The sequence below is a fragment of the Juglans regia genome, chromosome 11 (genome assembly GCF_001411555.2).
Source record: "Juglans regia cultivar Chandler chromosome 11, Walnut 2.0, whole genome shotgun sequence".
Taxonomy (NCBI): Eukaryota; Viridiplantae; Streptophyta; class Magnoliopsida; order Fagales; family Juglandaceae; genus Juglans; species Juglans regia.
In genome coordinates, this window is record NC_049911.1 from 12,723,821 (window position 1) to 12,795,909 (window position 72,089).

The following is a 72,089-nucleotide window of genomic DNA, read 5'->3' on the forward strand; positions in this document are numbered from 1 at the left end:
ACTTTCAAGTTACCACTTTATATATCTATGAAATATAATATATGTATGTACGTAAATCACTTATGAGAAGGAAAACAAAAACTGCTGCACACACAACACTCGGAAAACACCCAGTGAGTGGCGGCAGCAGCACTTACCGAGAGAGGGAGCCACGATGGCGGCGAGCTGGGCGGATGCAGTGGACAAGGGCTGTCCCGACGGACGCGCACTGAGTGGGAGAAAGCGACGAGCGAGACTGAGAACGGTATGAGGGGCACTGAGAGGGAGACGGAGAGTGAGGGAAGGAAAGAACACGGGAAGGGAATACAGGCTTACGGCAGCAAACTGGAGGTGCCTCGGCTGAGCTATGGTGCACAACGATAGAAGGATAGAAGTTTCGGTTGTTGGCTGTGGAGGTGCGACACTAGACTCTGTTTTGGTTGCTGGAAAACAGGGGAGTTCGTGAGTAGTGCGTCCGTGCGTGTGGATGACTCTCGGTTTCGTGAGGCTGAGCAGCGGCCAAGCAGAGGTGTTACGGTGCAATGGCTGAGGTTCCGCGTGGACTGGGTCCGGTGGGTAGCGACTTGATGGCTTGGCTGGTCCTCTGTTTTTCGGTGGTGCAACAGAGGCGGTGTTTACACGGAGAGGGTGGTGGCGCACGGCTTGAGTGGTAGGCTTTGTGTGGCTTGGGTTCCGTGTGCGTGGACTGAGTTTGGCGGAGAATGACGCATTGGCCTGGCTGTGCGGGTGGCTGGGCTGCTGAACAAGGCTTGCGGTTTGGTGCTTTACGGAGGGTAGGGACTGGCTGCAATGGCCACGGTTTCTTGTGTTCTGAGGGCATGAAATGAGGGCAACGGCAATGAGTCTAGGGTTGAGGAAAACTTAGACTTATATATAAGCTATAAGTAGAAAGTAGATTAAACCTAATTAAAAAGAAAGGGTTGGACGTGCATGAAATAGAACTGGCTTGACGCCGTGTGATGAAGTCTGGCCCCGCGCGATCCCACGGCTGGGCTCTGAACGAGATTAATGCAGTGCTTTTATCTAAAGCTTCGGGTCTCTAATCAACTAAAAAAAATAAAATAAAAAAATATATATATATAGATATAATTATCCCATAAATTTTGATGAATATCCACTTGATTCATTAAGCTTTAAAACTTAAATATCAAACCTATAAAATATATATATATATATATATATATATATACTGCCAAAATATATTAGGCTCACGCTCTCTCTTCTAAAAAAAAATTTTACTCGCAATCTCAAATGCGCTCGGGTGTTACACTTTGCACTCAAAAACTATTAAAAGTTTAAAGTTTTGCACATCAAATTATCCAAAGTGACACATTAAGGCCACATTTATTTTCAGAAATCATCTCATCCTATCTAATCATTATAATTTTCTCAAACTTTTAAACAATTCAACTTTTTCAAATCCCAAAATAAAAATTATATTAAAAAATTATATTCTAACAATATTTTAACTTTATAATATCTTATTTAACTTTCATCTCAACTCACTATCCAAATCAGTACTAGTACACTCTTATATAATTACAAATTGATATTTTGTACCATCAATTAAGATTTGGCTATGAAGATTATGCTACTTCATCTACATTTCATTCATTTCAATAATTCTAATTGATTAAAGCGACCTTTTTTTTTACTGTATTTTAGGAGTGCAATGTATCGATTTTAATAGCTTGAAGGTTTTATTTATCTAAATGGTCATTTTTTTTTAATGGAAACTGTCATCATTCATTCATCAGAGAAACTTATAACCATGACTGGATATATTCTGGGATGTACTCATATAAAAAATGATATCATAAACCAAAATAATACATTTGAAACTCCACCAGCACACTATTTCCTTTTGTGACTGATATTGTCTTCACCATTGTTGATATTCTTTACAAACAAACGTCTAAGATACAACACTTTTTGCTTAAATAGATATTCAACCTCACCCTTCATAGAATGAGAGAACTTAACCCTCTACAAACAAATGTCCGAAAAATGAACTCTTTTTTTTTTATTATTATTTTAATCAACAATAAGGAAACCAAAGAGAAAATGAGTAAGATAGATGCTAAAAAGGATAGATTATAGTTTGGACCAACTCCGATAGACTTCAGAATCTGTGATGGCCCATGAAGGCAACACACTTGTCTTTTTTTAGCCACAAACGTCAAATCTAAAAGGTCTGCTGGTGGCGAGTCAAGTGATTTGGCGTGTGTCGAGAACAGCTGCTGAAAGGGGTGGCGCGTGGGAACCACGCGCAAATGTGGGCGGCGAGTGAGAACCACACATGGTGATTTTCGCAAAACCACAACTTTCCTTCTAATGATTTTCAACCTGTGAATATGCTTATGCCACATGTGTCTCTCGATAGTTGCTAGAAAGCTGTAAATCTATCATTCCCGACCTTGAAAAAAGCAAAATAAATCTTGATAGATAAGGTGAGTGAATGGAGGAATGAGAGGGAGGAGGAGGAGGAAGTCGATGCCTTCTCCCATTCCAGCGAAAATCAGATCTAGAGCCCTTGATGTTTTACGAGAGAAAGGGCGGGCGGGTGGGCGGGGTTGGAAGGAGGCTCCTATTTTGGATCTCCAATATCCTAAATGGCCATTGTTTTGTTTTTTTAAAGGAAAATTGTCATCATTCATTCATTAGAAAAACTTACATTCATGACTGGATACATTCTAGAATGTCCTCATATCAAACATGACATCATAAACCAAAATAATACATTTGGAGCTCTACTAGTACACTATTTCCTTTTGTAGCTACTCTAGTTTTCCCTATTGCTGTTACTCTCTACGGACAAATGTCCAAGAGACAACTCTCTTTGCCTAAACAGAGACTCAACCTCATCCTTCATAGAAAGAGATGACTCAACCTCTACGAACTTTTTTTAAAAATTTTAATTAACAATTAAGAAACCAAAAAAGAAAGCAGTAAAATAGATGCGAAAAATGAGGAATTACAGTTTGTACTAACTCCAGTAGACTTTAGAATTTGTGTCGGCCCGTGAAAGCAAAACACTTGTCTCTTTTCATCTACAAAAATCAGATTTGAAAGGTTTGGTGGTGGCGAATCCGGTAATCTGGTGCATGTGTAGAGAAGAGTTGTAGGAAGGGGTGGCATGTGAGAACCACGCACAAATGTGGGCGGTGCGTGAGAACCACACATAGTGATTTTTGCAAAACTATCACTTTCTCCAGAATGATTTTCGACTTGTGAATCTGCTTGTGCAGTGCGTGTCTCTTAGTAGTTACCAGAAAGTTATAGATTTATCTTTTTTGACCTCGAAGAAGATAAAATTAAATTAAATGAATGAAATTTTAATAGACAAAATTTGTGAATGGAGGAATGAATGAAGGAGGAGGCTCCCCCTCCAGCAAATAAATTTTATAAGGTAAAGAAGCAGACTGTTAGTTTTAATTCTTCTGGATGCCAAGCAATAAAATGTTGTAATAAAATGTGATTTGTAGTTTACTTAAATATATAGCAGTTAGCACCGACACCTCCTTTGGAGGTGGCCCTGCAGGTAGTGCACGAAATCAGCAAATTTCATGTGATTCAAAGGCCGAGACAATCCAAAGCTTCATCTTTTAGGTAAAAGCCACTGACACGAAAGGGTCCCACTAAAGGGTCCCACTGCTTTCGGGGATTTATTGATACTCCATTATTAAGAGCTTTATTAATCTACCTACAGATTACCCTCTAGCCCGAGGGACCTCTTCTCCAATCATATCCCACCAATTCATGGGGACCTCTCTCTCGACCAGGATGGGTCCCTTGAAAACCAATAATGCTCAAACAGCTTTCCCTTATCTGATACTATTTTATATATACATATAATTGATAAATTAGTGGTATTACATGTATTTAAATTTTTATTTATAATTTTATTTATAAAATTTATTTTATTAGTTTTTTTTTAAAATTTAAATTTTATAATTTTCAACGTATCAATAATTGATACGTAGAAAAATAAAATTTTTATAAATTTTTCTTTAAGTATATCTAATGCATGTTTGAGATTGTGGTGTGAAATATAACTTGTAGCTTTAAGACTTATAGCTTATAACTTAAATAATAAGCTCTATATTTTAAAAGTTGTTTACTGTTTAATAAATATATATCTAAAGCACTTTTAAAATTAGTTACATTAATTTTTTAAAAATATATAGTTATCTGTAAGAACTTTTCGATAAAAGCTTCAATTTGGTGTGTTTTTAAAAAGTAGACTTTTAATTTTTTTAGGTGATTAAAGTATTTTTTATAAATTTACCAAACATATTATTTTTTTCTTTAAAAGAGCTTTGATAAGGATTTGTTATAAGCTCTCGATTCTAATGTCTTCTAAGTTGATAAGGATTGTGATCTCTCTCTATACTCATCTAATCTCTTTAATCTTGTGATCATTCTAATCTTTTTGAGAGAATTGGGGAGGGATTGATGAAATATTTCCATTTTAAATTTTGAAAGAATACTTTTCTACAAGTTGGAGAGAAAAAACGAAATGGCCAAGATAGAGGTCCTATTGTAAGTGCAGACCGATGCTAATGGGATGAAAAATGAAGTTATAAACCTAACTTCAAAGAGGTTTTACAAAAGTAAACTCACAAACTAACATAATTTTTATGTGATACGTTATATTTACTTTATAATAAAAGTAATTTTATAGTTTGACGTTCCACATCACTGCACGTCCATATATAAATTTGATGTTATGAAATTACTTTATGACTAAAATATTCATCAAATAATAATAGTAAATCATGATCGCTTTCACATTATGTGCTTGGCTAGGTAGGAGGGAGACAAACCACTCGTGACCTTAAAGCCACCACGGTTTAGGTTGTGATTGGTAACGGGTGTGAGGTTTGGTAATAAGTCTACCATAATCATCAACAGCTTGGAAAAGTGACGTGGATGATTTTTTTTGCCTTCTCATTATACAAGTGACAATATTCAAGTAAGTAATGAATGTTAGGACGATTTTCTTACAGAAATCGACAGTATTAATTAGGAGGGTGAGCATATATCATGCCATAGAAGGTTATAACGAAGTTACACAACATGCAACTGTTGATTCAAATTACTTCCAACATTCAGATATTGAATATCATTCTCATCCATTGTCCGTACTAAGGGCAATTATCATTATAAGCAGAAGATGATCTTACCATTTTGTCCATACAACGTGCAACCTTATATTTTTGGACTCAACAACATTTGAAATTGAAAAATTCTATTCATCGTCTTTACACACTTTTGTTTTTCTTACCAAATATATGGTATATATATGGATGATAATGAGTAGAAGAATTCAATAAATTTGAGAATAATAAAAAAAGAAACAAATTAAAAAAAATAAAAATAAGTGTGCATGGGTGTGTGAGGATGATAAGTATCAAAGCACTTTAAAATTAAGTTCACCATATTCTTCTAGACCTGTTAGGTTATGTTGCATACCTATCAATTGCAGCATAATGGGCTTGCTACGTCTGCTTGTAACACAGGATCTTCTTTCAGTTCGAGTTTGGATAATAAGCATCTTGGTTTGGATGACTGGACTTAGTTTCTGTTAAATAAGGTTAATTTGAATTATCTCAAAAAGCAAAATTTTCACAAACCTGAATCTTTACTAGTCTTACGGCTCACGTCAAATTATGGTGATTGCACCTCTACGTTGCTTAGAAGGCTACTAGAATCTCCTAAATAATTTCGCGCTTCAAGATCAAGAGCTAATCAAAATAGTTGCTCTTGGAAATTTTAAAGAGAGAATAGAGCCTTTTTTTGTATGTTCACTACCTTGAAGCTAAGCAGTAGTGGTGAGGAGTTAATTACTACTAGTGGTAGAGAGTTAATTAATAACTTCCCCAACCCATGTAGACACAACATGGATCATGGGATACCAACTACTAACATCTTCTACTTATCCACAATGAGTGTTATGCCTATTAACAATCTTCTCCTGATATCTCAATCAATTATCTCTCATATAAAAAGTGAAGCGTGCGACCTAACGAGAAGATAAATAGTAGGAATATTATATTAAGTCACTATCTTAATAATATAGTACATCACTCATAACATCTCGTCTGTACCCCCATACTATTTGATCTCACTAGGTCAAGGGCTTTTAATCCCTCATGAGTTTATAACTTAAAGCAATTCTTGACCTCACATTATATAATATGCTCATGATTATATAGAGTCAAAACAACATAATCACCCGGGTTATGAGGCATAAAATAATAAGTAAGAATTCAAATAATCTTCTCTAGACACTCATGTCTATTCAATTAGACTTGACTGCTTTCCTAGATATGCTCTACGAGACCGTATCACTCATGGCTCTAAGAAAACATGCTAAAGTAGCAACATCAAATTTTCATCTTATGACATAGTTCTAGGTTCAAAGGCATAGGAATAGATCATCTACTGATCCATTAGGACTCACATGATTGTCTATAGCACATACAATATGAAATGTATGTTATGGTGGAACTTCCACTCAATTGAGCTTGTCACATTCAAACGTCGTAGGAGTCTTATTATAGTCGCCACAAAATGCGCTCTAACATGAGTTTCTTAGCACAATCACTTATCTAGCATTGACCTAAAATTTCACATTTTGCTTTAATCTGGCTTTATGAAGTTGTGCAAATACTTCATATTGACTCTTGTAAGTCTCATCTTAGCCAAGTTAAGGTGACATTTTTTAAATTTATCTTGATTGATCTAAAAGTATTAAGATGTTTACTTGCTCGCTTTTCAAGCATCAAAGTAATCAATTTGTCTTATCTTACTCGCTATTTAAGCGCCAAGGTAATCATCTATGTGAGTAGACTGATATTTGCCTGTGATTATTAAATTTAATATGTATAGAAACATATAAATGTGTGTGTATAAGAATAATAATATAAGGAAATAAATTATATAGATTCAATGATTTATGGCTTAGTTCTACGAGTCGAGTCAGGCATGAGCGAGCGAGCCTTAACCGAGTCGAGTCAAGTTTAATAGAGTATGTGTCATTTACTAATTGAGCGGATTTCTGCTTTCACTATCGAGTTTTATTTTCACGAGTTAAGCTCAATGCAAGTTTAACTGAGCGAGTATCAGGCGAGCAATCATATGGACTGGTTCATTTACAGCCCTACCCCTTAGTATCAATTAATTAATAATATGAGATAAATATAATAATCTCACTGATGTAATAGATACTAATAGTGTCAAATTTAAAATAAAGTTTATGGTATCCTTACTGCAACATATATAAAATCCGACGAAGTTTTCAAACTCCTAACATGAGTTTGGAAAATATTTTCACTAGTAGCCTTAGTAAGAGGATCAATTATCATCTTACTTGTAGAGATATGTTGAGGATCACCTTGCCTCACCCAACAACATCTCTAATGTAGTGAAAACAAAAATCTGTGTTTAGTTATGCCATGGTATTTGGGATCCTTGGCATATGCTAAACTTGTCATACTATCAATGTATATCTTAATGACTTCATCTACAAGATTAGTAATCTCTAGGTGAACTTAGTACTTCCTTATAAGAAACAGACTCATAAAAATCTCACGGAGCACACATTAAAGATTCTCCTTCAATTTCAAAATGACGACAATGAATGATTCCACGTTCGATTCTACGTAATTGAAACTCTTGTGAATCACTTCCTAGTAGTACATTCCCACTAGTACATTCCTACTAGGAGGCAAGTCACTCCCACTATCTTTTGTGATTTTAGAATATGATAATTCTCCATTCTCGTCAAAAGATGATGTAACTCCCTCAAGTTCTTGTAACTCAAAAAGTTCAAAATATTTCTTTACTTCACCAATATTGGAAAAATCATTATTAATAAATGTGACATTACGCGACTCTATTTCAATCATTCATCCATTAGAATGTTCACCATACATTACATAGCCCTTTGAGCTCTCTAAATATTTTATAAATATAAGTTTATTTGCTGTAAGGTCAAGTTTATCATATTTATGGGAAGTGCTATGAACATAACCTATGGAAGCCCACGACCACAAATGTTCTAAATTTATTTTGCGTCATTCCATAATTCATATGGAGTCGAAGGAACAGACTTAGAAGGCACATAGTTTAAAATGTAGGCAGCAGCTAAATGAGCATTCTCCCAAATAATATTGATAAGTTAGCTTGTGCCATCATTGATCGAACCATTTCCAGTACTGCAAGATTCCTCCTATTCATAACACCATTTTGTTTTGGTGTGCTAGGAATCGTTAACTGTCTACTTATTCCCTTTTGTTCACATAGTCTCTAAAACTCTTTAGATAATTACTCTCGATCCCAATTAGTTTATAGAATTTTTAAATTCCTTTCTTTTTTATTCTCAACCTCAGCCACAAAATGCTTGAAGTAGTCCAATACTTCAGAGCGATGGGAGATCAGATAGACATAACTAAAATATGAGTAGTCGTCTATAAATGTGATAAAATAAAAGGCGTCATGGCTTGCCTTCACATTCATAGGTCCACAAATATCATAATGAACTAGCTCTAAAGAATAAGATGCTTATGAGTCTTTCCAAAAGACTTCTTGTATGCTTTCCCAACTAAACATGGCTCACACACAGGTAGACTTAAATTAGCAGGATACCTCAACAGGCCTTCTTTATCTAGTTTAGTCATTCTATCTTTTCCTATGTGGCCTAATCTAGTATGTCATTTCAATAAATTAGAAAAAACATCATCATCATTTGTAGAAATAAAAGAAAATGAGAAATTATCTAACTTCAACATAAAGAAACCATTCGAAAGAAAACCATATCCATGCAAAGTCATATCCAAATAAAAGTCCAACTAATGGATATCAAAATGAAAAGTAAAACTAAATTCCAACATAGAAATAACTGAAAAATAGATTATATTGAATACCAAGTGCATAAAGCACATTATAAAGAAGTAACAAGAACCTCAAATGCATCTTGAATTGGTAGGTGCCAACTCCAAGTGTTTTCTCCCAAGTTTCGTTACCCAATATAGAGTACTGTCGCCCAGCTGGTATTCTTCTATAATATATGAACCCAACTTGATCTCGAGTTACATGTTTTGTTACCCCACAATCCATTTAGGGATTGAGTGGGCATATGTAAACAAATATAAGTAATGAGAGAGTTGTGTTTAGTGGATACATTCTTTGTCTTAGTGCACTTACTAGCAAAGTGTCCTAATTTTTTATGGTTATAGTATTTCAATTTGGATTTGTCATTGTGGCAGCACACTTGCCTTTGCAGCGCTTTGCAATTTTTTCATCTCTTGGCCCAAGACTATTTATCACTCTAGCAGATCTCTCATATCGCTTGCGTTTAGACGTAAATACCTTGCGCTTCCCAGCTTATTCAACAAGAAGAGTACTATGGTATGAATCTATATGCTCCGTCTCTACCTCCAAATGGTAAGATATATCAGCAAAAGACTTAATATTCTCAATGTGCGTCAAAACAAGCTTCATTTGCGCTAACTAGACCATTAGCACACATTTAATTTATTCCAAAATTTAACTAGATCATGGAATTTCATCCTAGATGGTGAGATCGAAGATTTCACAAAAAACTAGTAATTATCTCCCACTAGATAAGTCAAAATATCACATCTAATTAATTTTGAATAAAATTTATAGAGGACTCTTTAAAACACATCAAAACTCATGTACATATAATTCATTCATCAAATATGAAAAATTCATAATTATTGCACTAAACACATTGCGCATAGACTCCACTTAAAGCCTCACTGGTAATTTGGTGGATTATGTTAAGTTGATCATAAAGTATATCGATAGACGTAAAACATATCCCTTTACATGGCTTTAAAAATAATAAATAAATAGGAATTTCACGTCACCAATATACTTATAAGCTACACATTATCCATTCACATAAAAATAAATAAATACATTATACATGAGCATAACATATTAACAATGCCAACTCTATCCATTTTAATTTTGAAAAAAATACCAATGAACTCAAACATGCAATCATAGTAGTATGCATGATGGTTCAATGAATAGAGAATCCACATTCTCAACTAATGAGAAAGGTTTAATAGGTTATCAAATCTAGGGACACATATTCAATATGGACATGCATTTCACAATAATAATTTAACACATGCATCCACAAATAATTTGTATAATTATCATGTAACACAGAAAATTTGGATTTTATAAAGTAGAAGAAGTGTCCCAAAAATTTTTATAATAATCATTTTTTGTTTTGAAGTATTTTACTAAAAATGATCTTTAAAAACATATTTCAACTCTCAGTCTTAATAAAAAAAAAAAATATATGTAAGAACTTTTTAGACCCAACCAAGTGTACACATGCCACACGTGAAGAAAATGGCCAGTGGAAGCTGCAGAATGCAATGCACCACCTGCATATGTGGGCTTCGTTTTGGCTCAAGAGGCTTCTTGCCTCTATTTCACTTGCTGCAATGGAGATTGTATATCACCGTCGCCCTTTTTGATATTTTCTCATGCCAAAACACAAAGTTATGTCATCATAATCTGTATGTGTGTTGATAACGTTAGCACAAGTGGACCCAAAGTATAAGGGTGGATTACACTCACCAAGGTCGAGAGTGGGACTGGTAAACAAATTACTATTCATCGTCTTCATCCTCAATATATTTTTATGGTTTTTCTCGATTTTGACCATCCATTTTTGAATGGTCATAACTTACTCATGTTAGATCTAAATCAAGCGCGTGATATGTCAATTTAAAGCTTATGTAATCAGCTTTCTAACCATATAAAATTCGTTTCCAGAAGATAAAATTTGTTTGGTTAAAAATAGGCTCAAAGTAATGACCTGAACTTAAACTTTAAAATAAAGGTTTCAAATTTCTCCTTCTACATGTAGCAAAATTTTACCAAATTTAACTAACATGTTTCTGACATCATAAAGAATGTTTTCATGCAGATGATCAATTAAACTTGTCATAGCATAGCCTCTAATGAAAAATCTGAAACTTAAACGATTATGGCATATCACAAATTACATGCTTTTAAAATCATTCTAAAGCATCGAACAACATGTAATCATATTCAAATGGGAGAGAATAAGTAGCATAGGCTCTGAACCAATTGTAAATAAAGTTAATTTGAATTATCTCAAGAAGTGGAATTCTCACAAGTTCGGATCTTTACTCATCTAACAGCCCAAGTCAAATTATGGTGATTGCACCTCTACGTTGCTTAGGAGGCTACTAGAGTTTCCTAAATAATTCTGCACTTCAAGATCAAGAGTTGATAAAGATGGTTGCTCTAGAAAATTGTAGAATGATAGGAGAGCCTTTATTTTGTACGTTCACTTTTCACTTTTTTTTTTTAATTAACATATGTAAAACTTTTATTGGGGTTGTTAATTAACTTTTCTAAGTTAAATAGTAGTGGTGGGAAGTTAATTCATTCTAAGTGGTGGAGAGTTAATTAATATAGGTCCTCTTAAATAATATTCTTATTTTCACGATATTGTTATACCCTCCCTTATCTTTTTTTGTTACGTTTTTGTTTATGTTGCTTCTTATTTTCTCAATTCTTCGTTACATTGTCCACTTTTGGAGACGACACGTCACAATGACAGCTCCACCACATCCACTTGTTTATCACTACCATTTCGAGGGCACGCATGAAGCGCGTGAGAGACGTGTTTGTTGCATAGATATGTTCTATGTCGTATTTGAAGGCTTTTATACCAAGTATTATTTTTACAGTATAATATAATTTATAAAAATTAATTTTTTTAATTTATCTTTTAAATTAAATACTTTTAAATAAAAATATTATAAATTATTTTATAGGAATAATGTGCTCACAATCAAAGGAAGCACCATACCATAGTCGAGTAAGGCCCAGAAGCAAGCTTCAGATTGGACTATACAAAATATTATCAGAGATATCAGATATCTTTTTGACAATTTCAAAACATAAAAAGTTGTAAAAATACATCGAGATAAAAATTGTTACGCTCATAATTTAGTACAATAGACAGCTTCAATATAGGCTTATAAAAATATTTCACTTTTATAAATTTCTCTTTGCATGTTAGATTTTTATAACCATAAAAACTCACCTTAAAATAGATATATTTGTAAATAAATAACATGGATTGAATGTTCTTTTTTCCTTTATATATAAAACTAAAGCTTGTTTAAAAAATAAAAAAATAAAGGCCCAGAAAGGCCTGGGACGAAGTGCTCTTACAAGTACATCATCATTATATTCTATTCAAAATGACAAGGGATTGGCGTATGAGGGGTCGTCGCGACAACAAAATGATAGAAAGTAAAATGACGAAATGGCTGAAGGCGAGTGGGAAAGAGACCGCGTTCCACCTGACACGTGTCATAAAATACAAAATAATGCATGAAATCTACCGCGTATAGTTATTTTGATATTCCAATTTTTTTTGATTGAGTGATGGAATAAGATGCGTTGATCGAGATAGTTTGAGATAATAATAAAATTTAAGAGTTAAAATTTATAAATAGTAATAATAAGATTATTTCAATCTAAATTGGCTCATATTCTCAAATTGCCATTTATAAATTTTTTATTACTATTTTATTATTATTTATAAATTATTTCACTATTATTTGAGAATATTTAAATATTCTCAATCTAAACTGTTCTTTCACATTTTGTTTTTTTTTTTATATATTTTTAGTTTATTTTTTTTAAATATATCAATATATTTAAAATTATTTTTTTAATTTTTAAATAAAAAAAATTTAACAAGCGAATCAAATGAAACGATAAGCTTGAAAGAGCAAAGTAATTTTTTCCTTTTAAAATAGTTTTAATATCCAAATCAGCGCAGACTTTAATTAAAAGAATGTCACAGTTGGTGCATTTTTTTATCTTTGGCTGTTAATTGGTTGAACCAATAAAAAAAATACAGTTAAGTCTAAGTACTACTTTAGCGTCGGAGCTTTTCCGTGCCAACCATTGTTGGCCAATGGCAAGCTCTGCTCGCCCTTTTTCTTGATTAGTCACCAATCCATGCGGCATGAAGTACAATGTTCTTCTAAGTTCTTAACCGTGGAGGGATTCGTAATTGTGCCAAGCAGTCATTCATCATGTTGACTTCAACTTCACGAGAATTACTTATTTGGAAACTTTGGAGTTTGGGCCATTTGTTTTATTTTGATGGTCTTATTTAATTATAAATTACACAAAATAAAAATCCAATAGAGGACAGTACGGAGGAAAACAGTGTACTGTGGAAAAAGATGCATGAGAGGATGACCGAGCAACAGCAGTACTGTAATCTAACTGCTGAGAAAGTGTACTATCAGCATCGACCTCTTAAATGTCACACGTGTGGTGTCTCCCTGGCTTATGTATACAGTGAATATAGATAGAGACAGTGAGGCTGAAAGGGAGAGGGCATGGGGGCAGAGGATGGACGTTGACGGTCTGCGGTAAGGGTCCAGCCCCGCACGAGGGCTGTGAGTGTGTATAGGTTGGCACTGGGGCCTGTCTTTTTGTTTGGAGTCCATGGCAATGTCCCTTTCAGCTTCTTGCTTTCTGTACATGTTTTGTCAGAATTTAATTTGCAGAATTTGTGAAAGAAAATTGCAATAATTTTGACTCTATTTAAAATCTTAAAAACTCATGTCTAGCCGTGAAACCCCAGGCAAACTTGCCTTTTCATTAATTAACCTGTTCATGTCATGCATGCACCTTCCATTTATAATGGAATAGGTATAAAGACTCAAAGAGCCATGAAGCAGTACTCTTTATCTGTAAGACACAGCACATGCATGGGGAAGATGGATGGGGGAAGCTGGTTGACATGAAAACTCGATCTGGTTGGTTAGCCTTACAGCATCCTAAGTGGGTCAGTGCCCAATAAAATCCAGCACATGCTTGTATGGTTCTGCTATTATCGTTTTCAATGCGTTTCCATAGCTTAAAGTTAGGAGTTCAAGCCTGGACATAATTAAATTGAAACTACTTGTAATAGTAAAACATGACATTTGAGCCATGTGGATAGATTTTGGACTAGCTGGATACTTTAAAGGTGCTGTGATGACGGGTTCACCTTTAAGGCAATAGTTGTAACTCAAATCGAACATTTCACAATGAGCAAGAACTTCTATAATCACGCTCAAGAAAGGTTGATATGATAATTGCCCCCGCCTCTCTTTCCAAAAAAATGTCACTGAGGCTATGATGTTTACAAGAATAACAATTATACAAATAAATTTGGGTTGAATGGTATTAAAGTAGTTAGTCCCATTAAATGTGGGACTATTTTAATATTACCCTAATAGATTTAAGAAATAGTTAGAGATTAACTTTGTTTGTTTTACAAATAACACAAAAGTACTATATAGTAATGGATTTTATTATACATCAATTAATACTATTCATCTCCACATCCCACATTTGGCAGTTTTGTTTCATAGAATGTGAGATGTTTTTTATAGAATGTTGGGTGTGAGGTAGTAAATAGTAACTGATGAGAAAAATTATTCTATAGTAATATGAGGGATGCAACGGGTACCAATGCATCGTATTGATAGTTTTTATTTTTTATTTTTTTAATATTAAAAATTAAAACAAATATTATCCCTCCAATGCATCGATATCCTATGCATTTTCCTAGTAATATTATTATTGCTAGCCATTAATATTGTTAACTTTTACATTTACATGATTAAACTCCTTCTCACTTCAAGCTTTGAAAACTTGTTTGATTAATTGGAGAGAAGATAAGTGATTAAACAACTACCCCTTTACCATTTTTCTACGACCTTCTAATAAAATAATATGTTTTGAAATATTTATGTTAGTTTTGATTTTGATTTGATGTGTTTGAGAGAGTGACGTGAAATACAAATTGAGATGATCTGTTGTAATTATCTATCCAAATAAAATGGCCCAATTTGGGCAGTGACAGACACGATGTTAATTATACATTTTTATAGGGTCTTCATGAATCACATAATTAATATTGTTGTACGTGATCTTATGCATAATGGAATAATTCTATTTAAAAATCTTTACACTACACACTATTCATGAATTTTGATTCTATGTCTACATGATCACGTGACATAATTTGATTTAAAAAATAAATTTAAAAAGTTGAATCTTACAAATCAAATTATATCATATAAATGTTGTATGATGTAAAAACTTTCAAATAACACTAATATATTTATCTATCTTCAAATTGACATTTTTATAATTTGGACAAAGAATTAAATAGAATCTCTAATCGTCACATTAATATATATCACCAGACACCAGCAAAATAATCTTTTATTAATTTTCTTTGACTCAGATTAATAAGCATTAATATTCTGTCTTAATTAAGAACAACTTTATATCCAATATATATCGTAGTCGTACGTTGTAATATCCAAATGAATAGAAATAGAATAATTCAATAATATATAATTTGGGTCGTCGTAATATAGTATGAAGATTTCCATTTAATCCATCATGTGATAGGGGTATAATATTTTTCTGATAATGGAGGCTATATATGATCTTCATCATCATGTAAATATTAAAGGACTATTATATATTGAATAATATGAAAAATCAAGCGCGCATACATATATATGGAAGCCTTACACCGCACATTTTTATCTAATCACTATGTGATTTATCATTTTTGTCATTCTATCTTAATTCTTAAATATGTATATATTTAAATAAAATACAAATTAAAAATGATAATTCATCACATATTTGTTAGGTAGATGTGAGTGACTGGATATCGAACTGTATGCGGCACTTGAAAAAAAAAACTATGTCCTTCTCTCTAAAACTTACTTCACAGATTCCGGCTAGAGGGGAGGGAGTTTTGGCTCCTTTCCTCTCCCTCCCTCCTCCACCTTCCTCCCTCTCTTCTCTTCTATGTAGTGTTTTATTTTTGTGTATTTTCAGGCAGAATAAGAGAGAATCGCAGATTTGGGTCTTCATGTTGCCCACAGCCAGCACACGCCCTGCCATGATGTTGCCCAGCCGCCGATCTTTAAGACCATCGAATGCGGCACCAAACGGAGCGGCGAGTAGCCCACATGTGCGGGTCGAAGCTTCCTGCTTCGTTTGGCACGTTGCTTTCACGCACCACCGGGGAGCCCTCTGTCAACACCATGCGCGGCTTTTCTGGAGTCTGTGAGTCCGGGATCTCCAAGGTCGACTGTCGGTTCTCTTCCCAGAGTGGCGCGTGTACTGCACGCGCCACAGCAGCCTCTGTGCATTGCTTTATCCTTTTTTTTGTGCAGTGTTTTATTTGTAGTTTTCTTTTGTGTAATGTAACTTCTAGATAAATAAAAATCTAAAAAAAATAGTGCATTCGAACTTTGGTCCGAATGGAGTAGTAGTCCCTCCTCCGCGTTGACGGGGTTTGGTATACCCTATCTTGCTTAATCGGAGTATGGGGCTTTGTAACCTCTATTGTGGACATAGATGATATTTTCTTTAAGATCTAGGTCTTTAGAGATTTACTGCCTAGACTAGACTAAGTCAATCACGAAAGTGTACTAGGAAGATACTATCGATTGTAATTGGCTTGTTTATCAAGTCAACTTTATAAGTCCTCTTTTAATGAAAGGTAACATCCGTTTTATAAAAAAAAAAAAGATAAATGTGAGTGGTGCAAGACTTGCTCCTAGCATTTATATATATATATATATATATATATATAGTCGTATAATGTAAATTATGATCTAAAACCATGCAATTAACGAAGTTAGTGTACGGATCTCACTACCGGCCGGTACCTGGTCATGATTGTATAATATAAAAAAACTAGTTAGGTTGCAGTGCTATAAAGTATTAATATTATGATATTTGAATCAGTGAAAGTCGCTCTCTCGACGCTTTCTCCTATCCTTTCCATGGAAAAATCAAAGAACCCTGTCACTTTTTAATATCGAAGTGATAATGATCTGGTTGTATATAAGTCAATTGGGCGAACAAGCTTTTTGAAAAAAAAAGTACGTCTTTTATATCGATTATTTGTGATGAAAATTATTTACGATGAAAATGATCATTTAGTTAAAAAAAAAAAATCATTTGAGATGATAATAGACTTATTCTCATTAATCATGTAGAGCTAGGACACACTCTCCACTTTACTTTCATGTTATATTAAAAATTCTAACAATTCAAAACTTTAAGCTCCTTTGCTAAATCAACTCTTACAATATCAGCAACTTGGAGGATATATACAAGATTTGTAAGTAAAAGGACTTTGTCAAAAACTACAAGGACCCACGAGGAATTAAGGCCTAACTTGAGTGCTAAGGTATTTTGATAATATCTCACTATTATTTATTATTTTATTATTATTATTTTTATATTTTTCACTACTATTTAATATTTTATTATTAATTTTTCATTTTCATTACTATTTAAAGAATACTTGAAAATATCTCACTACTCAAATGCAACCTGATATGCATGTTTGTTTTAACTTTCAATCACTTCGCAATCTTTCTTCAGATCAATCTTACTTCTTGAAAAACCTTATCCAAAAATTTACTATATATGCTTTGACAGTTGTGGGATGTTAATTTGGAAATAGATCAATCTTATTGGTAAAAGAAGAAAGGGGGAAAAAAAAAAACCCAAAAGAACTTGAGATTGCAAAACCTTATCTATCTAGAGCTTTAACTATGCTTGATAGTGATTTTCCCATAATGTATTGATGGGCTGTATGCAAGTCATGATAAAGGTTTTAATGTTTTGCCATTTTGTGAAGGAACATTTGGACCCATTCATGAAAGGGTGAAGGTGCTTCCATTTCTAGCCACTCATAGTGAGGATTGAAGGGATAAGAATACAGAGAATAAAGGTAATCTTGAAAGATCCTTATCTCTCTAAGTAATTATTTTGATTAGATTGGAACTATTTATCAATAATATTCCGAGAAGACATCATTGAAGTAATCACATTCTTCTATAAATGTTATGTTTTTGGTGATCGATATTTATGGATAGAGATCAAGTCCCCTAATTTTATAAAAGATTTCATTTATGTCCATGCTGCCGACATGCCAAGCAAAAACTATAGAGCAATGATGCACGTATAATTCTTTTATTATTATTTTCTAATTAATAAATACAAATATGCTACTTTCATTAAAAATAAATTTCAATTTCATAAAATTATCATTCCTTCAATATAGAATTGTAAAAAGGTAGTGAATTGTAGTAAATTAACTTTCAAAATCATATATGATCATGAGAATAAAAAGGATATTTATCAAAAGAAAATGTTAGATGTATTTAAGAAAAATTTACAAAAAACTTACTTCTCCACATTTCAGTTATTGATATGTTGAAAATCATGAAATTTAAAATTTAAACTTTGAATTTAAAAAAAAAAACTAATAAAATGAGTCTTGTAAATAAAAGTATAAGTAAAATTATGAGTACGCGTGTAGCACTAATTTTCACTAAATATTATCTTTTAGAGTGACGATATACATGGGGAACTTTTTATTTATTTATTATTATTATCGTTCTTAAATATGGAGTATTTATGTAAAATTTAATTCACATAAAAACATTATTATTTTTTTATGGAGTGACATCATCATCTTGGATGCAGGTTGCAAAGTAATTGTATGAATATCATTATTTTATTACTTAATGAGTGAACGCGGTTAAATATAGATCATTGATATTTAATATGGTTGGTTTTAAAATAAAATTATTTCTTATGCTTTTAATCGAACATTTTAATCATATCTGATTTTAAAGATAAACAAATTAGTCAATTGTTCGAAATTCCATTAGCAAATTATTAGAAACACCAGTTCAATATACCAATGATAGTTTGCCACATGTTATGTGATTGGCCATGTATGCTCCATGTGTAAAAAATTTCACAAAATTTAAATAATTTAAACAATAACAATTGAAGAAAATAAAATTAAAATTAAAAATATGTAAGGCTAAAAAGTATCCAAAAAAAAAAAAAAAAAAAACAAAAAATGGATAAATTTGAAGTTATTTAAAAGAGATAAATTTAATTACTTGTTTGGATACAGATCTCATCTCATTTTATTTTATTTTAATTAATAATTTTATTATTATTTACAAATCATTTCATTTTATCTCATTTCACTATCTAAATAGATTCTTATTCGAAATTCTAACAATGTTATAGGCTCATAATATACTAACTAAGAGCATTCTCATTGGTTTGGACAAATGCATATTCAAAATTTAGTTAATAACACACTTTTTTACATTTGTCTATTCCATTTAAATTCAATCTCCACATTGGATTAGCCATTCACATTCTATATAATACTAAAATATTATTATTTTAATAATTAATTAATTAAATTTATTTTTATCACATTTTATAGTTCTACCAATTAAATGTTAATAATAATTATATTCTAGTTAAATTAATATTAAAAAAAATATTATTAAATGTTAATAATAATTATATTCTAATTAAATTAATATTAAAATTTTTTTTATTAAATGTTAATAATAATTATATTTTAATTAAATTAATATTAAAAAAGTATTATCAAATGTTAATAATAATTATATTCTAAATGTTAAATGGTAATTATATTCTAATTAATTTAATTTGTTTGTTTGGAGTGAGAAATTAGTATTTTAATATTTGGAGAACCAATTATGATTCTCTATATTTGACCAATTACTGTAGCAAAAATGTAAATTATTTTGAAGATGACCAATCCAATATAGAGTTTTTTTATACAAGTTATCTAAATTTTAGATAATTTTCTCATTTGGTCAAGCCAATGAGAATGCTCTAATGAGATAAAGTTTAAATCAATAATATGAATAAATAAATTTGTAAATTAACATTTAAAATAAAAATAAATAAAGAATCTTTCTGATTTCTATACGAGTTCGATGATTACTGAAGCTGTTAGGAGGTAACCATGAACAAACTATTCTTGGATTACTGGCCAACTGGATCTGTCCACTTGCCTTGCCACAATCATTCTGAGCATGATGACATCATCCATGACATCAATCTCCAGACCAACGGCGGACGGTCCATCTAACGATAACACCTCTACGTGGCAAAATCGGCACCGTCAAAACGTCCCCCACAACCCGACATCATCACCACCCACAACAATATAATTATCCCACAATACCCCTGATTCGGGCCTTCTTCCAACACTCTCATATTTCCCATACTTCACATGTACCCTCTCTTACCGACATTAGCAAGAGAATAAGAAACGCTGCGACGAAGAAAAAAGAACGCGAGAGAGAGAGACAAGGGAAAAAAGAAAAAGGAGAGGATCATCGAACCAGCTAGCTAGTATTGGAGGTTTTTGGTGTAAAAATGAGTAGCATTTTGGCGGTGGATCATCGCGACAAGTACAGCATGATTAATTTCGAAGAGACGGAACTGCGTCTCGGATTACCCGGCGGAGGTGGAAATGATGGCGATGCAGTCAAGAATAGTTCGAAAAGAGGGTTTTCAGAAACCGTTGATTTGAAGCTTAATCTTTCCTCCAAAGAGATTTCTTCCGCGGCCAAGAACGAAGTTGAAAAGATGAAGGAGAAGAGTACTGCTCTACCACGCTCTACTACTACTACTACTACTGATCCTGCAAAGCCCCCAGCAGCCAAGTACGTACATAGATCTACACACCTGTTCTTCAAATTTCATAGCTTTATTTTCTGTTTAATTTTTATTGTGTACGTACTTGATGGGCTTGCATCTTTGAAATCCTCACTTTTCGTAAATAAATGCATATATATATATATATCGGAAATCCAGATTGTTTGAATCGAGTTTATAGGATCGTTGTTGAAAATCAATGAACAGTGTTATTATAGGCAAGACTTATTATCTGTTTGGAAGAATAGGTTGAGAACTCCTGAGGAGTTAATTCATGAAATCGGCCTTTGTGCCATTTTTGCTATTATTATAATAAAATTTATTATTGGTATTTATATATGATTATTCTTATTAAATTATTACTCAATTCTCGGTTATCTATGTACTTACGTCTTTGCTTTTTTTTCCTAACCATCTATGTACTTGCATCTAGACTCGTGACAGTTCAAAGGCCTTTTTCAAGGCTTTGGTAAGTTGTCGGGCAGATGTAGGAAGAAAACAAAACATTTGGAATCTTTTTACTTTTGTCGACAGCCAAACAATTTGATGGCGTGAAGCAACGACAAGGGAAAAGATACTCAAAACTCAATTACAGGCTATACAACTAGGTCGTCGCACGACCTAAGTGATTAACTAATTAATTGAATTACAAAGAGTTAGTTGCTGTTTAGATAGATAAATGAGATGAGATAATTTTAAATAAAAGTAGAAAATTAAATAAAATATTATTAGAATATTATTTTTTAATAATATTATTATTTTAAAATATAAAAAAATAAATTATTTATTATATTTAGGGAAGGAGACGATACACCGTTATAAAAGAGGCTTTAATAGATTGTAATGGGAAAAGGTTCAGACAAAAAAAAAAATTAATTGTTTAGATGTTACAACAAGTTGGAAAACTTACGAATAGACTATGAATTATTAATTTAGTTGAAAAAATAACTTTATATTAATCGTGTTTATTACGTACCGATCTGGATCTCAGGGCACAAGTTGTGGGTTGGCCACCCGTACGAACATTCCGAAAGAACATCGTGGCGGTCCAGAAGAACAGTAGCACTAGAGACGAAGCAGCCGAGAAGGGCAGCGTGAGCAGTGCTGCTGCCTTTGTTAAGGTTAGCATGGATGGTGCACCATATTTACGTAAAGTGGACTTGAAGCTGTACAAGAGCTACCAGGAACTCTCTGCTGCCTTGGGCAAAATGTTCAGCTCCTTTACCATTGGTAATTAACTTGAAGAAAATTTCTCCAACTTAAAAGGATATTTATTTATTTATTTGTGTGTATAAACTGAGTTAATTTTAATTTGATTAATGGTGTATTTTGGTTTTTGGAATGAATTAGGTAATTGTGGGTCACAAGGATTAATGAAGGATTTCATGAACGAGAGCAAGTTGATAGATCTTTTGAATGGTTCCGAGTACGTGCCCACTTATGAGGACAAGGACGGAGATTGGATGCTTGTAGGCGATGTGCCATGGGAGTAAGTTCTTTGTTCCTCATTAAATAATCTTTTGGAAAATAGATCTTCGAATTTAAAGGCTTCAAGGAAAAGAAAAGTCTTTACGACATTTTGTAAGACCTATTTTATTTTATGCAATTATTTCTCTCATATTTGGATAAGAGAAATGCTATGCATCAGTCATTATTCACTCTCATACTTCACATCTGTAGCTTTTTCATGGGTGTGAGCGTGTTTTTCATAGAGTAGAGTGGTAAATAGTGACTGATGAGAATAATTTTTCATAGAGTGAGCGTGTTTTTCATAGAGTAGAGTGGTAAATAGTGACTGATGAGAATAATTTTTCGTTGGATGATAATGAGCGAAGAGATCTTGATCTTAGATAAAGGAATACAGTAATCAAGTTCTGGTCTTGTACTTTTGCAGGATGTTTGTTGATTCTTGCAAGCGTTTGCGAATAATGAAAGGATCCGAAGCCATTGGACTTGGTTAGTAACTCAAACATTTGGTACATAAAGTTTATGGCAACTGGTCTTAATTATTATATGAGCATATATAAATAAGGCTACAAAAGAAAAAAAAATGCAGTGCGCGCGTCAAAAGTAATTCCAATTTTAGAGAAACCTTAAATTCCCCAAAATTTGTCACTAATATTCGTTTAAATTATCAAATTTCTGCAGCACCGAGAGCAGTAGAGAAATGCAAGAACAGAAGCTGAACATTTTTCCCCCTTTTTCTCAAACCTGTGCGGTCAAGCACTGAGTTTGGATAATTCTGTACCATGTTTTTCGGTTTTTTTGTTTTTGTTTCTTCCATTGTAATCATATGAGAGACATATTCGAGAACTTTTAGGAACAAGAAGCAATAATATAGAAGATGTTCATAAGACCTTTGCTAGTGTTCATGTGTAAGTTTGTTTATTTTGAATGGATTGTATGCATGATTAATAATGTCAAGGTTTTCTTGTTGTCATGACTCAACGAATGCATGATGAGATTCTATGTACTGTGCATGCCTTTATTATTGAGGCAATTATTTCGGGAGTGATGGATAAGGTGGAGCATGGCCATGTGCATGTTGTTGGGAGCATTATTGATTCCATCAAATTATGTCGTCTCCACCTTTTATTTTATTTTTTTAAATTTTATTCAAATATTAAGCTACACATTAAGATTAGTTCCTTCCCACCCCAACCTTAGGGAAGGTACGTAGGTGTCAAAATTCAAACTATTTTAGCTTAATCCTCTAATAATTTTGGTAATGGGCTAGTTAACCCTCTTTTCTTTTGGCCTCGTTTGGTTTGATTACACAGATGAGATTAAATGAGATAAATTTTAAAAATTGAATAAAATATTATTAGAATATAATTTTTTTAATATTATTTTTATTTTGAGATTTAAAAATGTTGAATTGTTTATTATATTTGTGTAAGAGTTTGAAAAAGTTGTAATGATTATATGAGATGAGATGAGATGAGATGAAATTTGTAACCAAACGAGGCTTATTGTTTTACATCTAATCATCAGCTTATCAATAAATTGATTTATGCAAAAGAACTACGTTTTGAACCCTTAAGGGAAGGAAAAAATCTTCTCATCAGTCACTATTTATCTCATACCCATACCCTATGAAAAATACCCCATACTCTATGAAAAACACCCACACACTCTATGAAAAAAAAAACTATAGGTATAGGATGTGAAAGTGAATAGTTGCTGATGTATAGATTTCAAGGAAAATATCTTTTTTTTGGGTACATGTAAAGAACAATGAAACAGTAGCTAGGCAAGAGAAATATACACAAAATAAAATTGAAGTTGGGAAGAAAAACCACGAGACGTGCTGTATTTGAATCAAGTGGAAGGGATGGTCATGGTTAATTTCTTATATAATTTAGGAATTTTTTTTAGCTTTTGCTTTTGTGAACTAGAATTGGGCTTGGTTGGAAACATGTGCAAAAGATTCTCCAACAGACAGACGGGGGATTTGTAAAATCTGCACCGAACTTTTCAAAAACTAGATCATTCAGTACATTATATTGTTCTTATTCGATTTGGCAAGTGAATATCTCCTCCATGATCTCCAATATAAAACTAAGGCAAGGATTTGTAAATTAATGTAGTACTGGTCCCATTTTTTTTATACGATTAACTATGGCCATGCCTTTCTTTTTATCAATTCGGTGCTGTAGAGTCTCTTCCTGGTGGTTTCAGCTTTGGTGAGAGTGTATTTTCTTGTCTCCGTACAAGATTATCTGTTTTGATAACTTCAGTTTTTTCCCAAAACTTTACATACTTTGGTTAGTTCTCCATGATCCGAATTTAAGCGTCCTATTATTACATCTTACTGTAACTCTTCCATGGAGGAGGAAATATTGCAAAAAGAAGCTCGGATTGATGAAGATTTGCTTGAAGGTATAGAAACACTCATTTCTCCTCGTAATAATAGGAAGAGCATGGTAACTCCTTATAAAGACTAAGATGAGTTTGTTCCTAAGCCGTGTGAGACTTCTCAATACGCTCCCTCACGTTTGGACCTGAATTTCTGGTAACATCATCGTGGGTAGGTTGCAGGAGTCCATCATCAGTCACAGGTTAACCTGGCTTTAATATCATATAAAAACACTAATTTCTCTCCATGAAAGGTCTAATAGGAGTATAGTAACTCTTTATAAAGACCAGAATGAGTTTATTCTTAAACTATGTGAGACTTCTCAACAGAAGGAAGAGGCATCTGTTATGGAGATAAATTGTCTACTAGTGATGTTACTGACAGATAAAGTATTACACTAAATGGTAAGTTTATGGAAATTTGCATGAACAAGTGATGTTCAAGGGCGTGGGAAGTGATGTACTAGTGGCAATTCTTGCATATAAGGCTGACAAAGCCAGGTCTTGAGATATAGCCCCTGATCCTTCGATGAGAACTTGATTTCAATGCAGGAATTTGAAGGTGATCTCCAACCGTCAAGAATCATGTTGACACAAGCACTATTTTGGATCTGAGTCCATGACTTGCCTGTAACAATTGGACCAATATTTTAGGAACCAGTAATGCTACACACTATACTCCCAACCCACTTCCATCCTACTATGTAAGCTACAATTGAGTGATAAAGAATTATCCAATAAAAAATCATCTAACGATGATAAATGTCACATCTTATATAGTAAGATGAAAGTGAGATAATAGTGTAGTATATAGAATTTTCCTTTAGAAATAAAATGAGGATAATCTTATTAGATTTTAATTAATTTTATTGGACCATATGAATAAACTCATGAGCCATGAATTTATTAAGGTAGCCCATATGCATAAGACTTTATTTTAAAGCGTTGATATTTTATGTGATAGTTTTGGATGTTATTAACATGTCAATATTTTGGAGAAGCCCAACCAATGTTTATTGGATAATTTTGAATAGACCGTCTGGTCCAAAGGCTGGATTAAGGGTTTTTATCAGGCCTAGTAATTTGTTTAAATTCCATTTAATTTTTTATAAAACAAGTGGCCCAATATTTAATGGGTTAGGTCTTAATGAAAGATGTTTTTCACGAGTTGAGCTTATTTTAGACTCAAAGACCCAACACATTAGAATTTCTTAAATAACTCATCTGTTCATGAAAATATCGACAAGCTCAAGAATTTGGTTAAGCTCATTAAAGTGGTTAAGCTCAAGGAGATTTTTAAAAGCCCCCAAATAGTCCGACGGATTTGCCACGGAACCAAGTGGAACCGTAGGACCCACCGTTCAACCTGCCATAAAGATCCAAAAACCACATGATCAAACCAAACCCGTTTCCTATAAACCAGACCCCATGCACAAGTCCCTCTCCTTCTGCACTAGGGTTGCCTCAAATACATATGATACACATACCACATGATCATCACGCACAGCAGCATCCCATTGCCCTTCACGGCTCCTCCGCTCAAGGTCATGAAAGCACCACCAGCAACCACCTTCCAAAGCCACGACAGCCACTAAAAGTGAAACTCCACAACAAACAAACTCGGCCCATCCCCTGTTTTTCCCTCACCAAACATAGCAAGCCAGCTCTCTGGCAAACCAAGTCCCACCTACAGACCAGCAAGCATGCCCATATAACACACCTCACGTTACTTAGGAATAAAATATATTGAAATTACTTACTTCGAAGGGAGCACCTCCATAGAAAGATGAAGAAGATAAGAGAAGGAAATTAGAATTTTTTATTAAGTTTTTGGATGATAAACCCTAGAGTCCTTGGCTCATACATAAATGAGATAACCCTTACATAGGCCCAGACTAACACACTAAAGGCATACAAGAAAATAGAAATAAGGCCCAAGGCCCACTAGCTATATTGTAATCCAAATAACAGGTAGCATCAATGTAAATAAAATTGTAAATGAAATTAAATTGGCCCATGGCCCATTATTCCGTTCATGGATTGTGACAAACCATCCCCATAGAAGCACCTTATCCACAATGTGCTAGTTTCCTTGCCCACAACTGTCTCAACCCCTGGGTAAAAAATCAAAATTTTCTTTGTACCAATAACCACTTCATGTTTTATAATACTAACACCATGAAGGGATGTTGTTGCATACACCAATCTCATGTTCCGTTAGCTCTATCGAAGCTTGATTTGAAAACCAAAGGCAACCCAAGTTTTGATGCAACAATTTTTTGTGTCTTGCCATTTGAAAAACATGCTCCTCAGTTTCGATGGTCTCTTGATGCATTTCACCACACATGTTCAGCTTGAAACTCTTACAACTAACCTTACCTTTGATTGAGGTAAAATCAACACAAAAAGGGTTGGGTTCCCTTTTTGCCATTGAGACCTATGCTAGAATTTATTGGGCAGGTTGTTTGCTGGAATCTAATTTCTTTATGGTTGCAGCCTGCTCACTAGCTAGGATTTCATGATATACTTTTCCATATGAGCCCTCGCCAATTAAAGCCTTGGTACCAAAATTATCTATAACATCCTTCAACTCTTTTAGTGGAATGGCAGGGATAGCGATAGGCTGGATAGTTACAGGCCGTGTACCTTTTGGCACAGATTCCTTGGCCAGATAACTATGATTAATGCCTGTTGAATTATTTTCAAAGAATTGCTTAGTACTAGCAGCTCTGTGCATATTATTTTCTCCCAAACAACTGAAACAACTCATTGCCCTTCCCAAATCTTCAATTTGCTTCCTAAAACCCATTAGGACAGGTTGAGTTCCAATGCCGCTAAACCAGACAACCACTCCATATGGCCTGTAACACCCCAGAAAATACTTGATAAAAAATGTCCTGAGAATGGCTCGAGACTTCACATGTAATGCCCCAAACCTAAGTGGTTTGGAGAATTACTACCTGTTACTTAAAAACATATTTCCCAACACAACTAAAATAAATCTCCAAAACTTTATAATCAAAGCTCAATCTCATGTCTTCTAAATTATAAACATCTTGAAAACTTTGCAAGGTCGTTACCGCAACAAAAATAAATTAAGAGGTCCAAAATCTCCTGGTAGTCATAACAAACTAAACTGATAATTTCATAAGTCTTACTAAACCCAAGATATAATTAAATCTAAAAGACTTCAAATCTAATGGACATCAACATTCCTTCTTTTAACATCATTTCCTCAGCTTAATCATGCTCACCATTCTAATCCAGGTCCTCAGTTGGACTCTCTACATCATCTGAAAATATTATGAAGATAAGGGGGTGACTTATCAACAACTCAGTAAGGAGATGACATATACTAGCGTGCAAACATGAGCATTTACAAAGTATAGCATGTAGAACAAAAATATTTTTCAGAGTTTTCATGCAGAACATAATATGTTTTCAAAAGTAACAGAGCGATGGTTTTAAGATAAGTAAAACCCAAAGTACTTTGGCATGACATAAACTGAGCATCATCATCACATCAAAACAGAGCATTTCACAGATTAGAGACCATGTTTCACCCCCGTTGTAGGGTTGTGCTATCCCCGGTGGTCAAACTGGGCAAAGACAGAGGTGAAATCTTTCCTTTATTCTTCTCGGAGCCCCGAGTGTGCACACAGGAAAGACCACAATAAAACCACTTTGTTTCCAAAGTGGGTGCACTCAGAGATAGAGAAGTTGGTACCAATCCAAACAGAGTAGAGCATAACAGAGCAGAGCAGAGACAGAGTCAAATACAAAATCAGTACACCATGCCAAAGGTTTTCAGATGCCATATCAAAACAGAACATAGTACCAGAACATAACCAGGTCTTTCTTACATACTGAAAAAAAAAGTCAGAGAATCTATCTAAATAAATGCACAATTTTTCAGAATTATCAAATATCACTCTTTTTCAGATTTCAGAGATATCATAACAAAATTTAGCTCATGTTTACACAATGCATGTCAGAAAATATTTTTCATTTTTCCACACAGATTTCATGAGTATGCAAATAAACGACCGATGTTGGTTTTTTTTTCCAAGTTTTCATTTCATCAAAAAATATGCAAAGTTTTCAGAAAGTCAACCTCAGTCTCAATAATTCGTGTAAAGCCTAGCATAAGAACCCTGCTTACCTGGACTTCTTAGCTTTTTTTCAGAATTTTTCTAAAAAATGTCGAACAATAATTAATCGCCACCTATAACATAATAACGCAATTTTTCATAAATTTCCAATCGAATACATATTTCAACATTTAAGCCTAAGATGCTAAAATGACCTATTTTATTTTTCCTCAAAACCTAAAATTATCATAATTCTCAAAATATCATCATTTCCCAAAACCATCAATATCCACTTAATCGAATTTGTACCGAATAAGAATTTAATTGAGCAAATATTAAGATAATTATAGAACTCAATAAAAATTAATATTCAAAATATCTAAAATACCAACAACATTTTATAAATAAATAGAATACATTGGCTACTAAAATTTTCATAAAATAAGTCATGAAAAACTCATCTCTTAAGAAAAATAGGTTTACTTCCTTTAATTAACAATATTATCAAAATACAAATATAATATTTAATGAGACTTAAAGCAAAACCCATTTAAACATAAACCCAAAACAAAAAACCTCTCACCCGAAAACATTAGGTTAAAACTGGGAACTTTCCATATGTATATATATTAGGTTAAAACTTGTAAGTACCCAACCTAGGTTAAAACTTTACATATATATATATATATATATATATATATATATATATAAAGACACCTTATGAAAAAAAACTAGTGATGAACATAAACATATGAATAATATAGGTGTAGCGGCAGCAGGGACTTACCCAAGGTAATCGAGGCACGCGTTGAGGGGTAAGACGCTACGGGGCTGGCTAGAGGGACAGTGGTGGCGCGGCTGAAGAGCAGGAGTGCGGCGGAGATGCCGTCGAGCTGGGCTGAGCACGAGAGAAAGAAAGGGAGAGAGCAATCGAGAGGAAGTGACGGAGTGCTGAGAGAGAATGAGAGAGTGATAAGCAAAAGAGAAAGTGATGGGAGAATGGAGAGAGAGTGATCACGGCATGGGGAAGAAGATAATACTGAGAATAAGAGAGGGTTGTACGGTGGCGACGCGTGGTGGCTCCGGACGAGATGAACACTAAGCTGTTGATGCTCTGTTTTCAGGAGCTAAAATAGGGGCCTCTCATGATGGTCATACGAGGGCTGGCGGCTTGGCGCACGGTAGTTTATGGAGCTGCACAGTGGCTAAACAAGAGGAAGCTACGGTTTCACGTGGGTGGTGCACTTGCAGTGGTGTACAGTGGAGCAAGGTCTGCTCACAGTAGAACTACTTGTCGAGAAAGGGCTTCCTGTGAGGTTGGGGTGGTTTTTTTTTTTTTTTTCCTGAGTGGGTGAGGACCGGTTGTGGTGATGCTGGGACGGCATGGGTCGTGGCTTGTGGAGGTTGGTTTTGTGTGGTAGCTAGGTGAGCTGCGAGGGTGGTGCTCTGTTTGCAAAGAGGAGGAATTGCTGGGCTACGGTTTTGCATGGGAGGGCAGCAGTGTGAGCTTTCTTCATATATATATATATATATATATATATATATATATATAGGTGATTGAACATGAAAAGAAAACCCTAGAGGAGTAGACGTGGATGGCAAAAACCCTAGAGAAAAAAAAGCAGGAGACGTGCTAGAACATGCATGTCGTGGACGTAAGGAAAACTCTAGGGGTGGAAAATAAACGAAAAAAAAAACATGCAGGAAAGTTAACATGTAAAAAAAAAATATAAATAAATAAAATGAGCTTGACTGAGTCTGGGTGTTACATCACTTCTTTTTGAAGCTGGCACCTTATCATGCTTTAACCCACCCTTCTAATTACATGCTAGCTCAAAAGTTGGTAACACAAGGTTATCTTTCATGTAGTCTAGTCCTTTTCCTCTATCAAAAGGCCATTGAATTGGTACTAGAGGAAGATGAGTTTTCGGATTCTTATCCCTAACATTCTCGGCAAGGAGGCAGGTGATAAACACAATACAAGTAGGATAAGCACAATCATTCATGTCGGCCCTTAAAGCACTGTAAACTACAATATCCAATGGATAACCAACACCCATCACATTTTGTGATTTATCCTCAGCTAATGCAGCAGTACTCTGAGCAATAATCCACCAAAATGAATCCTTCTTTTCACCTCCTGCAAGGCTGTGTATCCATCTAAGAGTGCAATACATGGCTTCCTCTAAATGTGGGTTAGTAATGGTTGGTTTCACAACATCATATATAGTAAGAGAATTAAAGGGCTTAAAAACACCCCTAAGTGGTATTTCCTCGAACAACTAAGGAGCAGGCATCTTATATAGTAAGAGTATATAAAACAATGTCGTCTTAGTAAACCCCATCAATTTTGTGATCTCAGAAACAACATCAAAACATGCAAACATCAAGTTTCTATCAAATAAAGGGTGTGCCGCCCAATACCTACAAAGTCTCATCCCATATATAGTAAGAGAATTATTCATGGACTGCATGAAAAATCCACCAACTTCCATCTTATCGATTTCACTACTATCAATATGCTCAACAGATGGATGGTGAGAAACTTCCCTCAGGACCCCACCATCACCTCCACCATCGATTGCTATATCCCTCAGCGACAATACATCAAACATAAAGGGAGTGAAAAAATTCTTACCACTCAGAAATCTCAGAAGTTCTCTTCTCATTTTCAGATCGTTTTCAGAGTGTGTATATGCAGGAGAATATTTGGTTGCAGTAGCAATTGAAACCGCTGGTTCGACTTCATCACCATTTGAACCTTCAATACTTTCATCCAATTTCTTGAATAAACGACAGAGGACAAAGGCACTCTAATCACACCATAGCGCTGTGTTTGCTCCGAAGGAAATAATCGATGTAAAAGAGATTACATAGAGATGTTGCTCCTCGTTATTTTGCTTCATGGTTACCATGACCTTCCCCTCGATCTCGATTTGGATCTCCATGTTGCTCAGGAAGGGCCTGACTGAAGCTCCCAGGTACAAAATTCTGTCTCTGCCAATGTCTCTCCGCGGGACCACTTTCCCAATTCTCACATCAACCCCATTCATATCTACTTTAATTTCAAGAATTCCCTACCCGTTGGCGCCGAGCAACGCCGTGATCTCTCCCTCACGAGATGGACCCGATATGGACCCGTTGGTGAGAGGTTCGCCCGTAGGGGGTGCTCAGGGAGATCGAGGATGAGAGTCTTCCACTGGTGTTGTTGTCCCAACTGTGAGCTGTTGGGACTAGGGTGTCACGAGTTAAGAGTTGTTGTGGGGTTTTAGTCGGTTGTAATGTTTCAGTTGGTTGTAATGGTGGAGTGGGGGGCTTGGAAATAACCGTGGGGTGATGGACTAAAGTGAAGTACAAAGCTCAAGCTAGGGTTACACCTATCGCTTTTTTTTGGAAATGAGAGATCTGCAAGTTGGAATATTGTTTGGATGGGTTTTTGCGGTGAGGACATAGAGTCAACACCACCACCACCGGGGTCAAATTCCCATCTCAGTTGTTAAAAGTAAATGTTGGGTTTCTGATGGTGGAGAAGGAGGTTTTGTCGGGGTTGTGAGCCAACGAACCGATTGTTCTGAGCTCCTTATTCTTGAAGAAAACTTGAATCTTTTGAAACTTTATCTTTTTCTTCCACTGTAGCTCCATGTTCTTCTTCTTATATTGCATGTTCCTTTTATATTTCATTGATTTGATCCTCCAATTCTTTGAGGCTTTGTTCAAAGTTGCTCCCAATTTCGTTTACACGCTATCGAAATACTTGGTGCATTTCATTACAGTCGTTCCAAAAATCATTCATATGTTGCGTAAGGATTTCGTAACCTTACCTTGCTGATTTGGTTCTTCCAACTCCTTGATTTTGAGTAACGATGCCAAAATTTCTTCTATAGATTTTGATAACACAAAGATTGGTGTCTCTCAAATACCAATTGTAACACACCTCACATTACTTAGGAACAAAATATATTAAAATTACTCATTTTGAGGGAGCACCTCTATAGAAAGAAAATGAAGAAAAAAATAAGAAAAGGAAAGTAAAATTTTTCATTAAGTTTTTGGATGATGAATCCTAGAGCTCTTGGCTCGTATATAAAAAGATGATCCCTACATAAACCCAGGCTAACACACTTAAAAGCATATAAGAAAATAAAACTAAGGCCCAAGTCCCATGCTCATGTATTCCGTTCGTGGACTGTGATAGCCCAGCTCTGGACTAGCAGTCAAAGTGCAAGGAATCTTCTAAACCACAACAGTCAGTCGCTAGTCCCCGTAGTCTGCACAGTTTGCACCAAAGCACGATTTTTTAGTGACAAACATCGACAACCACCAGAATCTTCGTAGGATACATAGAAACTGTTGATAGAGCAACTTCTCTTCCTCCCAACGGCCAGCAAAGGACCCAAACCACCAGTGCCGCACCTTACGTTGAGCATGGCCTCATGTCCCCTGCCAATTGACATCTAGTTCAACATTCAAGATAGACAGAAAATGCCGGCCTTGCCACCTAGCCTCGCTCAAGCCTCATGGCCAACCTCCAAACCCCCTTGTTGCGGACTTCATACAACAGCAGTACCCTCCGCATACTTGAAGCTTAGCACCTCCCATGCCAACAGAAGACAGCAGTTTCACCATGATAGAGCCCCTGGGTCTGATGGCTTTTCCTCCTTCTACCTCAGCTGCTGGCATATTATATTAGTAGATCTGAAAGAGAGCAGTATGAGTGTAACGCCCCGTCCCCGGAGGTCCGGAGAGTTAACTCTTAATACCTAAAATCAACTTAAATAATACACTATAAAATCTAGAAAATCCCATAAAATATTAATCCATTTAATCAATCCAAATATCTAAGTTCCTCCATGGAGACAATAAAGAAAATCTCAGTAACATAAATTAAAAACTCTCCAAAATTTGAAATTATCCTGCACTCATCAAATCAAAATACCCGAAAAATAAAATCTGTTTACTAACTACGACTCTCAAATAAGCACTTGTACCCTCAGGCACTTATTCCATTTCGATCATCACACCTCGCTAAAACTTCCTACTCTTGTTCTCCAGCTGAACCATCAAAATTATCTGAAAAATATATGGAGATAATGTAACACCCGGATCCAATCAAGCTCAATTCTTTTATTCATTTATTTATTTTTTTTCACACGTTAACTTCCGCACGTTTTATCCTTTCCGTCTATTTTCTTTTTCTCCCCTAGGTCATCCTCTTGTCCACGACATGCATCCACACACACGATTCAGCTTTCATCCGCACACACGTCTCTCTTATCTCTAGGGTTTCCTTTTTTTTTTTTTAAATGTTCAATCACCCTTATGTATATATATACATACTTTCTGCAAAACAGTAAGCCGCAACTCCTCCTCACAGTCACCACAAGAGAACCCAGACCAACCAACATTTTTTTTTCCTTGCCATACACGGAGATCTGCCTTGCACCACTACTAGCCACCGTGACTACCTCCCGTTACTTGCTAGCATAGCCACTCCTCACGCAGCAACTCCTCTTGCAAACAGCCCAGCCCGGTCCTCATCCACTCGGAAAACACCCCGCCAACCTATAGGAAGCCTCTGCCTTCCTACTTGTACACCGCGTTGCATGCCAAATGAAGCCATCGCAGCCGCCGTGACCCACTCAACCACCAACACCGTAAGATAGCCACTGCAGAACACTCCTCCGCCTTGGTCTCGTAGAGCCACCCCAAGCCGTGCAACACCCAATCACTGGCCAAGCCCATTGCGCAACATGGGTTGATTCTCCGCGACGCCGCTGCTCTGCCACCTGAACTCACTGATAGCAACTCCTTTGTGCAATAGCGCACCACCCTCCAGCCGTCCTCACCACCACGGAAAGCCAACCACCATCGCCAGCCGTTGAAGGAGGAACACACGACATACTTTGTTTTAGCTCCAGAAAACAGAGCATCAACAGCTTAGTGTTTTGTTTCTCGTCCGGAACCACCATGCGTCGCCGCCATACAACCCTCTCTTCTTCTTGGTATTATCTTCTTCCTCATGCCATGATCACACTCTCTCTCCGTTCTCCCATCACTCTTTCTTTTGCTTATCACCCTCTCACTCCCTCTCGGTTGCTCTCTCTCTTTCTTTCTTTCGTGCTCAGCCCAACTTGACGGCATCTCCGCCGCACTCCTGCTCCTCAGCCGCGCCACCATAGTCCCTCTAGCCAGCCCGTCGCGCCTCACAGTTGACGCGGGCCTCGGTTTCCCTTGGATAAGTTCCTGTCGCCGCATATGTGTTAATCCCGTGTGTTTGTTTGTTTGGTTTATGCTTATAAGTTATATATATGTACTTTATATATAGATTATATATATGGAAAGTTTTAACCTAGGTTGGGTACTTACTAATTTTGACCTAATATATATATATATATATATATATATATATATACACGGAAGGTAGGTTTAACCTAATGTTTTCGGGTGAGAAGTTTTTTTTTTTTTGGGTTTATGTTTAAATGAGTTTTGCTTTAAGTTTCAATAAATATTATATTTTTATTTTAATAATATTGTTAAGTAAAGGAAGTAAACCTTTTTTTAAGAGAGGAGTGTTTCATGACTTATTTTATGGAAATTTTAGTAACCAATGTATTCTTTTTATTTATAAAATGTTGCTGGTATTTTAAATATTTTGAATATTAATTTTTATTGAGTTTTATATTTATTTTAATACTTGCTTGATTAACTTCTTATTCGGTACGAATTCGATTAAGTGGATATCGATGATTTTGGGAAAATGAGGATATTTTGGGAATTATGAGAATTTTAGGTTTTGAGGAATTGAATAGGTTATTTTAGAAGCTTAGGATTAAATATAAAAATATGAGATTAATTGGAAATTTACGAGAATTTCGTGATTATTTTATAGGTGATGATTAATTATTGTTCGACATTTTGAGGAAAATTCTGAAAAAGCTAAGAAGTCCAGGTAAGCGGGGTTCCTATGCTAGATTTTGCATTAAAATAAAATGAGCTGAGGTGATTTTTGAAAAATGTACATATTTGATTATGAAAAGAAATTTGAACTACCTCAGTTATTTGTTCTGCATTACTCATGAGATTCTGTTTAAGAAGAAAGTATTTTCTGTCATAACTGGTGTAGACATGAGCTTATTTTTGAAATTTTGTTTCTAAACTTTGAAAAAGAGAGCGAATGGTACTAGCTCTTCTAAGGTCCTAGTTGTGCATGGTAATTGGGTTCCAGCCCTTTCAAGAGCTCTATTGCCCTAATAAGGTTTTAGCCCTTGAAAGCTCTCGTTTGCCCCATCAAGATTCTAGACCATGCAAGGTCCTTTGTTGCCTTGTAAAGGTACTACCCTTGCAAGGTCCTTGGTGCCCTGCTAAGATACTAGGTGGCGGAGGTCAACCATTACTAAGGTTGATTAGGGTTGTGGGAGCTACGATCTTGCGTGCCTTATTGAGTTGGTTGCCTATGCTGGTGCTTTATATGGTGCAATATTGGCTAAACATGGTTTTACATGCATGGATGATGTTGCCCAAGCAGGTCTTTTTGTCATAACCCTGCCCTAGTCCTAGGACGAGGCCGCGACCTATAAACCTGTTCTTTTCTTATCATTTTTAGTACTATTTATTATGCATTTTTTTTCTACGGGGGTAATAAGGGATATGCGTGAACGTGTCACGCATGTACTCTATACTTCTAGTTTAAAAGAACACCTGATAGATGATCTGTTCAATATCATTCATTCATCAAACATAATTAGTTCTAAATAAAAGGGGACTCAGTTCCTACAACACATACAAAAATGTGTTAACCATTGTATGTGGGGTTACCATCACCCTACCATAGAAGTTACACCATTACCATCACTTCATCATAGTATTTACATCATGCCTGAAGACATATTGTCTTAACATTAACCCAACAAAATGTCCCAACATGAGACCCATCATAAAAACATAACCATTACCATCAAAGTCGAACCGTGAGGGAAACTCTAAGCATCAACCCCTCCCTCCTCGGTAGTGCCTAGCTCCACAGCTTCTTCATCCATACCTGGACGTTTAAAACATAAACATAAAGTGAGTCTAATACTCAGTAAGCAGTATACTATGCTGTTAACTTATTAATCACACATTCTTTTCTTTTGAAAACATGCATACATAAAACATTTGCTGATTCTTGTTAATGCTTTCATGCATAAACAGTTTAAGGAATAGCTATACTTTCATGCATAAGCATTTTTTTGCTTTCATGCATAAACGATTCTTTGCTTCATGCATAAACATTTATTTGAGATGGCTTGACTTTACGTTTCACTTTCTTTGACCAGTACACACTATTACGCCCCGTGTGTTGGGGTTAGCGGTCTTTTGGACCTGGATCCTGCTTGTGGCCACATGTTGGGAATCCCTTTCATGGGGGGCAGCACTGGGTGCACTACCAGTACTACTTACTCGACTTTGCAATCTGCCCATCCTTTGGTACCTTTTTATTCAGAAGGTCGTTACGTACTTTCATGCTTTCATTCCTTTTCATTCCTTTCCTTACAGTCAAATGTTTTCATTATCTTTTCTTAGTCCATATGCATATATGTTTTTTTGAAAAGAGTATTTCATGTCATGTTACATATAGGTAAGAAATAACTATTTAAGAGAGAGTATACATAAAATCTCATGATGCATGACCTTACGTACACACAATTATAATCAATAAGGTGCTTAACATGGGCTATCAAGAAATTCTTGTACATAATATGTACTCCTTCTTGAAAAGAATATTTGAAGAGAGAGAGATATTCTTTCATAAGAGAGTTTTGTGTAAGGAGCATGGTCATAGCTACTTACCTTGATGCTTTACTAGTAGGTTCCTTGAATCTTGAAAATAAACTCATATTCAATTAAATGAGATAAACATATTAATATTCATTTCTCTTTAAGCTTTAGTATTCGATACCCTTACGTGCTCACTTAAAATGCCAAATTGGAATTAAAGTGTGTTCCTTAACACCTTAGCTGCATACATGGCACCAAGTCAACCATTGGTATCCTCATTTCGATATTTAGAGAAGTCATGAAAGCATATAACTTGCTTGCTTTCCCTTTTTAAAGGCTATTATTTCCTATACAAGGGATATGTAGGGATCATAAGTTAAAATGTATAGGATGGTAGGGATTTATTTAAGAATGGTAGGGAACGAGGAGGTACTACCAAATCTGGAATTTTTATCAAAAGGGCATTTTGACAGCTTGTAACATCAAGTGGAAAGTAACTCTAACAAAAGACAATACTTACAGATGTTGGTTTTTGTCACTTGTTCTTCAAGGGTTTTTCATACTAAATTTATCTTTGATTAAACAAAAGGGGTGAAGTTGAGCAAGGGATATAATGGGCTATTTTAGGCTTCCAAAATAGAATATTTTCAGAATTTCTGTAGTACATGGACAACTAGCAAATATTAGTATTTTCATGGTCTTAAACATCTTTCACTTTAGCCAAAACTCAACCATACAAGAGTTGTAGAAAACTTAAGAAAGCTTCAAATATTTTCTGAAAACATAGCATAATTAAAAAGGTACAACACTTGGCAACTTAAAATTCTAAGGTGAGCTTACTAGTTTAAATTTAAAACTATTAGTGGTTTACTTAGGCCATAAACCTTAGGGAAACATGTCTAAAATTATAAACTTGAACTTCATTAATTTAACACATAGAGAAATGACTTTAACAAAATTAAAACATGGCTTAAGCTTTGATAAAACACAAGGAAGGAATACAACAAGGTATATTACAACCATACACGGCTAGAACCAAAATAGGGCATCACACGACTGGAACCAAAACAGATATAACACACGGCTGGAACCAAAATAGAGCATAACACACGGCTAGAACCAAAACAGAACATAACACACACGGCTGGAACACACACCAAAACAGAGCATACCCCACGGCTCCTTCATATACATATTTACACAATAGATATATTACTCATCACTTGTGACCAACCAACTTAAACAAGAAAATATACCATTTCAATGATAAGAGACACACGGCAGAACAACCTCAAGGCACTCGGTCTGACCAGGAAAATAGAGCTTTAATGTTTATTAATACATAAACAACAACTAAAATTACGATCCAAGCCAAAACAATTCAATGGGTCTCCCAAAATCAACAAAACCTGAGTGGGTTGAGTTAGGGTTTTTACGTTTGGTGAAATCCTTTCGAAACACGAAAATGAGGAAGGTGAAGATAGATTCAGCTTAGGGAAACAGAGGGTACACGAAACCCTTAGCTGGAAGTCCAAAACCAAACATCAATAGTCGATCAAGAGAAACCCACTTGATTAAACCATGGCTAAGTTTTGAAATACACAAGGGAGAGGGTTGGGGATGCTCTTACCTTACTATTTCCCTCTTGGGAAGGAAGAAAATTGGAAGCTTGGCTTGAGATTGGAGGAGGAATGGAATGGGAGAGAAGCATCTATCGCACGGTGAGGGGCTGGAAGGGTTTTCTTTTCCCTTGCCTTGTTCTAGCTGTCGGTTGGTGTAAGAGAGAAAGGAAAGGATTTGTTTTCTTGTCCTTTGGAAGCCGACGTGTAGGAGAAGGAAATGAGATTTAATTTGGCTTATGGAGGAAGCTACGGGTAAAGGAGATTTACTTGGCTTCTTCAAGGGGAAGAAAAGAAAAATCAATGGATTTTAATCAAAATTGTCTCATAAGCTAGGGAATGAATAAAAAGAGTTTAAACCATTTCTTGAGTAAATAAAATTAAAGGGTTTGAAGGAAAATATTGTAAGATCATAAAATCACACCCTTGAAAGAAGTGCTACACTTTGAGGTAGGAGACAAGGTATTCCTACAAGTAGCTCCAATGAAGGGAGTTACGAGATTTGGCAAGAAGGGCAAGCTAACCCCAAGATATGTCGGCCCATTCGAGATTCTTGAAAGGATTGGAGTAGTAACTTTTCGACTTGCACTACCTCCACAGTTTTCAGCAATGCATGATGTCTTCCATATCTCAAAGCTTCGGAAATATGTGCACGATCCTACACATGTGTTGGATTATGCACCCCTCCAGGTGCACAAGGACTTCTCATAAGAGGAAGCGCCAGTCCAAATCTTGGATCGGGAGGTTTGAGTACTTCACAACAAAACAATCCCGATGGTCAAAATATATGGAACCACCATACGTAACAAGAGGCAATGTGGGAGCACAAAGACGACAAGAGGGATAAATATCCCACCCTTTTTCTTTGAGGTACGTTCAATCTCGAGAACGAGATTATTTTTAAGGGGGGGAGAGTTGTAATATGCGAATCCTACTACGTAGGTCCTTACATCACCTATTAATATTTTTTTAAGTTAAATATTTTGAGATAAAGACTTTTATGATTTTATTAATTTATTTTAAGATGGGTGTATTTTATTTTATGTGGGTTATTAAATAATTCAAGGGTGTGATTTTATGATCTTACAATATTTCTTTCAAACCCTTTAATTTTTAATTACTCAAGAAATGGCCCAAACTCTTTTGATCTCCCCACACTTGATCTCCACCATTCATTCCCTAGCATATGGGACAGGTTTGATTTAAATCCATTGACTTTTCTTCTCTTTAAAACCGTAGCTTCCTCAAGAAGTCAAGTGAATTCATTTCCTTCTCCTACACGACAGCTTCCAAGGCAAGACAAGTAAATTCTTTCTACACTCGTCGGTTCCAAGGCACACAAGAGAGAAAACTTCTCAAGTCTCCTTCTTTCACACGAGAGACTCTCGGTTCCTCTAGTTCACGCGTTCTCTCTCATTTCTTCAAGCTGATTTCTCTCATTTCTTAAACCTAAGATCTCCACCGAAAATCTCCAAGGAAATCAACCTCGTAAGTAAATTTCTATGGCTCTAATCTCTAGTTTGAAATCTTAGATCTATGGGTAACCTAGGGTTTGTTTTTAAGAATTCTCTGCTGTGTTCCAGCCTTGAATCTTTTGGATTTCTCTTCCTCTTCTCATCTGCCGTTCGTTCCGTGGCTTGAAAGAGAGCCAAATCAGGTGATATTCCTTCCATGAGATTTTCTTGTGATTTGGGGTTTTTCTATGAAAGTTTGTGCCTTGTAATTGAGGATTCAAATTCTGGGCTAGCTGAGTGTTGTGTGAAAATCTCCTAGATCTGTTTCTTGTTGCCTTCTCTATTGATTGATCTAGTAGGTAGTAACCAAAACCCCTGTTTTCTTGACAGACCGAGTGCCTTGAGGTTGTTTTGACGTGTGTTCCTAATATTTGAAATGGTATATTCTCTTAGTCAACTTGTTTAGCCTCAAGTGATGATTGGCTGATCCTTGATGTGTACATATAGATGTAGGAAGAAACCGTGTGTGTGTGTGTGCTCTGTTTTGTGTGTTCTAGCCGTGACTTTGCAAGGCAAATTTTGTAGTCATTTTCTTGAGTTTAAGCCATGATTTATTATACCTTTATGTGTTAAATTAATGGAGTTAAATTTTATAATTTTAGACATGTTCTCCCTAAGGTTTATGGCCTAAGTAAGCCACTAACAGTTTTAAATCTAAACTAGTAAGCTTACCTTAGAATTTCAAGTTGCCAAGTGTTATACCTTTTTAATTATGCTATGTTTTCATAAAATATTTGAAGCTTTCTTTAGTTTTCTACAACTCTTGTATTATTTAATTGTGGTTGAGTTTTGGCTAAAATGAGAGATGTTTAAGACCATGAATGTACTAAGACTTGCTAGCTGTCCATGTACTACAAAAATTCTGAAAATATTCTGTTTTGAAAGCCTAAAACAGCCTATTTCATCCCTTGCTCAACTTCACACCTTTTGTTTAATTAAAGATAAACTTTAGTATGAAAAACCCTTGAAAAACAAATGATAAAAACCAACCTCTTGTAAGCATCGTCTTTTGTGAGAGTTACTTTCCACATGATGTTACAAGTTGTCCAAATGTCATTTTGATAAAAATTCTAGATTTGGTAGTACCTTCTCGTTCCCTACCATTCTTAAATAAATTCCTACCATCCTATACATTTTAACTTATGATTCCTATCTATCCCTTGTATAGGAAATCATAGCCTTTAAAAAGGGACAACAAACAAGTTATATGCTTTCATGAGTTCTTTAAATATCGGAATGAGGATACCAATGGTTGACTTGGTGCCATGTATGTAGCTAAGGGGTTAAGGAACACACTTTAATTCCAATTTGGAATTTAAGTGAGTGCGTAAGGGTGTCGAATAGTAAAGCTTAAAGTGAAGTGAATATTAATATGTTTATCTCATTTCATTGAATATGAGTTTATTTTCAAAATTCAAGGAACCTACTAGTAAAGCATCGAGGTAAGTAGTTATGACCATACTCATTACACAAAGCTCTCTTATGAAAGAATGCCTCTCTCTCTTCAAATATTCTTTTCAAGAAAGTATATATTATGTACAAGCTGTTATTGGTAGACCCTGTTAAGCACACTATTGTTTATTATTGTGTGTATGTAAGGTAATGCATATTGAGATTTTATGCATGCTCTCTCTTAAATAGTTATGTCTTACCTATATGTAACATGACATGAAACACTCTTTTCAAAGAAACGCATATGCATATGGACTAGGGAAAGATAATGAAAACGTTTGACTGCAAGGAAATGAATGAATGCATGAAAGTACGTAACAAGCTTATGGATGAAAATGGTACCAAAGAATTGGAAGATTGCAATGCAGGTAAGTAATACTGGTAGTGCACCCAGTGCTGCCCCTCATGAAAGAGATTCCCAACCTGTGGCCACGGGCGGGATCCGGGTCTAAAAGACCACTAACCCCAACATACGGGGTGTAATAGTGTGTACTGGCCAAAAAAAGTGAAATGTAAAGTAAAATTATCTTAGAGAAATGTTTATGCATAAGTAAAGAATCGTTTATGCATGAAAACAAAGAAATGTTTATGCATGAAAGTTTAGCTATGCCTTAAAATGTTTCTACATGAAAGCATTAGCAAGAATCAACAAATGTTTTATGTATGCATCTTTTCAAAAGAAAAGATTGTGGGATTAATAAGTTAACAGCATGGTGTACTGCTTATTGAGTACTAGACTCATTTTGTGTTTAAGTTTTAAAAGTCCAGGTATGGATGAAGAGGCTATGGAGCTAGGCACTACCGAGGAGGGAGGGGTCAATGCTTAGAGTTTTCCTGACGATTTGACTTTGATGATAATGGTTATGTTTTTATGATGGGTCCCGTGTTGGGACATTTTGTTGGGTTAATATTAAGACAATGTCTTCGGCCATGATATAAATACTATGGTGGGGTGATAGTAGTGGTGTAACTTCTATGGTGGGGTGATGGTAACCGCACATACAATGGTTAACACATTTTTGTATGTGTTATAGGGACTAAGTCGCCTCTTATTTAGAACAAGTTATGTTTGATGAATGAATGATGGACTCTGAGAGTCCTTTATGTAACATATTGATTAGATCGCCTATCTGGTGTTCTTTTAACTTAGAAATGTAGAGTACATGCATGATACGTTCACTCTTATCCCTAATTACCCTTGTAGAAAAAAAAACACATAATAAATAGTACTAAAAAAATGATAAGGAAAGAACAGGTTTATGGGTCGCGACCTCGTCCTAGGATTAGGGCGAGGTTGTGACAAATCTTGGTATCAGAGTAAAGGTGAAGGAGTCCTGTAGGCTTTAGGGATAAATAGGCTAAAGTCCCCTCCCTAAAAGTATGCCAAGCTCCGCAACAGGTTCAAGTGTTATTTTATAGCACATTAAGAATTCTGTAAAAGATTGCCAGTCATGTATGTTTATTTTGTGTGCGTAGTTGCTAGTATTCTTGTCATACATGTTCCAGTATGATAACTCAGAACAATAATAATAAGCGTCGAGGGTGGCCTAGTGCCGGTAATTCTGAGGACTCGCCAGAGGCCCCTAGTGATTCGGGAGACCTTATTGACGCGGCGACACACCTCATTGAGGCCTTCACTAGCAGGCAAACCACGACGCAGGTACAGGTCCCGCACTTGACTGCCTTCGACCGTTTCTACAAACAGCACCCTCCGCTGTTCGACGACAAGGGTACTGAACTGGATAATGACAACTGGTTAGAGCGCCTTGAGAAAATCTTCAAAGTGGTTGCCTGTACAGAAGAACAAAAAGTAGAAAGTGCGGTGTACAATCTGGCTGATGTGGCTAACGGGTTGTGGAGGGCCACTCATGGGCTCATTCAACAAGAGTTGGGAGAATCCACTCCGATTTCTTGGAGCAAATTTAAGGAGGTTTTTAACAATCGGTTCTTTCCCTTATCGATTCGAGAGACTAAGGCCAGAAAGTTCGCAGACCTAAAGCAGGGATCAATGACAGTGAGGCAGTATGCCTCCAAATTTGTAGAGTTATCGAGGTTTGCTCCACATTTAGTTCTTATCGAGTCGCTGAAGGCTGAAAAGTTTGAAAGAGGCTTGAACCCCAAGATCATGGACTCCCTTCTTGCGTTAAAAATTAGAAAATTCACCGACCTAGAAGATCAAGTGGTAATTCTGGAGGAGAATCTTCGTGTCAGAGCGGGAGAGTTTAGTCAGAGAAAGAGGCAGTTCTGAGCTTTTGAGGAGAGTAAAGGCAAGAGGCCAATGTACAGCCATGCACCGAAGCCTCTCCAAATGGTCAAATCTCCTCAACGTGGTATCGTGGCATCTCGTCTTACGTGTCAAACTTGTGGCAAGCCTCACCTTGGGAAATGCTGGATGGGGACCAACACTTGCTTTAAGTGTGGTAAGACAGGTCATGTGATATGGGATTGCCCAATGCTTGCGGCTCCTAATGCTCAGGCACCTAACCTAGGGCAAAAGAACGTGGTACCAGCTCGAGTCTTTGCTCTTACCATGGATGATGCTAATGCTTCTTCTGATGTGGTGACATGTATTCTTCCTCTATTCTCACATCGTGCATTAGTGCTATTCGATTCTGGTGCTACGCATTCATTTATATCTCGTAATTATGCTTGTTTGAGTAAGAAAGTACCTGAACCCTTAGAGATCGTTATATGTCTATTTCTTCGCCCCTTGGGAAATCCATGAATTGTCAATCCGTGCTAAAGGGCTGCGTGATAGAGGAACATGGTCAACGTCTCCTTGCCGATTTGATATTGTTCGACATGGAGGAGTTCGACGTGATTTTTGGTATGGATTGGTTGTCTCGATACCATGCTAGTGTGGAGTGTTTTAAGAAGGAAGTGGTCTTTAGACCTCCAGGCAAGTCAGAGTTCCGTTTATGTGTTGTGGGCAAGAGTCCTTTGCCAAGAGTGATCTCTGTAATGAAGGCCACCACTACGTTAGGCATCGACCCATCCCTCCTCAGCAATGTCTAGCTCCACAACTTCTTCATCCGTACCTAGACATTTAAAACATAAACACCAAGTGAGTTTAATACTCAGTAAGCAGTACACCTTTCTGTTAACTTATTAATCACATAATCTTTTCTTTTGAAAAGATGCATGCATAAAACATTTGCTGATTCTTGCCAATGCTTTCATGCATAAACAGTTTAAGGAATAGCTATACTTTCATGCATAAACATTTTTTTTGCTTTCATGCATAAACGATTATTTGCTTCATGCATAAACATTTCTTTGAGATGACTTTACTTTACGTTTCACTTTCTTTGGCTAGTACACACTATTATGTCCCGTGTGTTGGAGTTAGCGGTCTTTTGGACCCGGATCCCGCCCGTGGCCACAGGTTGGGAGTCCTTTTAATGGAGTGCAGCACTGGGTGCACTACCAATACTATTTACCCGACATTGCAATCTACCCATTCTTTGGTATCCTTTCATTCATAAGGCCGTTATGTACTTTCATGCTTTCATTCCTTCTTGTTTATTTCCTTGCAGTCAAATGTTTTCATTATTGTTCCTTAGTCCATATGCATATGCGTTTCTTTGAAAAGAGTGTTTCATGTCAGGTTAGATATAGGTAAGGCATAGCTATTTAAGATAGAGCATACATAAAATATCATGATGCATTACCTTATATACACACAATTATAATCAATAAGGTGCTTAACAGGGGCTATCAAGAAATGATTGTACATAATATATGCTTCTTATTGAAAAGAATATTTTAAAAGAGAGAGACATTCTTTTATAAGAGAGTTTTGTGTAAGGATCATGATCATAACTACTTGCCTCGATGCTTTACTAGTAGGTTCCTTGAATCTTGTAAATAAACTCATATTCAATGAAATGAGATAAACATATTAATATTCATTTCACTTTAAGCTTTAGTATTCGATACCCTTACGCGCTCACTTGAAATGCCAAATTGGAATTAAAATGTGTTCCTTAACCCCTTAGCTACATACATGGCACCAAGTCAACCATTGGTATCCTCATTCCGATATTTAAAGAACTCATGAAAGCATATAACTTGCTTGCTGTCCGTTTTTAAAGGCTATTATTTCCTATACAAGGGATATGTAGGGATCATAAGTTAAAATGTATAGGATGGTAGAGATTTATTTAAGAATGGTAGGGAACAAGGAGGTACTACCAAATATGGAATTTTTATCAAAAGGACATTTTGACAGCTTGTAACATCATGTGGAAAGTAACTCTAACAAAAGACAATGCTTATAGGAGGTTGGTTTTTGTCCCTTGTTCTTCAATTGTTTTTTGTACTAAAGTTTATTTCGATTAAACATAAAGGGTGAAGTTGAGCAAGGGATAGAATGGGCTGTTTTAGGCTTCCAAAACAGAATATTTTCAGAATTTCTGTAGTACATGAACAACTAGCAAGTCTTAGTACATTCATGGTCTTAAACATCTCTCACTTTAGCCAAAACTCAACCATTCAATTAAATAATACCAGAGTTGTAGAAAACTTATGAAAGTCTCAAATATTTTCTGAAAACATAGCATAATTAAAAAGGTACAACACTTGGCAACTTAAAATTCTAAGGTAAGCATACTAGTTTAGATTTAAAACTCCTAGTGACTTACTTAGGCCATGAACCTTAGTGAAAACATGTCTAAAATTATAAACTTCAACTTTATTAATTTAGCACATAAAGACATGACTTTAACAAAATTAAAACATGGCTTAAGCTTTGATAAAACACAAGGAAGGAATACAACAAGGTATCTTACAATCGTACACGGCTGGAACCAAAATAGAGCATAACACACTGCTGGAACCATGATAGAGCATAACACATGACTTGAACCAAAATAGGACTCTTGCCCACAACACAGAAACTTAACTCTGACTTGCCTAGTGGTCTAAATACCACTTCCTTCTTAAAACACTCCACACTAGCATGGTATCGAGGCAACCAATCTAAATCACGTTGAACTCATCCATGTTGAACAATATCAAATCGGCAAAGGGATGTCGACCCTGTACCTCTATCACGCAGCCCTTTAGCACAGATTGACAATTCATGGATTTCCCAAGGGTCGAAGAAACAGACATAACAAACTCTAAGGGTTCAGATACTTTCTCACTCAAACAAGCATATTTACAGGATATAAATGAATGCGTAGCACTAGAATCGAAGCAGTAATACACGATGCGAGAACAAGGGAAGAATACCTGTCACCACATCAGGAGAAGCATCGGCATCATCTATAGTAAGAGCAAAGACTCGAGCTGGTACCAAGTTCTTCTGCCCTTGGTTAGACGCCTAAGCATTAGGAGTCGCAAGCATTGGACAATCCCGTATCACATGACCTGCCTTACCACACTTAAAGAAAGTGTTGGTCCCCATCAAGCATTTCCCAACATGAGGCTTGCCATAGGTTTGACACGCTGGACGAGATGCCACGGTATCGCGTTGAGGAAATTTGACCATTTGAAGAGGCTAAGGTGAATGGCTGTACATTGGCCTCTTGCCTTTATTCTCCTCAAAAGCTTGGAACTGCCTTTTTCTTTGACTAAACTCTCCTGCTCCGACACTCAGAGTCTCCTCCAGGATTACCGCTCGATCTTCTAGGTTGGTGAATTTTCTAATTTTCAACGCAAGAAGGGAGTCCACGATCTTGAGGTTCAAGCCTCTTTCAAACTTTTCGGCCTTCAACGACTCGGTAAGAACTAGATGTGGAGCAAACCTCGATAACTCTACAAATCTAGAGACATACTGCCTCACTATCATTGATCCCTGCTTTAGGTCTGCGAACTCTCTGGCCTTAGCCTTTCGAGCCGATAAGGGAAAGAACTGATCGTTAAAAACCTCCTCAAATTTGCTCCAAAAAATCGGAGTGGTTTCTCCCAACTCTTGTTGAATGAGTCCACGAGTGGCCCTCCACTACCCTTTAGCCACATCAGCTATATTGTAAACCGCAAACTCTACTTTTTGTTCTTCTGTACAGGCAACCACACTGAAGATTTTCTCAAGGCGCTCTAGCCAGTTGTCAGCATCCTATTTAGTACCCTTGTCGTCAAATAGCGGTGGGTGCTGTTTGCAGAAATGGTCGAAGGTAGTCAGGTGCAGGACCTGTACCTGCGTCGCGGTTTGCCCGTTGGTGAAGGCCTCAATGAGGCATGTTGCCGCTTCAATATGGTCTCCCGAATCTCTAAGGGCCTCTGGCGGGTCCTCAGAATTACGGGCACTGGGCTGCCCTCGACGCTTATTATTATTGTTCTGAGGTTCCATACTGGAACATGTATGACAACAATATTAGCAACTATTCGCACAAAAATAAACAAACATGATTGACAATCTTTTACAAAATTCATAACGTGCAGTAAAATAACATTTGAACCTATTGCAGAGCTTGGCATACTTTAGAGAGGGGGCTTCAGCCTATTTATCTCTAAAGTCTACATGACTCCTAAACCTTTGCTCTGATACCAAGATTTGTCACAACCCCACCCTAATCCTTGGACGAGGCCGCGACCCATAAACTTGTTCTTTCCTTATCACTTTTAGTACTATTGATTATGTTTGTTTGTTTTTTTTTTCCTATGGGGGTAACAAGGGATATGCGTGAACGTGTCACGCATGTACTCTACACTTCTAGTTTAAAAGAACACCTGATAGACGATCTGTTCAATATTTTACATAAAGGATTCTTAGAGTCCATCATTCATTCATCAAACATTACTAGTTCTAAATAAGAGGGGACTCAGTTCCTACAACACACACAAAAAGGTGTTAACCATCGTATGTGGGGTTACCATCACCCCACCATAGAAGTTACACCATTCCTATCACTCCATCATAGTATTTACATCATGCCCGAAGACATATTATCTTAACATTAACCCAACAAAATGTCCCAACATGGGACCCATCATAAAAACATAAAAACATAACCATTATCATCAAAGTCGAACCGTCAGGGAAACTCTAAGCATCGGCCCCTCCCTCCTCGGTAGTGCATAGCTTCACAGCTTCTTCATCCATACCTAGACGTTTAAAAAATAAACACAAAGTGAGTCTAATACGTAGTAAGCAATACACCATGTTGTTAACTTATTAATCACATAATCTTTTCTTTTGGAAACATGCATACATAAAACATTTGCTGATTCTTGCCAATGCTTTCATGCATAAAATATTGTAAGGTCTTAAAATTGTGCCCTTGAATTATTTTAATAACCCTCATAAAAATAAAAGCACACCCATCTTAAAAAAAAATATTAAAATAATAAAAATCTTTCTCTCAAAATATTGAAGTTAAAGAATTAATAAAATGACTTAAGGATCTACGTAGTAGGACTCGAGTATTACACAAAAGGTACTAGCCATTGGAGGTTAGCCATTACTAGGGCCGATTAGGGGTAGGGGTCTTCTGTGCCTTTTTGAATTGGCTGCCAATGCTGGTGCTTTATTAGGTGCGTATTGGCTCGACAAGGTTTTATATGCACTGTTGATGATGCTCAAGAAGGTCTTTTAGAGACCTGTCGACATACAAACCTTAGAACGTCTTTGGCAGCCTTATGTTATGGTCTTTTGTGTCTTGTTGCAAGGTCTTTGGAGCTTTATTCCGATACTATTCATTGGTGTCTTGTTGGCATACTAATCCCAACATGAATTTAAGGAGTGTTTTTGGTGCTCTACTCGATATAGTATTTGGTGTGCATGTCAGAATTCTAACCCAAAAAACATCTTTGGTGCAACTACTAGGGTTCTAGACCGACTAGATTTAGGGCCCTACCTACCAAGCCACTAGGTTTAGTTAATTGAGATAATGCTAAGTGTAGAAGGGGCATTAGGTTAATGCCATGGTTTTCTCGTTTAAAGGGAGGCCTAAAGGATATTGAATGAGTATTATATTTGTGTTGGGAACAGAACGTCGACAAGGCACCAATGAATAGTATTGTGACAGAGGAGGTAGTACCGTAGCTGGTTGGGACCACAGACCTAGCTAGAGTACTAGCTTATGATCTTTGGTGCCCTGGTGAGAACTATCCCTTTCTTAGTCCTTTGGTGCCCTACTGACAAGATATTAGCTCTTGCAGTCATGCTAGGTAATTGGGATCTCGCCCATTAAAAGGTGCTTGTTGCCCTTCCGTGCTACTAGGCTTTCAAAGTCTTTGGTGCCCAATCGCGAAACTTTTCATTGGTTCCTTATCGGTGTTTTAATCCCAACACGAATATGTGAAGTGTTTTTGGTACTCTACTTGACATATTTTAACCCAAAAATGGTCTTTGGTGAGCATGTTAGATTTTTAACTGAAACATGGTCGTTTGTGCAACTACTTGGGCACTACTTGACTAGGTCTGGGGTCCCTACTAGCCAAGGTACTAGCCTCACAGGTCTTAAGTGCCTTGCTAATGTAAGATTGTTGGTGCCTAGTTGAATATTTCAGTCTTTGGTGCCGTGTTGTGCATGACCCTTGTGAGGTCTTTTGGTGGACTACCGATAGGTACTAGCTGTTGCAAGTTGCTAGATGTGTGCATGGTAATTGGTTTGCAGCCCTTGCAAGATCTCTATAACCCTATTAAGGTTTTGGCCCGTGTAGGATCTCATTTGCCCCCCATTAAGGTTCTGGCCCATTTTGTCACCTTCCAAAGGTACTACCCTTGCCTTTGGTGCCTTGCCGACATACTAGCTGGTGGAGGTAAGCCTTACTAAGGTCAATTAGGGTGTTGGGTGTTGTGCTGAAAATATTTGCAAGTGCACTGAATCATAACAAGTAGTAAAGTGTTTTAAAGAAAATAGATGTCGAACCCACATAGAATAATTATGCTATTGAGTATTAAAATTTACTAAATTAATTACTATTTGGAAAAAAAAATTTGAAGAATAGAATATCTAAATTAAACTGAAGAAAATAACATTAAAATTAAGACTTTAAAGATAATAATAATTGGTCTAAAGCGTTTGATTTCACTTAGTAAATCTCACACAATTTATTCTTCCTTATTATAGAATTCCAATTATCCAAAGTTGATGATAAAAATTCCTTAACTATTCAATATTTTCTCTCGAACAATACCAAAAATATCTCCAACTAATAACTTCATATCTCTATGTGAATTTAAGTAATTGGAGACTCATTAAGTTCTTTGAATTTTTCTTGAAAATCACACTAATCGCAGTAAAATATCTACTTTTGCTCAACTAATGGTACTTAATCCTAGAGCTCTAATCACAAGTCACCTCTCAGTCTCATTGCAATTCAATTGATCGAATAATAATTAGTTAGAAAATTGCAAGCATTAAGAACAAGGAATAAACACTCAATCATGGAAATATTGAAAATACTATAATTTAGAATATAAATTGTGTGTTCAATGTTAGACTACATCAAAACTCTAGAAAATAAAATTAGCTCATAGTGAAATTGAAAAGAAAAACAATAAAACTAGTGTTCTTCGTTGGAGTCGGTTGATGAAGCATGCGGCTCTTACCTTTTACCCTCCAGATTCGCCTCCTCAAAGGAAACTTAAGGAATAATCTCTGGACTATTTTTACTCTAAAACTCAGACTCTAAAACTCAGACTCCCCTCTTTTTTCCACAAGCCGGGATTAAATAGATGTCAAAACTTCAAATGCAAAAACATGATAAAGGTGGCTACAATCTAGCCTAAAATTCTATAAAATAGTTTTTAAAGATAGATGTTAACATAAAAGAAAATTATTCCAAGAATAACGAGATTGTCTAAAATGGAATATTCAGTGATATGCAGCTTGAATTGCAGAGCTCGAGAGGATTTCATGGTCAGCAGATTGATTGTAGAACTTGCAAGGGTCCCACTGGGTAGATGCCTGTGTGCGTTGAATATAACTAATGTCATTGCCTACCGAGAGGAAATACTCACGAGAGGGATGAAAGACTCCTCTCGCCTACTTATCGAGTGGTAAAGACTCCCGATCAGGATGATAAAACCCTCCCGCCAACCTACCGAGTGGTAAAGCCGCTCATCTTTACTAGTTGTTGCCCACAATGTTGTTTAGGTTATGTAATGCTCGTCCATGTGGTGAGACTTTTTATAAAAGATTTTAGAAAGGACAACGGGAAATACCGTTCTGTTTAAAACTTTTTATTTCCATACCCAGGGTGCAAGACTCTACGTTAATAAAATAAAAATTACTTTGACAATAAAATAGGTTTACATCGGAAAACATCAATTTTAACAATAAAAGGCCTCTCGTACAATTAACACTCATGCCTAGACTTCCGTGATCTTCCCCTTGGGCCGTGTCTGTCCTGACGCATACTTCATTTAGTTCCTGTGGGGGGAGGGGCATGCATAAAAACTAAAATGAGTCGATGACTCGTAAGCATTACTTCATACAGTTAAAATATAACATAAGTTTTCATTCATGCATTCACCATTCATACATACTATATGTGCATGCATACATGTCATACGTGCGTTCATTTGAAAACGTCACTGGATGGGATTTTGCTTTTAAAAAGGGGCTTTCTTTTCGAAAAACGTTTCTCTCGTCAGTGCCTTCATTTATTCAAGAGTTCGTGCTTTCATTCGTGCATGCATGCATGCATACATCCATTCTTTCTTATCACTTTCATAGGCTAGTGCACACTATTACACCCCGCGTGCTAGGGTTAGTGGCCCTATGTCCAATGGATTCGCCCGTGGCTGCGGGTTGGAATCTCATTCCGCCAGGGCGAAGCACTGGGTGCACTATCAGTACTACTGCCAGGCTTTGTAATCTGGCCCATTCATTCATTGGGTACCTCTTTTCATTCATTCATATGGCCGTTACGTATTTTTATACATTTCAAGCTTTTCATTCATTCATATGGCCGTTACGTATTTTTATACATTTCATACTTTTCATTCATTCTTTCGTTCATGTCAACTCTAAGGAGCTGGAACTTTCATCTTTTCTTTTCTTTTCATTTAACTGTGATTTCATGAGAAAACATTCATTTTTGTGAGAAAGCATCCTTTCATGAGAAAAATATTGTTTGGGGTGCGAGCCCGAAAATAGTCTTCATGCCATGCATTTTCGTGGAAAATACATACAATAGATACATCGTATACTCATACATTCACATGCATACAATTAATACTTTTGGTGCGTAAACAGGGGCTGCCAAGGAGGGGCCTTACGTACTTATACCTTTGAACACTTAGCATTTTCTTTTGTAAAGCCTCGTAAAGAGAAAGCGTTTCGTTTTCTTTCGTAAGGAAAAGTTTTCGTTTTTGTTTTCTTGTATTTTTGAAAACTCTAGAAGAGTATGAACGTAACACTTACCTGGACTCCATGCTACTTGCATATCATGCAGTCCATTCACGTGCGTGTCAAATGGCAACCTACATGCATACACATACCTTAGCGTCATTCTTTATCTAGTACATAAGCAACTTAAACTAGAAATAGAACTATGCTTCACTTGAAACGCTCTCCTTCTATCCCGTGCTCTTTCATGTCCCTTACTATGACAAGACCTTCGGGGACCCATTACGGTCACCACATCTTCCAACTCAAGGTCTTGCCTCGAGTGCTTATCCACTAAAGTGAACCCATGATTCACCTTAAGGTTAAGACACTAGGACCTTCGTCTTACTCTTCTAACTAACCACATTCTGACGCATGATTCCGACTGATGAAATCACACATCCCAATCTTAGATAATACACCTATCACTATCTTCATGCACCTTAGTTCACACTAAATCATCATTCCCATCCATACAAGCCACATGGCTCTAATCCAACTCTGAGGCTTAAGCACTGTGCAACTATGCTCAGGACGGATTACCCATTACAATAGGTGAATTCGTCTGGTACATGTGTCTAACCAAATTATACATGTACCTTACCCCTTTATTACTTGAGACCAACATATAACATGTTGATCACCTGCTCGTAGGGACAAGGGCCATACTCCGATACCAACCTTCTCTTAACCCGGCTAGCATGACTCTTCATTCTACCTGTCCCTTTTTACAGTTCATCCCAACACTTAACGAGACAAGACTCAATTCACAACTATGCCTTATGTCACGTCATATAGCTCGAGACTACTGCCAAGCTACACCGTGACCTTGTCGCGTCACCCAACATCCTGCTATGTAAACTCCTAACTCATTGTGAGTACAATTCCTCAGGTACTCTCGACACATCGTGACATCTCGTCACGTTCCCATTACACCATTCCTACGCTAACTCCTCACCCATTATAAGCATGACTGCTGGTAACCATGTCACTTCGTGACATTCCCCAGTCATGCTTCCGTTGCGTACTCTTACACTTGTTCTGCTACTTCATCCATACTCCCAGCCATGAGTCAACTTCACGGTGATACTCGTCACCTTAGACTACAAGCTACACCATAACTATTTCGGGACACTGTTCCACAGTTCCCGACACTACTCACCATGGTCTACGTCCTTCAACCACTCAATCATCCTTCTCTTTGTGACACGCAACACAGTGCATCGCTTCACCTCATGGTGTATACTCCGCGTATACTCCCTTCACATACGCCACACCATATCACCACTATGGCATACACGCCATATAGTGCATCAGTCCGAGTACATCCTGCATGTACTCCCCTCATACACACCATACCACATCACCATTATGGCATACCCGCCATATGGTGCATCACTTCACCACATGAAGTACACTCCACGTGTACTCTATTCACATACGCTACGCCACACAGAGTACACTCAGTGTTGACTCTTCCCATTCCACACACGCCACGTCACCATTACAGCACATACCCCACCACCAACTTCACAGCACAGTCCACAACACTTCACAGTGCACTACACAATATGCCCAACACTTCACCACACGGCACATCACGATACAATGAACCCCACAAATACAAATAACACAGTCCACAACCTAATCAACTAATAACATAAATAACGAGGGATAGATGGTTATACCATCGACGGGATAACTCGTGCGCTGCTCACTGACTATCACCGGTGATGACACCGGAAGGGTTGCACGTGGCGGCTAACCCATGTACAGTGGCTGCCTTGGCCATTGGAGGTGGCTAGAGGTGCGTTCTAGGAGTAGGAGGGTCGGGTCGTGGTCCTGGAGTGGTGGTCTTGTGGTGGTGCCGAGGTGGCACACATCGGAGACACGGCGGCTCGTGGAGGAGCTATAGCCGTGGGTCTCCAATAGGGGAAATCGGAGGGAGGCTAGGTTGGTCGTGGGCTGGCCATGGGAGGCTGAGGGGTTGCTGGTGGAGCTCAGGGTGGCGCCACGGTGGCCAGAGGGCGGCAGATCTAAGCCAACGAGTGGAAAGGAATCGTGGGAGAGTGAGAGAGAGTGAGGGAGCTAGGTGGCTTGGCTGGACCTAGGGGAGGCTAGGGGAGGTCGTCGGTGGAAGGGGAAGCCCTTGGTGGTGGTGCGGTGGCCATGGGAGGCGGAGCTCCTCTGTGGGTATGGAGAACCCGTGCATCGAAGGAGCTTTGTGAGGCTGAGGAGGAAGGGGGTGGTCAAGGGAGACCCATGGTGGTGCTCGGTGGAGCTGGAGGTTGACGACAATGGTGCTATGGCGGTGCGAAGTGAGGAACCCGAGAGGAGTGAGTTGCTCACGTGGGGGAAGAGGATGCTGCTGTGCGGGACATCGACGATGGGGGATGCTCGCCAGTGTGAAGGGAGGCCCGTGGTGGTGGAGGTGAGAGTGGGCGGCGCCAGGGTGGGTTGAGGGAGAACGGTGAGAGGGGCAACATACGCATGAAGGAGAACGGGAGGAGAGAGAGAGGGGAGGGAGAAGGAAGAGGGGTTGTGGTTTTTATTCTAAAACCCAACGTCTGGGGATCTACGCAACGATCTGACGATGGATCTCAAACACTGATTTAAAATGCATAAAACATTAACTTAATTAAAAGTATTAAAAGTAATAAAGATAGAATATTATTTAAACTAACTTTAGTTTATAAAATAATATTCCTTCATCATTAATAAAATGATGAAGTCTTACTTAACATATTTAAGAGAATAAAACCATTAAATTAATTAAAGCTTTCAACATAATTTAAATTTCATAATATCTTAAATAGTTGAAATCATTTTAATAATGATTTCCGACAATTATAATATTTTTGGAGCTCTTCAAGAATATTATAATTGTCGTATTTAAAATCAAACTTAATTCAATAATACTGGAAATACTCCTTATAAATATTTCCAGCACATTTAAAACACGGGGCGTGCCTTAGAAGTCACATAATATCTTTGAAGACACGCCATTGGGGTTCGAACGCATGACAAGATTCACAGTTGCCAGATAAAAGGGGCAGACAATCACATAATTTCTGCCCTTGGAGTTTGCTTACGCTAGAAAGAGAGAAGCGTACGTAAGAAGGAAGAAGCGTACGTAAGAAGGAATGAGCGTGGTGTGACAGGTTAGTCTTTTAAGTTGGTCGGTTAGATTAGTCACTCAATCTAACAGCCAAAGCCTTGGCCCCAAGTCTTCTCGCCTATAAGGTATAATATATCGCTCATCGTCTAACTCTTGTCTCCAATTCTGGTTGTCATTGAGTGTCCTCACCTAAATCTCCTTGGCTCTCTTCAGATCTCGTTGCCTCTCGTCGATCTGGCTCCATAGTCTCTTCTTTTGTATCGAAATGCTCTCATTTTACACTAAATCTTCTCATTCCTTCAAATCTAAGAAAATAAAGAAAAATATATATAAATAAGATAACATCAATAGAATTAAAGGAAAACTGACACTTTTCATAAATAAAAGAGTGATAAAAATCAAATAAAAATAACACTTATCAAATACCCCTAAACTTAAGTTTTGCTCACCTTCGAGCAAAGAAGAAAAGAAAAACAATTAAAACATGCATTGGTTTAATTCATAAAATTTATTGCCTCAAAGATTACCTAAAGTCTATAATTCAAAGGAATCATTCAAGATCAATTAAGTCCAAAAGCTAATTTAAAACTCAATTCTACCGCATTATCCATCCCCACATTCATGCGTGCCCATCATTCTCACTTCATCATTAGCTCCCCGGACAGTTTTATGCAAACAAGTAAATAAATAATGGATCTTTAAAAATCTCCATAGGCTTGTTTTTCAATTGAGCCACTCCTCAGATGCCTATCATTGGATGAAGCCCAATACGTGCTAGCAGAGATTCACGAAGGGATTTGTGGAAGCCAATTAGGAGGGAGGGCTCTCATTGCCAGAGTCACCCGGGCTGGATATTACTGGCCCCATTCCATCAAGGATGCAGAAGACTTTGCCAAGAAATGCCCAAAGTGTCAAGAGCACAGGCCGATTCCGCACTGCCCGGCGAAGGAACTGACATCAATCACGGCCCCATGGCCCTTCGCCCAATGGGGCCTGGACCTGATTGGCCAATTCCCAGTAGCAAGAGAAGGAGCCAAGGTTGTCATTGTTGCGGTTGATTATTCCACAAAATGGGTCGAAGCGAAGGCTCTCGTAAGCATCACCTCTAGAACCATCATGAAATTCCTATAGAAGTAAGTGGTTTGTCGATTTGGCATACCTTTGAACTTCATATCAGACAACGGAAGACAGTTTGATTGCACACATTACTCAGAATGGTTCGTAGAGCTCGAAATTGCTAGGACATCCTCAAGCCAATGGACATGCCGAGGCAACCAACAAAAACCCTCCTCTCCACCCTCAAGAAAAAAATTAGGGCTCGGGCTCGGGCACCACAGGAGATAGAGCCTTAGAGTTGTCATCATCACTCAAGTCTATGAAAAGTGGAGGATCTTGAAAATCGGGGCCGCGATCGGTCCCGCTCGCCCTGGCAGACGATGGGGGGAACAACCCTCACAACTAGAGAAGTAGCTTCGAGTTGCAGTAGGAGGAGCTTCGGGTCTCCCTTCTCCTCCTCCACTAACTTCTTCCTCATCTTCATAGATGAATTGCGCCCTCACCCCTTCTTGACTTGAGGGACAAGAGGGGCTAGACTCTGCCTCCTACGACTTGGTCCCCGGGGCCGTCTCATCTTTGCTAGCATCTTCATGGCTCGTATCCTGGGAAGGAGGCTGCCTTGCCTGGGGAACCTTGCGAGCCATCTCCTCCCGAAGCAATAGAGTGAGTTTTCAGTAAAACGTGTTATCAGAAAATCAGAGCGAGTTTTCAATCTTTTTATACTCAAAATCAACTATTCATATTTAAAGATCCGTTTCATATTCAAGAAGGCTTTAGTATAACATAACTGAATATCTTCATCTTATCATATCATATCGTATCATATCATATACCATGTTTAACCCCCGTGGTATGGTTATGCTATCCCCGGCGGTCAAACCAGGCAGTGTCATATGGTGAACTTCCATTTTTTTCAATCTCGGAGCCACGAGTGTGCACACAAAAAAGAACACATAAAAAGATCACTTTATTTCCAAAGTGGGTGCACTCATATCACATATCATATCATGTTGGTACCAACCATATCACGTGAACCAGTATCATCATACCAGAACCATATTCAGAATCAGATTTAGAACAGATAAGTATGCCAAAGTTTTATCATATCCATATCATATCAAAACACGTGCGAAACATATTCTTATCATTTCCATTTGATCTAAACCAGATCCAAATCATTTCATATCACATGCATAAAAATCTCAATGATATCATATTCGCTCTTTTGCATATTTTAGAAACATGTCAAATATTGCTCATGTCTACACTATTCATGTAAAAAACATTTCTTTTCTCTTTCATACATATCTCATAAGTGAATGCAAAGCATATACTGATGTTATTTTTCACATTTTCTTTTTAAAACAACATGCACATTTCTTTACAAACCAACCTCAGTTCATTTCTTTTTATGGAAATCTAGCATAGGAACCCCGCTTACCTGGACTGCTTAGCTTTTCAGAATTTTCCTCAAAAATGTCGAGTCGACTATAAATCGTCACCTATAAAAATAATCACGTAATTTCTTTAAGTTTTCAATCAATTACATATTTCGATATTTAAGCCTAAGCTTCTAAAATAGCCTATTTTAATTCCTCAAAACTTAAAAACCCTGATAATCCCAAAATATATCATTACTTTCTAAAATCATCAATATCCATCATGACCAAGTCAAACTCAAAAACACCCATATTTAAACCTAAAATAGCCAACAAATCTCATAGCATAACCCAATCATACAAACAACTCCATCATCCAAATCAACCGACCCCCTTTACTCCTCGGACTCAGTTCGGCACAACCAACCAATTCACAGTAAAGGTGAGTTAGCGCAAAAATACATTTAGATCTCAAAAGTTCTTTGAAAAAATACTTACAATGCTATAATATAATTTTTGAAAGATCACGGAGGTGCTAGAAGTGGCGGCACAGCAATGGAATAGTGCAAAATGCACTGGGCTGTGGGTCTCAAAAATCCACTTTTGAACGGATACAAACGAAGACCCGAGATTGCTAGGGAAGATCTTAGGGATGTCAGTGAAGCTAGTGGTGGTGGTAGTTGGCCGTGGGTGGCGGCGTAGAGGGCGGTCGAAGACCACAAAGCCCAAAACGGAAATGTTGATAAAAGTGGTTCACTAGTGGCGGATCGGAGTTGGGGTTGGGTGCATTGGGTTGCTAGGAGGTCGAGGATGAAGTGGTGAAAAAATGGTGGTTGGAGATGGCACAATGGCGGCGCTGGAGCGAAGAGAAGGCTGCGGCTTCGTGTTGCACGTGGGAGTAAACGGCGGGACAGGAGGAGCTGAGATTGGAGGGGTGGGGCGTCGGCCGGTGGGGAAGGTAGTGGGCTGGGCGGTGTCGCTGGACGGAGGTGCATGGCGGTGGGTTGGGAAAGGAAGGAAAATGCACGGGGAGAGAGGGGAGGCGTCGTGCGCGCGCGGGGAGAGAGGAGAAAAAAGAAATAGGGGAAAAGAAAAGAGGAAGAAAAGAAAAAGAGGAAAAGAAAAATAAAGTGAGGGAAAAAAATGAGGTTCAATTCTCACGTCTTGGGTCACAAATGATCAAACAAAAATTATTTCAAAACAATAAATTTAAATAAAATAACTTAAACACAAGGATTAAGTAAAATAAAATAATTAAATCCAACACCACAATAATTTTAAAACCCACAAACAACTAATTTAAATTAAAGAACAATTTAAATGTAAAACAATATTTAATATTAAAAAACACACCAAAATAGATTTCACAACTTAAAATTCATGAAATAAACCATCGAGAAACCCAATAAATTTTAAAACAAGAGAACCAATATTTAAATTAATTAAAATAATCATTTAGTTAAAATACACTAAAATATGAGGTGTCACATCCTTCCCCCCTTAAAATAAAATTTCGTCCTCAAAATGTGTAAGGTCAAACATTAATGCCAAAGTAGGATACAAGATACAACCCAGAACACGCTCAAGACAACATACCATCAAAACTCCCAAATATGCATGAGTAATGCTCTCTCAAGTATACTCCCAAAGGCGATTCCATCATACTCGCATTAGTCCCCTAGTGGCACATCACGTCTAGTATTCCTAGGGCGACTATGATATCCAAAATCTCCTTTTCCACAAGAGACTTAATACAACACCCAAGGAATGCCAATAATTAAAAACTCCATTCAATAATCTGTACTAACCTTAAACAACTCCTACGGTATAACTTACAAACCTTCATTGTATTCTACCCTTGGTAAGCTAATGGCCACTTCCAAAGTGAACCATCAATAAACATTTTCATCATCCAGACCTATTCCCTCAAAATCAACAAGAATCATATCCTAAATCCGCACCACCAAAAGTGTAATCTCTAATTACAAGTATCATCTCAAATTTTCACATTACCAATAATCCCTTAAGATCAACACAAGGTTTGAATCCTTAATTATATCACAACATAACACTATTGAGTACAAGGTGGCTCCATACCTACTAAATAGAAAACGCTTATCACATTTTGGTAGAAAAATACTTGATCTCCCAAAACCATGAATTATTACACTTTTTCCTCAAAATCACCAAGAATGTCTTCCTGAATCTACACCAACTATCATCCTTAAATTTGATATGAATCAAATCCCAAAATCTGCCACTATAACCCCGAACTAATAACAATCATTATCCAAACTAGATCAATACCTTCAATCCCCAAATAAATAATCTCCTTGAAAATCCCTATATCAATAACTCAACTTTGATCAACCCCATTTTAATAGTCACAGACTAATCAGTCTCCAAAATAAATCAAGCTAGCACACCAAGCCTGCGAAATTAAAAACTTAAATCTTATTACAAATCAGTCTTTCAAATCTGTAATTCTAAAACCTTAAATTATATTAGAATCATTTTCTGAAATCTGTAAGATCGATGAACTTATATCCAATAATAAAACAATCGACTCCCGAAGCTTTCAAGATCTAAAATATTAAAAGATAACAAATCATTTCTTAAAGTCTGCAAAACCTTAAGCCTTTGGTGAAATTCTTGTAAATCTATCCTTAAAGTTTGTTTAACTTACAACCTCCTATTCTAAAACCTTATGTCATATCTCCACAAAATCTAAAACCCCAATTATCCTACACCCCAAAGAGATCACCCAGACCATGCCGTTCCTTTCATGCCTCAAGATTACAAAAGTAAACCAAGTCGATAAAAGTTCAAGCCTACTACACTAAATATTTATACCTAACAATGGCATTCTCAGTTGTACCATATTCCTGCCATAACTTAACCTTTAACCCATTTTTCAACTTCGAACAAAACAAACAAAATAAAATAAAATAAAATAATATAATATAATATAACATAATTTTAATTCAAATAAAATAAAATAAATTCAATTCAATTTAAATAAAAAAAATTCAAAATTAAACCTTTAAACTTTTCTGGTACTACATATATGGTTTTACCCATTCTTAGCCATATCTTTAACCAACTCATATAGTTCTTCCTACCATCTGATATTGTAAACCCAACATTGCTCTAAACTCACGTACATCTTTAGAATCTAAACCACAAAAATCTAAACCTTAAATCTTATAAAGATGATCTCTTATAGTCCACAAAGTAAGCTTGCCGGATCTAAAATCCCTAGACCTCAAAATCTCAAAACTCAATCATAAAGTCTGCAAAATTTAAAATCCTAAATATCCACAAAATTAGCTCTTATTCTTTACAAATCTACACCTCAAATATGAAGTTTCTTCCTAAACCCACAGATATCCAAAATTTAAATGTTTATAGTCTCCAGAACCTCAAACCTAAAATATTCCCATGATCATGTCTTAGTTCTCAAATTTCTATATTTATCAAATATGAAATTACTTCCTAAGTCGAATCGATATCCAAAACCTCATATGTTATTGTCTGTAGAACTTCAAACTTATCCTACAATTGAACTTATGTGCACCTTCAAAAATATAAACCTTACATCTTAAACAGATCCTTACCTATAGTCAATAAAGTATGCCTACCTGATCTGAAACCCCAAGTGTAAAGAAAGTCATTTCTTAAAATCGGAAAAAAAATCTAAAGCCTTAGTTCTCTTCAAAATCTTCTTTTTAAAACTCACACCATCTAAGACCTCAAACATCCTAGAATATATTCCAAAAGGTTGCCGGATTCTAAAACTTTAAAAACAAATAATATCATCTCTTATAATCTACAAATTTCCATACGTACAATCTGAGTTAACTTCCTAGCCCACAGACATTCAAAACCTCAGATTTCGTAGGCTACCCAACATGAGTATGCAAAAACTCAAACCAAATATCTCTAAAATCATGTCCTAGTGCTTTCAAAATTCTAAGACCATAAATGTCATCAAACATCTTATTATAGTATGCAAACCTCAAACCTGGCTTTCGCTCAAACTTATGTAAACATCGAAATCTAGACCTCCAAGTCGTGTCCTACAACCTTCAAAATAAGCCAATCAAATCTAAAACCTTAAATTCCCAAAACCTCAATCCATAAAATCTGCAGAATCTCAAACCTGTCTCTAATACCAACTGTAACGCCCCGTCCCAGAGGGTCCGGAGAGTTAACTCATGTCACTTAAAAATCATTTTCCATTCACATAATACATACTCTAATTTTTCTCTATCGCACTAAATACTCATTTATTTACATCAATTACTCCAGAATAACTATTCTAAGACAATACAAAGTCTTAATATAAACATCAACCTCCTAACAAATCACATCATCAGAGCACAACAAGCTTACTGAATGAAAATCCTCAATACCCATATAAACCTTCTATGCTTAAACCATCATTCTTAACTCCTCTCACCCATGCTCCATATCCCTGATCCTCAACTGGAACATTCAAATCATCTGAAAAATATTGTGGAGATAAGAGGTGAGTTATCAACAACCCAGTAAGCAGAGAACATACCCTAGTATGTAAACATGAACATTTTCAGAAAGTTCAGCATGTAGAAACAAAATATTTTATTTTTATATGTAGATCTCAGAAAAACGTGTTATCAGAAAATCAGAGCGACTTTTCAATCTTTTTATATTCAAAATCAACTATTCATATTTAAAGATCCATTTCATATTAAAAAATGCTTTGGCATAACATAACTGAACATCTTCATCTTATCATATCATATACCATGTTTAACCCCCGTGGTAGGGTTATGTTATCCCCAATGGTCAAACCAGGCAGTGTCATATGGTGAACTTCCATTTTTTTCAATCTCGGAGCCCCGAGTGTGCACACAGGAAAGAACACGTAAAAAGACCATTTTGTTTCCAAAGTGGGTGCACTCATATCATATCATATCATGTTGGTACCAACCATATCACGTGAACCAGTTTCATCATACCAGAACCATATTTAGAATTAGATTTAGAACAGATAAGTATGCCAACGTTTTATCATATATGCCAAAGTTTTATCATATCCATATCATATCAAAACACGTGTGAAACATATTTATATCATTTCCATTTGATCAAAAACATATCCAAATCATTTCATATCACATGCATAAAAATCTCAATGATATCATATTCGCTCTTTTGCATATTTCAGAAACATGTCAAATATTGCTCATGTCTACACTATTCATGTCAAAAACATTTCTTTTCTCTTTCATACATATCTCATGAGTGAATGCGAAACATATAATGATGTTGTTTTTCACATTTTCTTTTTAAAAGAATGTGCACATTTGTTTACAAACCAACCTCAGTCCATTTCGTTCTATGCAAATCTAGCATAGGAACCCCGTTTATCTGGACGACTTAGCTTTTCAGAAATTTTCTCAAAAATGTCGAGTCGACTATAAATCGTCACCTATAAAAATAATCACGTAATTTATGTAAGTTTTCAATCAATCACATATTTCAATATTTAAGCCTAAGCTTCTAAAATAGCCTATTTTAATTCCTCAAAACTTAAAACCATCATAATCCCAAAATATATCATCACTTTCTAAAATCATCAATATCTACCATGACCAACGTCAAACTCAAAAACACCCATATTTAAACCTAAAATAGCCAACAAATCTTATTGCATAACCCAATCACACAAACAATTCCATCATCCAATCCAACCGACCCCCTTACTCCTCGGACTCAGTCCGGCACAACCAACTAATTCACAGTAAATGTGAGTTAGCGCAAAAATACATTTAAATCTCAAGAGTTCTTTGGGAAAATATTTACAATGCTATAATATAATTTTTGAAAGATCACGGAGGTGCTAGAAGTGGCGGCACAGCAGTGGAATAATGCAAAATGCACTGGGCCGTGGGTCTCAAAAACTCACTTTTGAATGGGTACAAACGAAGATCCGAGATTGCTAGGGAAGGGCTTAGGGATGTCAGTGAAGCTAGTGGTGGTGGTAGTTGGCCGTGGGTGACGGCGTAGAGGGCGGTCAAAGACCACAGAGCCCAAAACGGAGCTGGGGATTGGAGCTGGGGTTGGGTGCATTGGGTTGCTAGGAGGTCGAGAATGAAGTGGTGAAGAAATGGTGGCCGGAGGTGGCACGACAGCGACGCTGGAGCGAAGAGAAGGCTGCGGCTTCGTGTTGTGCGTGGGAGCAAATGACAGCGTAGGAGGAGCTAAGATTGGAAGGGTGGGGTGCCGGCCGTTGGTGAAGGTAGTGGGCTAGGCAGTGTCACTGGACGGAGGTGCACGGCAGCGGGCTGGGAAAGGAAGGAAAACGCACGGGGAGAGAGGGGAGGCATCGTGCGTGCGCGGGGAGAGAGGAGAGAGAGGAGAAAAAAGAAATGGGGGAAAAGAAAAGAGGAAGAAAAGAAAAAGAGGAAAAGAAAAAAAAAAGTGAGGAAAAGAAATGAGGTTCAATCCTCACGTCTTGAGTCACAAAATGATCAAACGAAAATTATTTCAAAACAATAAATTTAAATAAAATAACTTAAACACAAGGACTAAGTAAAATAAAATAATTAAATCCAACACCACAATAATTTTAAAACCCACAAACAACTAATTTAAATTAAAGAACAATTTAAATGCAAAACAATATTTAATATTAAAAAACACACCAAAATAGATTTCACAACTTAAAAATCATGAAATAAACCAACGAGAAACCCAATAAATTTTAAAACAAGAGAACCAATATTTAAATTAATTAAAATAAGCATTTAGTTAAAATACACTAAAATACGAGGTGTCATAGGTTTGATCCAATTTACCGATTCACCAATTGTTTTTTTTTCATTTTCACCCCTACAAAATAGTATGAATCATGCCCACTCACCAGCCTATAGGATCTGGGTGTGCTGTTTGGATTCAGGTGCCGACCTAACACCACCACTATTTTAATGGATTGCACTCACTACTCACTCCACTATTGGCTACCTTATTTTTTTTCCTGTTTTTACAATTTTAATTTTATAAATAAATACTAGTTACAAAATAACTAACCTTTCACGTGCTAATTCCCCCTATAATGAATTTGAAGAAGCAAATAAAAAAATGATGTTATGAAAATACTGTAGAAGGTAATTTCTTGTCCACCACGACAACCAATATTAAATTTCTAGAGGGATAGTTTTGTCACTTTCGTGAAGCACTTTGATTGTAAAAATTGGCCGGATTACAAGGGAGCTCAACTCTCGATCTTGTAAAGCTTACACCATTATACGAAAGTATCCAACCATTTGATCAAATTGATTTGAGTGTGAGCTTGGCTTCTGAGCATGAGAAGTGTATTCGATCTCTATAAGTATCTGACCCTCGATCAAATTGGTTAGATTGTGAGTGAGCTTGGCTCCCAAAAATGTAAAGCGTACTCGAATCTCCAAAAGTATCCGAGCTCAATCAAATTGGTCGCACCCAACCTCTAAAATTATCTTACCCATAGTGAGGAAAGAGTGTTCAAAGCCCAAAAACTGAGCAAATTGATCGAACCAAACAACTCAGTCCAAAAGGCAATCTAGTTTGATCAGATCAGTATCAGTAGCATGGATATTTTAGTTTATTATTAAATCTATAAAGGGACATTTTAGTGAATCGCTCTATTCCCATGAGAAACAAACAAAGACTACTCTAACCCTTGGAGGGCTAGCAACAACCCGGAGGGTAAGTAACCGTGCCTAAAACTCGAGAGAAACAAACAAAGACTACCTAAACTCGGTAGGATAAGCAATAACTTGGAATGCAAGCAATAGTGCTCAGTTTCTAGCGAAAACAAAGATTGTTTGCAACCTGGGTGAGCAAAAAGTGCTTGAACCCTAGGATGAGCAAAGAGAGCTCGAGTGCCAGGATGGGCAACCACAGGTCCACAGCTCCCACAAAAGCAAGCGAAAGTGCTTACACCCAAGGCGAACACTATGAGGAGCAACAACTTGAACCCCAAGGCCAGCAACAAAGCTCACCCCTTGAAGAGCAACAGTCCTCACCCCCTCGGCTAGAGCTAGTAAAGAATGCTCGAACCCCTTGGCGAGCGACAACAGCTCAAACCACAGGGTGATCAGTGGTGACCAAGCACCCTGGGGCAAGCTGTTGTTGTTTGATCTAGGGAAGTAGCAATAGCTCATACCTGAGGTCAGTAAATAGTGCTCTCACACCAGAGCGAGGTAAGAGTGCTCACTCGGTGGAGTGCGAAGAAAAAATGCACATCCCAAGGGCAACCAAAAGTGCTCGCTGCGAGTGAAGACTATATTGATAAGTAGTGCTTGCCGCCCTCTCGGGCAAGCACAATGTTGATTAGAAGTGCTGAGGCCCCTGGAGGGCAAGCAAAGCTCTGGTCCAATAGGGCAACCAAATATCGATCTCAGCATGGGGGTGAGCAAAGCATGTGCACACCACTGGGGCAAGCAAATCATGCACACAATCAAGAACTCAAGCAAAAGCGCTTGGCCAGGAGGGCGAACAAAGAGTGCTCACACCACAAGCGAGTGAAGCATTCTCAAACTCTGAGGCAAGCAATAGTGCTCGCCACTCAAGCAAACATGAAAGGAAGCAAAGTACTTAGTCCGGGCGAGCACTATGTTGACCAAAGTGCACGCATCACCCATGGTTGTGTCATGGTGGTTCACTAGTTCTCACATCCACGACATCATTAGATAGCCATTATGGGTTGCACCATGGTCGATCCTTATGAGGTCCTAACTTTGAGCTTATACATTGAGAACCTTTATGTTTAGAGGACCAGGCATCGACAATGACCACGACCATGATGTCGATGAAAATACATGACTGTGCAAATTCTCTATAGAAGAAGTATGAAGCAGAATGAGGAAAAAAGGTAGATGGATAGTGGGGAGTGTGACAGAAGATGAAGATGGAGGTGAAGTTGGTTGTGGAGATTTCTAGTCGTCGATAGTTCTAGAGATTTATGGCTGTCATTGGCTGATTTGATTTGGATCATGGGTGTTCCTGTCTAATTTGATTTTTTGTATTTCTATTTTAGTCCATTCAGATATGTAGTAAGGACATTTTAGCTCAACCCATCAACTGCAACATGGGTACTCTAGTCAGATCAGTTTTTCTAGTAGGGGTATTTCAGTCCAATATGGGATCTGAAAAGGGGAACTTTGGTCCAAGTTATGACATGAGGTCCTACTGGGTAGGGTCTAAACTCGCTATTCTATTATTGATATATTTGAAAGATAAAGAAATAACAAATAACTGTAATCAGTTGGTGAACTAATTGAGAATTTATCCTTTTACTTAACTACCCTTCATTTTAAATATAGTGGTAAACTAATTGTAAATTTATCATTTTCTAACAAATAAATGGATCGGTTGGTGAAATCGGTGGGTTGGATAGTATTTCCATAAATGGGTTTGAACCCAACTGACAGTTGCACTGATCATCTTCTTTACTGATGTAAAAATTGAAATAAGAATAAAAAGTGAAAAATAAAATCATCCTAAAATTAAAGCTAAAATATTAATATCATAAAGTAATCATAAGACAAAATAACACTTTAATCAGACTAAAAATAAAAAAATGAGGATAGTGCAGGGTCTACTTCTAAAATGAGGATAGTTGCATGGATGATTATCACGAGCTTTACACAAGCTAAGCCAAGTTTTTATACTGATTACATAAACATTAATGAGCAGTACCGAGAATTTTGCTTAATCCATGTAGAGTTCATTATATTTTTCCATGTTTGTAGCCTCCCTCTAAAAGTATTAAAAACTCGTAAGAGTGATAATATAAGACACGATCTGCAAATTCGACACAAATACAACACAAAATAAACGGATTTGGATTTGATAAATATGGATTTTGGTCAAAACAGATTGACCTGATAAGACATGATTAATAAATGGGTTAGTTGTAGGTTAACACGCAATCAACTCGTATAACACGGCTAAATTTTATTTTCAAAATTTATAAATGTTTGATTTTATATGTTTATTTTTGTTTAGGGGATGCAATATTAATATTGGTATTTGACTATTTAATATCTTAAACTAGTAAATTTTTATGTTAATGTATAGTTTTATTTTATGAAAATAATAATTTTCTTATATATTATTGGTTTGGGTATTGATAGTAAAATATCTTATCACGAATCCATTTATAATTGTGAATGATTTATACAGTTGTCCTTCTATTATATATGAAATTATATTGATTGGGTTAAAAAATAAATATATAGGTAAGGTCAACCCATTTATATGAAAATGGTTCATGGATCGTGTCCAAGTTAACCCAATAAAAATTAATTATTAAACGGGTTAAGTGGGTCGTGTTATCTCGCCAGTTATTTATATGGTTCATGTTAGAATTTTAGGATCGGACCCATTTAATTAAATGGATCATATTATAATTGACACATGAAATTTGATATTCATAACTTAACACAATACAAACACATCCTACGAATACAAATTATTGCCCCTAATAATTCAACACAATTAAATGCGTCAAACACTTGCCAGCTAGGTCCTTGTTTGTAAGAAATGGAAAATAGTGAAGTGACGGACTTCACATTTCAAGATCACTTCTAAAACCATTCTTTGTCCCAATCACATAATCATGAAGAACTCCAAGTGTATGGAATGTAGTGCACAGGCTAACTTGACAATGCCATAACTACGTCAGATGGGTTTGGTTATGACACGTTGCATGCCACACCATTGTTTAGATAAAATTATCAAGACACGTCAACGTTGATAGGTCACGATCAACAGACAGTTAATTGATTTCAAGTGACACTAACACAGTTATCTAACTTCGATACGCAACCGAAAAGAAGAAATAGGATGTCAAACTCTCTCCCAATCTTGTCCAATAATAAGAAACAAAATGTCAAACTCTCTCCCAATCCTGTCCAATCCCGATTCTCTTAAATATTTTGTCTTTTAAGTGCCAACATTAAATATCTAGAGTAAAAATAATAAAGAGGAGTAGGAGAATAATTTGTTTTTTCCTTAGAGAGAGAATCTCTGTCTTCTCTCTAGAAAACCTCTACCTTCTGTGAGAGCCGCTATCGAAGAGGAGGGTGGAGCTGTGCCTCTCACCCACTTCTCATTCTCCTTTCAATTTCTACACTGTACGTACACTTTTAAGGTAGTGTTTTATCCCTCCCTCCACCGGTTCAATTTTGGTCAGATTTGCCGCTCTCCAACCGCATCAGACTACACAAGCCCCACCACCCCATCCTACAGCCGCCGATCTACTCGGTCTTTCCTCTGCCCTCCTTTCATTTCTCGCTCACTCCTTCTTTCTGGTTGGGTAGTCAAGGTGATTAAGGTGTCTTCAGCATTAACAAAATCATCAGCTCTATCCATGAACTCTCGTAAGGTGGAAGGGGTTTTTCGGGCTAGCTCGGCCATAAAAGGGCTCTTTGGCCAAATGCCTCCTAATAGCACTGCTAGCATGGCTTTTTACTCGCCATGAATTGGGTCAAGAACTGTTGGCCCAACTATTCGAATCTCTCTATGGAGTTTGGTTATGGTGCACCAAACCATCCTCTCGCTGACCCTTTTAGAGTCAAAGGGAAAGCTCTGCAAGCAATCTCTCCCTGGAACTTGTGAAGCGTCATATGAGCTTTGAAAGTCTCAAGGTGCTCCACAAGATCTTTTGAGCCATCGTACAGATCCTAAGGACTTTGAATTTCGTGGGTAGGGGCATCGCTAAGATTTCCGTAGAAAAAGGTAGATTTGTGCTCAACAGCAATTGATCTACCGAAGAAGACATTCCTATCTTCTTGGCCATCTCCTCATATTTGTCCATCAAGCTACGTACATCGTGGTGCAACTTTTTTGCTTCCTTGTTCTCTTGATGGCCCTTTCCCACACTATTTGCCTTCATCTCTACCCTGTTAGCCCGATTGGGTGTTGCATCCTCGCCTGACGGCCCATTTCATGACTTAAGAGTCTCATTTTCCTTACGTAAGGAATCCATCTCCATGGTAAGCTTCTTTATCATTTCCTCCATCTTTGTGATCTTTTCCTTTATATTTTGTGAAATTTCTCCCTGATCTCAAGTTGCCTTAGACCCAGCAGTGATGGGTATGTGAAAAGCAAGTATAGTGTGAGATTTAAAAAATCTCACAGACAGCGCGAACTGTTTTGGATGTGTTTCACTGCCACCACCTCACGATCACCTGCAACCAAAGCGTAGAAAGCACGGGGGTCCAAGGGAATGCATTCGATACCTAAGTCAATAACTTGTGGATAATAATGATAATAATAATGATTCGATCCCTTTGCCAACCTGGTTTTTCCTTTATATAAAGCTCTGTGATCTATCTTTGTTCCTGCGTAGATAGTGGTTATCCTTTATTCAAATTCAAATTTAGCGATGATGATTCATCTCTTAGCAAATTCAAATGACAACCTCTTTATCTTTTACCTTTTACTGGATAGCTATCCCATTGGTATTTAGCTTATCTAGTCGTTGTTGGCCATGGGCTGGTTTCGTTTGTACTGGGCTGGGTTCCTCGGTTATGATTTGAGCTTTAGTCGTTGCTAAGGGCCTAGGCCCATCTTAGGACTAACCGGTTGAGATGTCCTCTCCAGTTACTCCGCAAAGTCTTATTGTGTATGGCATGATGGGACTTAACTATTTGGGCGTTGTTTCTTTCTTCGAGGCGTGTCAGACCATTTCATTTTCTCTTCTCAGGCACGTCAACCGTCACCTCATTTCAATTCTTATTTAATGCCCATTTTCCCTCTTCTTTTGGTCTCCTGTTCCGCTTCTTCTCTGAGTTCTTGCATTTCTTTTCCTAGATTCTTGCCTCTCTGTGATTTCTTTCAATCCTTTCATGGCTTCCTTTTCTTCCAATGGCAAGGTTGTTGCTGCTCCAGACTCTTCTCCACCCCGCGACTCTCCTCCCCGACTCGTTGTTGCTCCTCTTGCTTCCATTTTCGTGGGTTCTCGCTGGTCTTTAGTTGTCACTTCGCGAGAGTTGGAGAATGCTCGGAATAATTTCAACATCCTTGACTTCGTCGAGTTGAACGCCCCAACTCCCAACCAGAAACCTATCGATGCCAAAGGTATGGCTATCTCTATTGCCCTTTATCTTGCTATGTTCACCATGGGGCTTTGCTTGCTTTTTGTGAGCCCTATTCGTGACGTGCTAGACGTTCTAGGGCTTGCTCTTGCTCTGTTGATGCCCAATGCCCAGAGGATCTTGATGGTCTGCTGCGTTTTGTGGCGGCAGGTGCTGGAACCCGTGGGCA

General features: G+C 36.8%; 2 protein-coding genes across 2 annotated transcripts; both read left to right on the plus strand.

Annotated features, from left to right (window-relative positions):
- The first annotated feature begins 20,189 nt into the window (after positions 1-20,189).
- On the plus strand, positions 20,190-23,106 carry LOC108995220 (auxin-responsive protein IAA16). Its single transcript, XM_018970733.2, has 5 exons — positions 20,190-20,666; positions 21,650-21,888; positions 22,009-22,147; positions 22,553-22,614; positions 22,807-23,106. The coding sequence occupies exons 1-5, from the start codon at positions 20,377-20,379 to the stop codon at positions 22,842-22,844; spliced, it is 768 nt and encodes a 255-aa protein (XP_018826278.1). The 5' UTR covers positions 20,190-20,376; the 3' UTR covers positions 22,845-23,106.
- Positions 23,107-43,456: 20,350 nt separating this feature from the next.
- Positions 43,457-44,197, plus strand: LOC108995208. Its single transcript, XM_018970724.1, has one exon. It carries the CDS (start codon positions 43,457-43,459, stop codon positions 44,195-44,197), a length of 741 nt encoding a protein of 246 aa, XP_018826269.1.
- The last annotated feature ends 27,892 nt before the right edge of the window (positions 44,198-72,089 follow it).

Coding starts and splice junctions, on each gene's coding strand:
- LOC108995220 (XM_018970733.2), top strand. CDS start 20,377: ATGAGTAGCATTTTGGCGGTGGATCATCGCGACAAGTACAGCATGATT. Junction 20,667..21,649: donor GCAAAGCCCCCAGCAGCCAA/GTACGTACATAG, acceptor TCTGGATCTCAG/GGCACAAGTTGTGGGTTGGC. Junction 22,148..22,552: donor GTAGGCGATGTGCCATGGGA/GTAAGTTCTTTG, acceptor GTACTTTTGCAG/GATGTTTGTTGATTCTTGCA.
- LOC108995208 (XM_018970724.1), top strand. CDS start 43,457: ATGATAACTCAGAACAATAATAATAAGCGTCGAGGGTGGCCTAGTGCC.